General features: G+C 42.3%; 2 protein-coding genes across 2 annotated transcripts; one reads left to right on the plus strand and one right to left on the minus strand.

Moving 5' to 3' along the window:
- The first annotated feature begins 11,294 nt into the window (after positions 1 to 11,294).
- On the plus strand, positions 11,295 to 14,020 carry LOC103052663 (leucine-rich repeat neuronal protein 1-like). The gene has a single exon (XM_025163654.2). It carries the CDS (start codon positions 11,410 to 11,412, stop codon positions 13,924 to 13,926), a length of 2,517 nt encoding a protein of 838 aa, XP_025019422.1. The 5' UTR covers positions 11,295 to 11,409; the 3' UTR covers positions 13,927 to 14,020.
- Positions 14,021 to 22,915: 8,895 nt separating this feature from the next.
- Positions 22,916 to 52,283, minus strand: ELK1 (ETS transcription factor ELK1). The gene is made up of 6 exons (XM_007423622.4): positions 51,789 to 52,283; positions 47,317 to 47,525; positions 45,499 to 45,927; positions 38,207 to 38,605; positions 30,572 to 30,673; positions 22,916 to 29,395 (listed from the first exon to the last, which is right to left on the minus strand). Exons 1-6 carry the CDS (start codon positions 51,832 to 51,834, stop codon positions 29,297 to 29,299), a joined length of 1,284 nt encoding a protein of 427 aa, XP_007423684.1. The 5' UTR covers positions 51,835 to 52,283; the 3' UTR covers positions 22,916 to 29,296.
- Positions 52,284 to 53,454: the final 1,171 nt, after the last annotated feature.

Consider the following 53,454-nt stretch of genomic DNA (forward strand, 5'->3'; position numbering starts at 1 on the left):
GCCATAGCAACCAGCCATCCTGTATAGATGCATTCCTCCTTGCCACCATAGCCAAACCAAGGGAACAATCAGAGGGAGACCACCAGGCTCATTGTCATGCCTCTTCTGAATCAATGACAACTTGAGTGCTGACCTCCAATCTCTCAGCCTTTTTCAGGGTCCCCATCCTCCCTCTGCAGCTCCACTTCCATCTGTCTCTCTCTCACTCTAGCTCTGACACATCTCTATTTTTAGCATCCCCTTCACAATGTTTGGTCGCTGTTGCTGCTCTCAGCCCTTGTGCAAATGAGCTCACGCTCTGCCTCACACGCCTCAGTCACAGCACCTTCTGGCTTGGTGCCAATTCAGCAGCTGGGGGGAAGGTGGGGGAAGGACAGGCAAGGAGCAGTCCCCAACCCTTCAGCCTCTATTAAGAGAGCACAATTATTTGCACATCAGACTAGGGCTGGGGAGACTCTGTTTCTGCTCCCTCCTCAGGTGTCCTGGCTCACCCATCACATTATGCCACCATTCATGCAATCATGGCTTTTGGAATAAACTATAATAGGCCGAATTCGCCCAATAGGCTAAGCCCAGAGTGTGCCATTTTTGTCAGCTTGATGTGACAGTGGCCATACTCCAAAGATGAGCAAGGTCAGGCTTCATGGAGGGAAAGAGTTTGAGGATTTTAAAGCTGCAAGGCTTAGAACACCCATTTTACCACATGTTTAAGTAATACAGGAGCCCAGTTTCACATGGGCAATCCAGCAGGGTTGCTCAGATTGAATCCACAGCCAAAGATTTGAGATTTATTCAATGAATGTTTTATCCAAGAGAGTTTCTTTTCCAAGGCTGACCCCTAGGCTTTTTTTTTTCCTGTGGGCTGGGTGGAGGGAGGGCATCATAATACATTAATGAAGGAAAAAATCATCCTACTGACTTCTTGCTCTCCCAGCACTGAGGGAACTTCCCCTCAAGGATTCTGCACCACTTTGAAAGCAGCTCCAGACCTCATTGTTTTCTAAAGTTGAGCCAATTTATTTGTAGCTCAGCTGTGGTGCATCTAAAACTGCAGTGAAATGTGTCGTTGTTGTTGTTGTACTTAAAACACTGCGGCTCTGTGAAATGTGTGGGCCATCCATTTTACTATTTACGGGAACTCCTGCTTTACCCAAGGCCTAAAGTTTTGGCCTTTCAAAGGGAAAGGTGACCTTGATCATTTTCCAACTCTCCCTCATAGAAACTATTCAGATTCATTTATTTATTTATTGCCTATATGTGCAGATAAAATCAGGAGAGGAGTTTTTCTTTGGAATAGGGTGAGGGGATTTCTGTTATTCATGGACCTGTAACAGTTGGGAATGGGGCAACTCCTATTAACAGTGTTTTGAGATTGGCAGGTTTGATGATGATGATGATGATGATGATGATGGCTCATCTTCAAACTTCTTTTATGAAAACAACCTTAACCAAACTGAATCTGGCAGCCTAACTTCATCTCCTTCCTGCAGTATGAGTTACCAGCATCTCTAAACCCATGTCTCCATTTTGAAAGGCCTACCAAATTGTCTGGAATTTTACAGCGGAGTCTAGATACAGTAGACTAAGTTTTGAGCTCTCCCTTCTCATCATTCATCTCTCTTAGCAATCGCAAGTCCTGTATGCTCTCACACCCTCAGGCACCCTACAAAGTAGATCCAGCACCAGCCATTCCACACAGTGTTTATCTAGGTCATCAGTTATGCAGTAAGCCCTCCTTCTACCAGCGTCATTGTTAGAACAGGTCATTGGGGTGAGAATTCAAAGAACTAACATGGAGTTTATGGCCAGGGCTGAGAAGCAGATTTTCTTTTCTTTTTTTCAAGTAATTTTATTAAAGATTATAATTACAACAGTAAAACCTAATACAAACTAAAAGAAAGAAAAATAGAAAGAAAGAGAAAAAGGTGCAAAGAGAAAAAAATAGGAAAGACATAAAGAATAGAAAGAAAAAAAGAAAAGTAAGAATACAGTAAAGAAAAAGAAAAGAAATATATAAAGAAGTGAATTCCCACCTTCATCACAATAACTATAAACAATTTTAGTAACTTTTCACCTCCTCTTAAATTACTGTACAACAAATGATCTCTTCTTCCGATATCCCATCTCTTATCTATAAACAAATCCATAAAGCATCATCATTTCAATCCTGGTGTCAGCAAAAGTCCATTAAGAGTTACCAGAAATAACAACACATCTATTTTAACCTTGATCAGATAAACCAACTTTCTATTCCTTCCTTTTATTTCTAATAATCTTAATCACTAGTCCATTCAAATAATGTCATAGAACTTGATTTAATTTCTTCTTTGTTGCTTCTCACAAGATTCTTCAAAGCTTTAACAAATCTGTTTTGTAAGTTCACTATAGAAAAATTATCCAGATCACTCTCTCGGTTTATTGTTTTTATGTCCCTTTTAATTATTAAAACATCAGCCATGTTATTTATGTTGTAACATGTTGTTCTTGCAGACTGTCATTTGTAAATCCATTTTTAACTCAATCTCTGTCTTGTCAGGTAAAACTTGTTCCTCTTCCATAGCATCTTTTAGACACAGTCTATCCATAGAGGCAGATATCACTGCTGACAATATTAATTTCTGACTCCATTTTCCAAAAGTATCCAATATTTCCAATGTTAGAATATTTTGCACCATTCTGTAATTGTTAGTCAGGTTTATGTGTTCTTCTTTAATTGAAATCTTTAGTTCCCTCTAGTGTTCAATTTTTAAAATCTTATTTAAAAAAAAAAGTTCAAAACAAAAGCATTTTCCCATGGAAAGGACTCTTTATAATTCATTCCAAAATCTTATTTCAACTATATCAGGACCCTTAGTCTCTTTGTAGCTTACTAAAATCAAAGTTTTAATCCATCTTTTGCTGTTTTATAAAAAAAAATTTAATTCTTAAGCTTGAAGTTAAAATTTTCTTTCATTAAGCATTGAAGGTAGACTTACCCGGTGTTTTCAGACTTGTTGATCCAAAGGTTTCTAACAGCTGAAAAGTAGTTAATAAGCAATTTCTGAATGTGATTAAAAAAGGAAGTATGTGGACTTAGTGTCCTTTTAAAGATGCCAAGCACGGTTTGAGCAAGATAGCATTTCCCTGTTCTCCCAGTGCTCAGAACCCGCTGGAGACTACTGTCTTGTAGTTTCCTTATGAGGAACAACTATCTGGAGCATTGTGGGTGATCTCCTGTCCTCTCTTTGTCTGGAGAGGTTTGAAGAACTGGTCTACTCACTGGCTCTTCATTCTTCACCATGGTTGTCAGCTCTGCTTTTCACAGAGCCATCCTCCGTCTGCCATTTCTTCCTCTGAAAGTCCAGAGATTTTCAAAAGCATGTAACATGCTCGTCTCACATCTCCAAAAGAAGGAGCAAAGATTCAGGCCGCTGAATCAGCTGTTTTCCTTGCTGTTAGTCCCAAAGGAGCTTCATCAATACTGGTTCAGTCTTCATTCTTCTGTTTGCCACTTGGGATTCATTGTACCAAGCGAGGTTTTTTTTATTGATATTGGTGTTTAATTAAAGGATATCAATTTTTTTCTTTGTCCCAGTAAACATCTCAGAAAATACTGTCTAATTGGTAAGTTTGCTGTATGAAATAGCAGTTTAGGGAGCTTACTCTCAAATAAATGTAATGATTGATAGGTGTACCAGCTCTCCACTTTACTTGGCAAAATGGTAAACCAGCCTTTAAGGAAATCTGCCCACAAGCACAAATGATCTCAGGAGGTCATACTCAGCACCATGCTGTTGCCTCTGTCTTTGGGAAGACTTACTTTCAAAGTATTTCAGGATGTCATTAGCAGGTGAGAAAAACTTCCCTGGATATATTTGTTTGCTGGGTTTATTTTAGTTTTACCTATCAGTATGGCTACCTCACTTTCAAATAGCTCTCCGAGCAGCCAGTAATGAAAAGCAACAAGTTAAAACAATTGACAGACTAAAACTATAACATGTTAGGAACCAACAGTAATACGGATAGTCCTCGTTTAGCAACTGCCTTGCTTAGCAAACGTTTGCAGTTACAACAGGGATGAAGAAGTAATGTTGCAACCAGCTCTTGCCTTTACGACCTTCACAGGTCTGTAAAGCAAAGGAAAGCTGAAGTAAGATCATAAGCACAGTCGCAGTTTCACTTAGCAACTGCTTCGCTTAATAACTGAGTTGCCAGTCCCAATTGTAGTCACTAAATGAGGACTACATGTAGTGGTAGGTGTTAAACCCACCCACACCCCGCAACTCCACTCCAATAAGATAAAAATATACTTTCATTAGATCTAAAAGGCTGGGAGACAAAATGAAAAAGACTTCAGGTCAGGAGTACTGCTTCTAGCATAATCCTCTAGGGCAGTGTTGTCCAAACTTGGCCACTTTAAGATGAGGGGACCAACTCCCAGCATGGCTGGCTGGGGAATTCTGGGAGTTGAAGTCCACTCATCTTAAAGTGGCCAAGTTTGGACAACACTGCTCTAGGGTCATCACATATTGTTTCCATCTTGGGTAGCACGGCACTCAGTATATCTCCATCCACTCCCTGGAACAGCACTTCCATGATTGGCAGGGGTGGTAATGGCACCTTCTTTCAGTCTGTGCAGTTCCCTACACAATGGCAAACGTCACAAAATGTAACACATGTGGTCACATCCTGCCAAATCCCAGCCAGTAGAAATTGTGTTGAAAAGATGAGCCAATTGCAAACAACGAACACCAACCTGGAACTGCTGTGTCTCCTATGCTCTGCCTTGGCTGGTGGGTCTAAAGGAAGGTGAGGATTGGAGTTAAGACTGGGACTTTAAAGAAGGGGTCCCATGGCCCAAGAAGGTTTACCTAAGAGGAAGTTGCATTTGTGATAGAGTATATAACTGAGGTGGGCAATCTGTGGCTCTCTAGACTACAACGAGCCACTGTTACACGGGCTTTCAGGTTCAGCTTATGGTCGGTCACTCACTCACTCACACATTCACAGTCTGTTGAGGCATGTAGATCTTGTAAGCCCCCCCTTGCTTTCTACCTGGGTTTTCCAGACAGAGACAGCTAGAGCAGACAAGACACACAGCCCTGGTCAACAGCCGGGAAATAATTAGAGACACACACAAATCACTGTCAACCGAACACTGAGATGCATCACGTTCTTTGAAATTCACAGACACTCAGTGAATTTAAAGTAACAGCAAAACTTTACTGGTTACAATGTACATTTGCTGTTTCTTACACACACACACACACACACACACTCATCCACACTTACCCATGTCCTTCTCAACAAGTCTGCCAGGCATTAGCTAGAGGGATGGAAGCCGCCAAGTCTGGATCCAAAAATGACTCAAGGAGTGGGTGGGCTTCAGGACTCCTTTTTATCCCCAAAAGTTCTTGCTTTGTTGATCAGCTAGGATTGGGAAGGTTTTCTATGTGCTCAGGCCCAGCTTCCTTTGTCTGGTTCAGGTGACTTTTTCCTTTGTTCCCTTAACAACCTGTTTCCTTCTTACCTACCTCCATGAAGGGATATTTTAGACAAGATTTCTGGCTTTTTGTCCTCTCTGCTTATGTCCCTGCTTCATCTTTAGTTATGGCAGCTTCAGCCTAGTTTCACACCACCATGAACAATACTAGGGAGTGTAGGGAATTGGTTCAGCCACATCTGGAAGATAAATTCCTCATTCCTGCAGAAGAAACTTCAACATACTTGTCATACAAGGGTAGAAAAAATATACTCTGCTGAAATTCTGTTTTCCTCACAATCTTTAAATGTACAGGATCCTGATTCTGTTTTGCATCTGGTTACCCTAGTATAGGGAGCCAGTCTGATGTAGTGGTGAAGGCACCTGGCTAGAAACCAGGAGACCGGGAGTTCTAGTCCCACCTAGGCACAAAGCCACCTTGGGCCGGTCCCTCTCTGTCAGTCCTAGGAAGGAGGCAAGGGCAAACCACTTCTGAAAAAAGAAAACTGCAGTGATTTGTCCAGGTGGTCTCCAAGAATTGGGCACAATTGAACAGATTAAAAAAAAAAAACTAGTATACAAATTAAAACATACCTATTTTGTGCCCAGATTAAATTCCTCTTGGGTGTAAAAAGGATCCATATAAATAAGAGTGCCAAAGCCCCCTAAGATTTATTTAAAGTAGAAGTATGATGGAGCATATCGATGACAAGGTGCTTCCACCATGCATACGGGATGTCTACTCACCTCAGTTTAATCGCTGATGGATGAAAGGAGTTTTTAGCAACGACTACCTATATATATTTTGCATGTTCTACTTTTGTCATTGTCACACAGCCAAGAGGCATTAAAATGCCACCTTTGAAAAAAAGCTAGGGTGTCTCCACACCAGCAAAACTTCTCTGGCTTTTAGTTGCTTGGGGATCATACAATGATCTCTTCCCCCACAGAAGCCATTAAACTAACGGTCGGGCAAATCCTGCAAAGAAGCAGCACATGGTGAGAATTAGGGTATACATTTTGCGGACAAAGATGGGACTTAAAGCTTTCAGATTAGGGATCTTAAGAAATGACTTATCAGGAGTGCTAATCCTGGGGAGAGTTGGAGAAAGTACCCAGCATCTGGCATAGCTGAATTGCATTGGAAGAATAGCAGTACATGAACATTCACATAAAGAATTATAACGGTTTCTTCAGATATCAATAGATGGAAGTCATTAAACCTCACCTTTTGGGGAAAGGTGAACGCTCTCAAAATGAATATTATTCCCAGGTTAATTTATATTCTGAGAGGAACTCCAGTTTATATATCTGGAAAATATTTTCAGAAAATAAATTCTTTGTTTAGAAAATTTCTATGAGATTCTTCGATTCCAAGAATATCTTTATAGAAAATGCAATTATCAATTAATGAGGGAGGATTCCGTTTTCTGAAATTGGAGCTATATCATCAAGCTTACCTATTGTCAAGTATTAAATAATGGAAGACAACAAATGGTGTTAATTTTCCAATTTGGGCGACTTTGGAATATACATAAATGGCACCTTTGGTTGGATGGACAGTATTAGGATCTAAATACACTAAAACTCTAGTATCTCTGGAAACAATTACATCAGTCAGAAAGTTATGGAATGGAATGTCTAATTTAAAAAATTGACTCTTTTTCCTATGTTAAACTGATTTTATGGGGAAACCCAACTTTAAAAATTGGGGAAAAGATGGTGATATGGAAAAATTGGATGGAAGCAGGGATACTGACTTTGGATCAACTGATAGATGATGAAGATGAATTTTTAACATACTCTGTGTTAAAAGATAAATATCTATCAGATACACTGCCAATGGCCATACTTACAGTTACAGCATTTGTTAACAATATTGTTTGGACCAGCAGCATTTTCAGCTTCTGAGACACCCAAGATACTAGAACAACTTGTTAAATCCTTTAAAACTAAAAATCCTACTATTAGTTTTTATAGATATTTGTTATCAATAAATCAATTTGATATGCAGATGCTAAGAAATGAGTGGAATAAAGAATTAGAGGTTCCTATATTGCCTAGACAATGGGAGAGTGTCTTAACTTCTATAGCAAGAGTGTCAATGGACTTCAAATTACAACTTATAGAACAAAAAAAAATATTTAGAATTTATTGGACTCCATTATGTTTGTACAGAAAGGGACTGTCAAAAACAGCATTTTGTTGGAGATCCAATAAGGATAATGCTTCTTTAAAACATATGTTTTACAATGTCCTATACTTACTAAGTTTTGGGAGAAAATAGTGGATTATATAAACATGATTGTGCGACAAAAGCTAAACTTTTCAGAGGATCATATTCTCTTGAACTATATACCTAGTACATGGAATTTGACAACTGGACAACATAAATGGATTCTCCATGCCCTTACTATGGCCAAAAGACTGATATTGCAACATTGGAAAGATAAATGTATAGCCCCATTTAGTTAATGGATTGAAGACCTGATTGCACTTGCCACTTATGAGTGGATTACCTACAGACATAGACATTGCATGGACAAGTATAATGAAATGTGGGACACATTTATACAAGATACAGGAGGTTAAAAAAAATGATAATTATATGTGTATTAGAAATATATATGTACTTGAGTAATATTTGCATTAGATAAGTACATATAGAACTATAACTGTTTACTTTGGTAATGTATGTATCTCTATCACAATTATCTTTGTGTTTTGTTTCTTTTCTTTTTCCTTCTTTCTTTATTATTTTAAAAACAATTTAATTTTTTTAAAAAAAGAGTTATTCCGAATTCCCAGCAAAGCACCTCCTTCCTTAGTGAGGCATAGTCCTGGATAATCCATCAGTGAAGGCAAATTGAATACAGTACTTGAAGAAGGGTAGCGTTTGCCAAAACTGTCACTGCTCTTCAAAAGAACAACTTTCTCCTGTCAAAAATCTAGCTCTGGAGGGGAAAAAAAAAGGAAAAAGCTGTAAACGTTTCCACCAGACACTTCATTTGATTAGAAATAGAAGGAAGCTGAGGATGATTCCAGTGAATGCCTGTGGTCTCCCCAAATTATCTCCCCTCCCTATTCCTGCACCAACTTTACAACTTCAAAAGAACAGTTGTTGTTTTGTAAGGAAGAAGGCAAATGAAGGGTATATCGCCATATTTAAAAGACAAACATGATAGGTTGATAGTACAGTCCTATCTGCTTACTTAAAATGTGTCTAATGTACATAGCAGGATTTATTCCTTTAGGAAGTTTATTGCAGCCTGAGAGCAGACCCATATTCTTGGAGAGGAAAGTAAAGTTGGTTCAATATTCAGTTTGCTACCACGTGAAGTAGATTATTTCTTTTGTGCTTCCATATTCTGTCATTATTCTACTAGGAACTCAAGGAAGCATGTGTCGATTTTCCAAACATCATGCTGTTGTCGTTGTTGTTCAGTTGTTAAGTTGTGTCCGACTTTTCGCGACCCCATGAACCCTATTGCTCCAGGCCTTCCTGTCCTTCACTGCCTCCCTGAGTTGGCTCAGTTTCATGCTCATTGCTTCAGTGATGCTATCTAACCATCTAACCTGCCTTCTCCTTCTCCTACCATGCTTGAGCATAGTACCGTGTGCTGGTTTGTACACATTAAGCCATAAGTCATGGTTTGCTGGCTACAGGGATTCCTAATTACAGTACTGCTTTCTAACAGTTAATGGCAAGGCGGCTTGGAGGCCGGGAAACCTCTCCCTGTCCCATCACTGCTTCCTTCTTACTATTAGCAGCAGGCAGGATCTTTCTAAGACAGGGACTGTGTTCGCAGAATGTTAAGCTATGTTTTTGTGTTTGCACAACCCACTGAATCATAACCAGACCACATGGGCTGGGAGTGAATAACACTCTGCCTAAAACGTGGTTTGCTTGTCCTAGTTTTGTAGCCTGGTTCCCCCACCCATCCAGACAAGCCACAGTAAGCTGTTTCTCCGCCTCCTTTTAGGCTGACTGGATGAGCATTGGAAAAAGGGAGAAATTCCCAAAGCTCTACAGCCTCACTATATTGTTCTAGATCAGTGTTTCTCACCCTTAGCAACTGGCTGGGGAATTGATGCTGGCTGGGGAATTCTGGGAGTTGAAGTCCACACCTCTTAAAGTTCCCAAGGTTGAAGAACACTAAGTGGTCCTGCTTATCATAATGCAAGGAATTCTGATTGCATTCCAAGTTGTTATTTAAACGCATGGCCAGCCTGGCTGACAGCTGATCCCTGAGTATAGAGATAGTCAGAGTAAATCCTGTGATCTTTAAGAAGGCCAGAAAAGTCGCACCAGATACAGGTGTTCCCAGATAAGTGTAGCAAGGCAAGTTGAAGAAATTCTCTTTCGGTTGCTCCCAAGTATCTTAAAGGATAGAAACCATCACCAGACATTGGCTGGACAACTTTCCCTGTATTAGGAAGTCTGGCAAATTCATCAAGGTTTGCCCTTTTAATTTTTATATAAGTTAACTGCAGTAAGATGATTATATGCACAACAATGGAGAAATACTGAAACACCCACAATGGAGGAATGGATGGTAAAAATGGCAGAACTGGCAGAAATGACAGAATGGACTTGTTGGTCAGGGACAAAACAATTAGTACTTTTATAAAAGACTGGAAACCTTTTATGGACTTTTTGCTGAAAATGGAAAAAAGTGAAATGATTTCTGGATATGACGATTGAAAAAGGATTGAATAAAGGGCTGCAAGGGTTTTTGTAAGAGGGACAATGAGTTTGTTTATAACTGTTGAAAAGAAGGTCAGAAGTCACTTATTTTTTCTGGTTCTTGTTTCTTTAATTATCTCTCTTTCTTTCACTGTTATGCTTTCTGCACTTTTTTTTTCTTTTTTCTTTTCTTTATATATTTTTATATTTGTCTTTTATCTATGTAAAAGCTCTTAATAAAAATCACATTAAAAAAGTTTTGCCCTTTTAACAAATTCCTGTGACATTTATAAAACTAAAAAACCCACCCCTTCATTTATTTATGTAGCACATCTTTGATTTAATATTCTGTTTTGTCATTTTATGGTAACAGTAGGTGGCCTAAAATGCCATCCATCTGAATTCAGAAATGGAATATAGATTAGGGGTTGAGAATGGAGTTTTATGTGGCAAAATTGATACAAGCTCTCTAAGGCCACAGACTTTCTATGATTTAAATCTGTCCTGAAATGTAAGAACTAAAACAAATCTGAACCCATCAGCTCAGAGCAGAGTTGGGAAATGGATGTGAACAATGTGAGACAAAAACAGGGACTAGGAGAGCTGTAAGGATCACAATACTTGTAAATTACAGCTTGATGATTGCACAGTTCTTGCTTGTAATTTCTGGGCCCTTGCCAGATGCTATCTACCTTTTGTTCTGTAAAATAACAGGGAGTAGGAACCTGCTCTTTAAAAAATTAGCGCCTATAAGGGCAAGTGCACATTTTGGGGGGTTGAAGGCCACATTTGGCCTACAGGTGGTATCCTCAGGGGCTGCACTTTAAAACATGGCCAGGGAAAGGACAAAAACTGATGTTCATGTACATAATTTACATAATTTACATGTAAAATGAATAAAATTAAATCTAGTTGATATGACATGTGCTTGTTTGTTTATTTCCTCCTTTCCCTGTTAATGCTGCCACCAATTACAGAGTTTGGAGAAACTCTTTGAACTTTTAAAGACCACATGACCTCCTCAAGCTCCTAGCTGACTGCTCCTTGGCTAGAATCTCAAAAGCTTTGATTCTCTTTCAGAATACATGTTTATCCTAAGAAACCTTGTACTTTCATATCCATCCTTCCTTTTCTCTTCCAGAGATGACAGAGTTCCAGAGGCTATTCTGAGCTCATCTGACGGACCAGGGTCATCCTTTTTATCCAAAGCTACGCCACAAGCTGTGGGTGGTCAAGAAGGCTCATATCAGGGGAGAACACCATGTCCTGTCTCCCCTTGTATGCTCTGCTGTTGCTGTTTCTACAAGGATCACCGTCTGCCACTCACCCCTGCCCCCCACAGTGTGTCTGCGAGACCCGCCCATGGTTCACTCCCCAATCCATTTATCATGAGGCCAGCACAGTGGACTGCAATGATCTGCTGCTTACCCGAGTACCAGGCAATCTTTCCTCAGACACCCAGGTCCTTCTGTTACAGAGCAATAAGATTTCCAAAGTTAACAGGGAGCTCCAACACTTGTCCAACTTGACTGAGCTGGATCTCTCCCAAAACCACTTCTCCAAAATCAGTGATGCTGGTTTGGCTAACCTTTCACATCTCATTACACTTTACTTGGAAGAGAATCAGGTGGAGGAGCTTCCTAACCACTGCTTAAGTGACCTTACTTCACTAGAGGAACTCTACATAAACCACAATTGTATCTCCTCTATTGAGCCATTGGCCTTTGCGGGCTTAACCAGCTTGCTCCGGCTGCACCTCAATGCCAACCGTCTCCATGCCATTGACCACCGTTGGTTCCTCCCACTCCCCAACTTAGAGATCCTTATGATTGGAGAGAATCCCATCTCCCAGTTAACGGGGGGGAGCTTTCAGCCCTTGGAAAGGCTTCATAGCCTCGTCTTAGCTGGAATGCAGCTCACTGAAATCCCCCCTGATGCTTTCCAAGGCCTGGACTACCTGGAGAGTCTCTCCTTTTATGATAACCACCTTTCATATGTTCCTACCAAGGCACTGGGAGGCCTACCTCTCTTGAAATTCCTGGATCTCAACAAAAATCCTATCACAGAAATTCAGACAGGAGACTTCAAGGACATGCTGCATCTGGAAGAGTTGAGCCTCAATGGCATGGAGGAACTTACTGGCATTCACAAAGGGTCTTTTGAGAATCTTCCAGAATTGGCTAAGCTTGAGCTGTGCAACAATCCACATCTCTCCTACTTGCACCCAGCTGCCTTCCAGGGGGTGCCAGCTCTTCGCACTCTGCTAATCAGCAATGCAGCCCTTGGCTTTCTCCCCTTAGGTCTGAGAGATACCTTGCCAGCTTTGGCTGAACTCAGTCTCTATGGAAATCCATTGCGCTGCGATTGCTCAGAGAACTGGGAACCATGGGCCACAGGACATATTCGGCTGATTGAGTCCCAAACTACTCTCTGCACTTCACCTTCAGAAGCCATGGGTCAAGAGCTCCAAGAAGCCCTAAAAAATGTCAGAGGGGGAGGCTGTTTGCCAGAAATCTCACCCAATCTTCCAGAGCACCTGGAGGCATCATCTGGTTCTACAGTAGCTCTGGATTGTCAAGCCAGTTCAGAGCCACCACCACAATTCCATTGGATCTTACCCTCTGGAAAAAAAGTGACTGCTGGGTCAGGGAAGATGCATCTTAGGGCTGGGGGAACCCTTGAGATTAGCAGAGCCAACCCAGCAGATTCAGGAGTCTACACTTGTGTGGCCTGGAATGAACTGGCCTCTACCAGCCACAGTCTGTCCCTCAATGTCGTTGGAGAAAGACCTGTAACTCCTGCCAGGCTGCTGGTCTTTGCCAAAAAGGTACAGTCACATTTTGTGGTGTTGGAGTGGACTACATCCTACACAGAGGGGCAGAAAAATGAGAGAGGAGATGAATCAGCCACCGCCCACCCACCACTTCCTCCACCCTGGTCATCAGCTACCATGAGCATCCATAACCCCCACTTCACCTACACCGCACGGGTTCCTGTGAGCATCCGGGAATACAACCTCACGCACCTGCAGCCTGCCACCCGTTACGAGATTTGCCTTACAGTCATGTCTTCGATTCCCAAGTCCTCAGCTGCTGCCAGTTACGCTGATGTTCCCTCTGCCTTAGCAGCTTCTACAAGCTCTCCCTTACCTTCTGTGAGTTCTTCAGAAATGGCTACAACCACCACTGGTGCCTCTGAGTCTTCTCTGAGCTCTTTGGCAATCCCCAGGGGTCCTTCCTTGTCTCTCACGAGTCATTCAACTGTGGTTTCTCTGGGAACTTCCAAAGCCTCCTCTGCACCCATGGCAGGTCCTGTGGCAGCCTCTGCGGCTCTTCCACCTGCTTGGTTATTGCCCCACGCTCGGCACGCCTGCCTCAATGTCACCACCAAGGATGCCTCCCTCTCTGTGGAGCTGATGGGAGGCTGGGCAGGAGGGGCAGCCCTGGCTGCTGTCACCGGCTCCTTGTTAGCAGCCCTGAGTGCTGTGCTCCTGCTCCTTTGTGCTTCTCGCCGACTCAAGGAGAAGGGGTGTCGCCATTCGCTTAAGAAGTACATGCAGCACGCAGCCGCCATCCCACTCAACGAAGTCTACCCTCCCCTGATCAGCCTGTGGGATGCTGAGGGAGACCCTCCCCTTCCGATGGCTCCATTAGCACAACTGGCTCCACCCACACCCACCTTGCCACCTCCCTCTGCCATAGGAGGGCACACAGTTTTGCTGCCACCCCCTCCTGGGCAAATTGACACTTCCAAGACTTACCTGTGGCAGCAGCCATGAAGGAACTTGAGGTGTACAGGGCACCCATACCTCAACACAGACATTGGTGGGAAAATGTATTGTCGAAGGCTTTCACGGCCGGCATACGATGGCTGGTGTGGGTCTTCCAGGCTGTGTGGCCGTGGTCTTGAAGTTTTGTTTCCTAACGTTTCGCCAGCACCTGTGACCGGCAACTTCAGAGGGCAGGAGCACAGGCAGGAGCAGTTCTCTCTGTGCCCCACAGACACTGCTCCTGCCTGTGCTCCTGCCCTCTGAAGATGCCGGTCACAGGTGCTGGCGAAACGTTAGGAAACAAGACTTCCGGACCACGGCCACACGGCCCGGAAGACCCACACCAGCCATTGGTGGGAAACCTTTCCTCCCTGTGGCTTTTAGGATGTCAGAGTTGGGTTTCCAGTCCTTCCCAGTCCAGGTTCTTGCCTCTTTGCCCCTTGTACTCACCTGTGCACCGTATGTACCACCTGTAGAAGGCACGAGGAACTTGGACGTTTTTCAGCCAAGGTCTCACTGTGTAGTTGTAGCCAAGTAGGGAGGGGAGTATCAGGCAGATGACAGGGCCCCTGGGACAGCGTAGCCCCTGGGGGGCAGGTAAAAAAAAAAGAAAGAATAAAATTAAGTTGGACAAAGTTTAAAATGTGTGGACATGTTTGTTGGGGAAGGAGCTTCAGTGAAAACAGCCTCACCCACCTTTTGCTTTCACCCCAGAAGATTGGTTATGCCGCCCTCTAGTGGACATGTTGGGGATAATACGACTGCTTCTCCTTTGAGCAAGATTACAGGGTCCCTTTTCAGGAGTCAAAAATAGCAAAATCAAGTCTGAACAGAAATCTCTTATGCCTTCTAAATCCATCCTTCCCTCCTCAGGTAGGGAGGTTGGTTATTTTTATTGAGAGGCAATGTAAAAGCACTCTGCTTATGCCTAGAGCCCCTTAAGTATATGCCCTAGGACAGTGTTGTCCAAACTTGACCACTTTAAGATGAGTGGACTTCAACTCCCAGAATTCTTAAAGTGGCCAAGTTTGGACAACACTGCCCTAGGAGTCTGAGCAATTAAAAACAGGTTTAGGGGCCAGAGATGGTGTCACCATTGGGCAGAGTGAGACAAAGGCCTCAGGTGCAGATGGTGAGAGGCAGTGTTGGCATCCTCCAAAATTGTTCTGTCAGAGGACAGACCTGAGTATGCTGCGGTCTGTCCTGGGGCTGATAAACCAAGCTGGTGCTGCTGGCACAAAGGAGAACACCATCCTATTACCGTCACTGATGTGACAGTCAAAGACTGGGGAGGAGACACCATCTTATTATTTCACTGGTTTGTCTTTTGCCTTGTGCAGCAGCAAATTGTCTTTGGCTGAGCCTCTGCATGCCCCAACTCAAGCTAGCCCTCCACATCACTTACAGAAAAGTGTTTAGCCTTCTGCGGTCCCCACTTTTTTCTTTTACTACTACTTTCAAGAGCTATTGTAATACCCTGTAAGTACTGGGGAGTGAGGTTTTCAATGGAGAAGGTATTGTTCAGGGTTTCTTTCTTTCTTTCTTTCTTTCTTTCTTTCTTTCTTTCTTTCTTTCTTTCTTTCTTTCTTTCTTTCTTTCTTTCCTTTCTTTCTTTCTCTCTCTCTCTCTCTCTCTCTCTCTTTCTTTTCCTCTTCAGTTTCACTTCACAAACCAGAAGGCTTCAAATACTTTATTTTGTTTCCATTAAAATTGGCAGGAAATCCCCCCGCTCATGTTCAGCAATTTCTCACTGAATTTTGATAGTCCAGTTCTAAGAGGTTTAGGAAGCCACAAAAGAGGGATTGAGGGTGGCAGGCAAGCCGAACTATGAGTTTCTTACCCCTGCTCCATGTGCCCAGGCCTGACACTTGTTGGGTTGGATATTGTCTCAGCCAAAACTATTCGCTCTTGTTACCAGAGGAGGCTAGAAAGCACCAGGAGCCAGACTTCTTATCTTATCAACAGGGTTTCGCTGAGATTTGCTAGCAACTAACTGGTGAACTGCAGAATGCTGATATCATTGCCATTCTTTCTTCAGTCAGTTCAATCCCTTTGCTCAGAAACACCATTTCTACTACCAGAATAGAAAAACAATATAAATATTATTATGAGTTGGAGCTTTTTGAAAAATGGGACTTTGAAACCCACCTATTGAAAGTTTCAGGGGAGCAGACAGCTAAGCTCTGCCCTCCATTCCCTCTTTGGTTTTTCATGCTTAGTCCTCAGTGGGCTGATTTGGGGTTTCCCCCCCTTTAGTTTTTTTTTCTCCTAATTTATGTATGTGTGAGAGTGTGTGAGAGAGACAAAGAGAGAGTGCACAAAAACACGCATGCACTTTTGCAAACTTCTTAGTTCCCCATGTCTGCTGATACCAGCTTCTTGTGGTGTTGTTACGCAGTAGCTACATAATAATCAGCAATTGGAATGAGTTTGCTATTAGTATATCCAATTATTAGATGGAATATCTCTTATCATATACATCTAAATGCTAGCTGTAGGAGACAATCAGCAGGGGAACTCCATCACTTTTACACCCTGCTTGTGAGAATCTGGAGGAAACTGGCTGACTGCTAATATAAAGAGAAGGACCAGATCAGCCTTCCCCACCATCTGGATATGAGAGATTAGAACTCCCATCATCTCCTGAAAGGTAGAACAGTTCAGAAAAAGCATCTATTCAGTTTCTAAAATGAAACCAACACAGCCTGGATTTAAGAGTCCTGAATCCTAGCTTTGTTGACAATCTTCTGCTTTTAGGAACCACAGACTCTGAAGTCAAGACTGGAGATGCAGAGTGCATGCTACAAAATGACCATTTACTGTATACTGTACTGTGCTTGCTGCACTGAAACCTCTGCCGATTGGCTTACTTGGGACAACAGTGCACAAGGTCAAAATCCTTCCGTATGCTTCATACAGTCAATGTTGGCAGTCCACTTTCTGTGAAGTAATGACAATTTGTCAGTTTGGTTTGGTTCTAGTTTGGTTTGACTAGAAACATCACAGGGCATAGAAACTGATGGGGCAGTCTGAGAGTCAGGAAGCATAAATCACCCATATGGTTTAGACTAGGAGGGGCTTTGTAATATTGCTAGAAAGGCAAAAGTATAGAATGAGAGACTGGTGGCCAGGGACATACTGCCATATATGCAAGAGTTGCATTTGATGAGAATTCTGCCAGTTCTGTCATTTGATGATGACAGATCAATGTGACCTAGATGGCAACCTTAGGATCAAGAAAGTGAATGGAAGCAATTTTACCTAATCAGCCAAATTCCTGTCCTAAGGGGAACAGAAATTTGGTGGCTTGCAAATGGCTCCGTAGCCTTAGAGCATCCATTTGCGTATATATGATTCCTGGTAAGGAAGAGACATCATTTTGTGATGGTCTTGTGTCATCAGAAGCACCTTCATTTTGTTATTATACTGTTTGTTCCACGATGGAGCTGTGCTAGGAAAAAAGGCTAAGCCTAGCAAAACTTACCATAAAGTAATATTAGCTAGGTAGAAGGAATGGGTGATCACCATCAGCCATTTATGGGTTCTGGATTCAACAAGTGATGTGCAGCTTTGGCAATGAACAGTGAAGAGAGTACAATGATGAAATTAACCATTGAGGGACTGGGCAAACTACAGATCCAGGCACAGTAGGCTTAAAGAGATCCAGAAGAGGACCACTGTAACATTTACACAGGCTGGGTTTGTGCAACGCACGAGGGTAAAATTTAGTTACTAGTTTCAGTCATAGTGTATTATGACTGAACCAGCTAGGGTAGTTGAGAGAGTTGTTCCAACCTAGGTGTTGATGAATCACTAAACCATGGTTCATTTAACCATAGATGAGCAGTATATCCTCTGAACAAAGCCCACAAGGTGCCAAAGGCTTAATAAAAGCCTTAGCAGTTGTATAACTATTTCTGGTGAGTATGCAACACTCCCTCCCCCCCCGCCCACAACAACACTATAAATTAGGTCAGAGTTTTTATCACACTATCATGCCAATGAAGGCCTGAGGTAGAAGAGTTGCAGCTCTGCTAATGCTCCCTAACCAGTCCCTAGTAAGATTTCGGTGAAGAGGTTTCGAAGGAACAGCTCTGTCTCCTACCCGAGTGCCACACCAGCCATAAGAAACAGATCCTTCTCATCCTTTGCTAAAGAATTTGGCTCGAAGAGAAGCAGCAGAGTCAAGGGTGGCCAGGTGAGACAGAGGAGCGGGGAGGAAGACAAGGCCCAGGAGAGTAGGAGCCTTGATCTCCGAAGCCAAATTTGGCATCCACCCACATGGCAAGAAACTAGAAATATATCGGCATGAATTAAAGAACAAAGGGACTAGGTACAGCAGCTACGTTTAAAGTGAACAGCTAATAAGCACCGGAGGGAAGGAAGAGGTGGAGCAAGTGAGTCACCCACTCATTAAGTCTAAGCTGCCAACTTTTCTATTACTTCCTGGCAGGGCTCCCCATATTTTTAACAGCAGTGTGACAGGCTGAATTTCTTTTACATACTACTGTGTGCCCAGGTGAAGTTCAACCAGCTGAATTTCTGATGTTTGGGCAGCTTAAAGAGACAGAAGCTGTGCCGGAGAAGAAAGCTGGTAACCCTTAACTCCTGATGCAAAGGACGAGGGGCATCAAGGCCGCAGGAGCCAAAAGGAACAAGAAGAACGTGAAGCTCAGGAGAGAGAGGAAAGGGCAGATTGGAAAAGAGCCTGGCCCTCTAAATGTGTCGTGTTGCACGTCAGGGAAATGGTGTAAAAAAAGCATTTGAATCTTGGAATGTATATAAAGATAGTAAGTAAAAAGTGTATTTAGGGAGTATTTAGGGTGATTGTTTCTAAACCTCAGAATAACTACCTAAAGGATATCTGTGCAAAACTTTCTGTATTCCCCCCCCCCCGCTTTTTTTTAAAGGAAAAATGGTGCTTTGGCAAACATGCTTAGCGTTAGATGATAGATATATATCTGCACACTCTTTCTCACACATACTAAATACTGCATAAAGCAATGAGAATAGAGCTGACTATATATGTTAGTTAGCATATTAAAAAGCAGAGACGTCACCTTGCCGACAAAGATCCGCATAGTCAAAGCTATGGTTTTTCCAGTAGTAATGTATGGCTGTGAGAGCTGGACCATAAAAAAGGCCGAGCGCCGAAGAATTGATGCCTTTGAACTGTGGTGCTGGAGAAGACTCTTAAGAGTTCCCTGGACTGCTAGGAGGTCAAACCAGTCAATCTTAAAGGAAATCAACCCTGATTGCTCATTGGAAGGATCGATAATGAAGCTCAAGCTCAGATATTTTGGCCACCTAATGCGAAGAGAGATCTCTTTGGAGAAGACCCTGATGCTGGGAAAGATTGAAGGCAAAAGGAGAAGAGGACGGCAGAGGATGAGATGGTTAGATAGCATCACTGAAGCAATGAGCATGAAACTGAGCAAACTCAGGGAGGCAGTGAAGGACAGGAAGGCCTGGCGCAATATGGTTCATGGGGTCACGAAGAGTCGGACACGACTTAACGACTAAACAACAACAATATATGTTAGTAAGTATAATCACGAGGCATAAAACCAAGGTGATAGAGCTCTAACACTTCTTATCTTCTCTAAATATTAATAGCACTCGTCCTGTTCTGTGGTTCGGCTGGAGGGCTAGGAATGGATGGCCATGTGGGTCACATTCCTTTACAGACAATTGTAGGTCAGAAGCTGAACTTCAACTCCCAGCAGGCTCGGGCAGGCTGGCCAGTGGTAAAGGATGCTGGGAATTGCAGGAGGGCCCCACGTTGCCCATCTGACTCAAAGGGCTGCGAATCCAGGTTAGGTATAAAAATATGGGACGACAGTATACAAAGGGAATGTGCAGAGTTGAAGTTGCCTATTAAGAGCAAACAACTGGATAACAGATGGAACAGGCACATGAATTATCTGATTATAGTCTTCTCACAGTGAAAAGGAAATGTCTACATTGTGCAGTATAGCAACTATTCCTAGGTTTGTATTTACTGTATACACAGAAATTGGCACACACAGATTTTGTGGACATCTACACTCACCTTGGTCCTCTTTTGGGCATTACCCTTGCCCTTCATGGCTGCAACACAAATCCTTGCCATTTTCAGTGAGAAATCAAAGCAAATAAGTATATTTCCAGGGACCATATTTTTTTGGAAAAAATAAAGGAAAAACCTGAAAAAGGGGCACATCTGAAAGGGCTTCTTAAGGATTAAAAAAATTGTTTATGTTTACCACTTTGCTTTACAACAGAAAATTCAAGGGCAAAACCAAGAAAGTAAATAATTAAATTAAACAATTCTAACAGGCAGCTTTCTGAAATAAAGGATTGTCCTTTAAAATAAAGGATGTATGGTCACTGAAGGTATATAAAGCTTCTAAAAGGTGCGCTGCATCTCCCCAAAAGAATCCCCCCTTTGAGTGTTATTAAATCAGATCAAAACTTCTAGTCACCGTTCCCTGAGACCTGAGGCAGATGAAAAAGTTTTTTTTGAAAGGTACAGTTCTCAACCATTAAAAGGTTCCCTCCATCTGCATTAAGATGAGCGTCATTTTAAAAGGAGGGGGGCAGGAGAAAGAGTGGGTGAGGCCAGCTTGTACCTTTTTTTCATGCAATCTGCTTCGGAGCAAAAATGAAAATAAAAGCCATGCTGGTTTTGCAGTTTTGTTTGACCTGTCGGGGGGCCTAACATGTGTCCAAAGGCACTTCCTTCTGCCTTGCTGCTTCTTACGCTCCCCCAGCAAACGGGCCTTCCCATACAAGCAGCTCCTGAGAAAAAACTGTTGGAAAGAGCGGATTTTCCCTTATTATCTCCATTGTAAGGAAAAGCCACCTCAGAACAGAGAGCACTGAGACTCTTTTGGAGAACCCGGGCAGGAACATTTCACGCCCGCTTCTTCCTGTACAGCAGGCACAGTAGCTACTAGTCCTCAATGTTTCTGTGACTTTGGGTTGCACCAAAGGCAGAGCCTCTGGGGCCAAGATGGGATACAATTTGGAAGGGGCATTTTGTGTTTGAATCCCAAATGCACAATCTCTCTCTCTCTTCCTGAGTTCCTCCACGCTCTTATGAAAAACATGAAGGTAAGCCCAAGAAAGAGGATGAAGGATCCAAATTGCTGCACGTAGCCATTAGTGCCCTGAGGCACGATAAAACGTGTGTCAGTTGCCCTTGCAAGGATTCATAAGAATTCAGTCTGTTGATCCAAACACACAACCCTTTTGAGCGTGTTTCATTTTATTCTGTATATCCAGTCCGCTGTAGGGAAGAGACAAAGATGTCATTTGTGCAAATTAGGGCTAGCCCTGAAACGATCATTTTGCACTGTATGTAACGTGCATACGGTGCTGAGAGACTGCGTGGCGCAGGGGTGAAGTGTTGAACTAAGAGAGGGGAGGCCATGGTTCTGGTCCACCTTCAGCCATGAAAGCCGATTAGGTGACCTTTTTTTTAGATTATTATTTTTATAAATAACTCAAGGCGGCGAACATACCTAATACTCCTTCCTCCTCCTATTTTCCCCAGAACAACCACCCTGTGAGGTGAGTGGGCTGAGAGAGAGAGACTGGCCCAAAGTCACCCAGCCGGCTTTCGTGCCTAAGGCGGGACTAGAATTCACCGTCTCCTGCTTTCTAGCCTGGGGCCTTCACCTCTAGACCAAACTGACTTTGGGCCAGTCATTCTCTCGTTCAGCCCAACCTACCTCACAGGGCTGCTGTGTGGGAACCACTAAGGGGAGGGAGTGCTATGTATGCTGCCTTGAGCTCCTTAAAAAAAGGCAGAGTACCAAATAAATAAATATGGTGCTGTTGTGGGGGGGGGGTATTATTTCTGTCACTGTCTTCTCACTGCTTGGCCACCAGGTTGGTAGGATAATAGAGGCCAACTGGGAAACAGAGGTAGAAATTCTGCCCCTGCCCCCTTTAAATACGCCACTGTTAGGAAAGTTTTCACTGCTCCCCCTGCTCCATATACGCCAACAGACCTGTGCATTTGTTTTCCGTCTCAACACCAAAGCCTGCCACGTATGGGGAAAACCCCACACCTCTGCTGCTTGATCCTCTCACTGCCATCGATTGCACTGTAGCAACTGCCAAGCCCCCCCCCCCAGTACATATTCAGGCGTGGGGGGAAATATCAGTCCTAGGAACCTCAGAGAACAAGGCTTTGAATTTCCCATGGCTTCAGGTTACGGCTGAAGCAGCTTCCTTGTATTGGCTGCTGTGGCCCATTCTCCCAAGTTGTGTATCCTGCTGCAGAGGGGAGGATACCAACCGGCTTGCCGTAAAACAGATTCCTTCCTTCCCAAGAGAGAGGAAAAAGATGTGGTGGCACTGAGGCAGATCAGGGAGGATCTGACAGAGCACCAGTTGCACTACAGCAGAGCTCATGTCACACGAGGAATGGCTGGAACTGCAGGGCCTTTACATTCTCGTGATGTGGTGGGTTAGTAGTTGCACTGGCTGTTTTGCACCCCAACAGCTCTTCACCAGAGTCACTCTTTTTCCTTCATTCTCAAGGATCGGCTGGAGCACCCTCATCCCCTCGCCGCGAGAGACAAGGGAAAATATTTATTTTGTTCTCCCTGATCTGGCAAAGTTTGGCATTATATAATATATGCTACCAACATTTGGAAGGGAATTTGTGGTGAGGAGGTAAATTTATTAGTCCAATGAAATCATAAGGGAGGGTGATGGTTCTATGGAGGGTCTGTCCTTTCTGAATTGTTCCCTTAGCAATGGCAAAAGGAACCGCTGTTCTGGAATCATTTTTTGAATTATATGGTGCACGTGCACTAGGATACACAGGGAAAGCATCGTTTGAATTTTGGTTCATCAGATAGGTGTCGCTCCTCCAGAAAAGTTAATATACTGCAGATTTAATTAATCATGTGGACCAAGAGAGGTAAAACTTTGCAAGGGACACATAGAGCTGGGGCCTGGTAGAGGAAAAAAGAAGGGAAAAGAAAAAGGAATCAGCAATGAATGAGTTTTGTTGAAAAATAAATTTATTTACAGGGCAGGATCCCGGAGAGTTTCATCATAAAAATAAAACAGGATCCAAACCCCAGTGCAGAGGTAACTAGAGAGGGACAGATCCCTATCACCTCTGGCTCAGGGACCAAGACCAGGTCAACAATGAAGAAAAACAGGGAAAAGAAAAAATTTCCAAGAGCATCTTGTAGGATTCCCTCCATGGGATTAGAATCCCAACAAAATATCTACTTCAACCAAAAATGTTAAATCCCTGGATTTTGCCCTGTTCTTTTCACATATCTCACCAATCCCTGCCATGCTGACACTCTAGACAACTTGAAGTGCCACTGAAAAAGAAAGAGAAATCCTGAACATTACAGACCCAGAAAAACTTGCAAAGTTCCCAGATACAAAGGAAAGCATGTTCAAGTGAGAAAGGCAAAAAAGACACTCCTGGACTTTAACATGTGTTAAGTACACTCTCTTGCTATAAATTAAATGAAATATTCTTGGAATCGGTCATGCAGAGTATCTCATTCAAGATCTAGGAGGGAATCACCATTTTCCCTGACATTCTCCCAATTAAACTTGGGGGCTACAGTCAGATTTCTATGGTCAAACAAGCTTGAAAGATGTGGATACACATCCCCTTCAAAGCTTTGCAGAACAACGGGTCAACCTCTCAGCCTTTTTCATCAGGAATGATCAGGCCGAATCAATGCAGGTTGACTCCATTATTTTAGTCAAGTCCTATGGGGTTTGGAGACCATCCTATCTTCTCAGTCCCATCTGAAGGCAGCCTCTTGAAAATACAGGATCTGAAAAGACAATGGTCAGACCTGTTCGCATCCTGGTCTTTCACAGTGTGGACAGCATGTGAAATGGAATGAAATAAAATCATGGTATTTTATATAAACCACCGAATCAAGCAATTTTTTTTTTCCTGGACTGTACTCTTGTACACAGGAGTGCTCCACCATGTCCAATTCTCCACCACCAGCTCAACTCCATTAAAGAATACACAGCTGATGTACCAGTTGTGTACTGTATGGCAGAAAAATGTGCTTTATAATGGGAGCAAAATGTACCCATAGCCGCAGCCCAGTGTACATTGCAGAAAAAATGGTACTGCCTGATTCTTTCATAAGGAAAAACAAACCTTTCATGGTTCCTTAAAACTAAACACACTGCGGTATTAGCTCTTTGGGATGAAAGTTAATTGAGATGACATTAAACTTGGTGCACCTAGTCCATGACAATTAATAATAAGACTTTATGGTGCTATAAGACTCCTGGTAAAGACTGGGGAGGGGGGCGTTATTTGCCAAGTGAAAGGGTTTGATCTATAATAACTAATTTTGTTTTCACTTGATTATTTTATTGTACAGACTTGGCTCTTTGCTGGGAGAGGTCAGACTTCAGTCTTAAACATGTGGACTGTTTTTAAATTCACCAGCCATACATAAGAGATTGATTCTTGGCTTTTCCAGAATCCTTTTCTAAAAGTGCCTTAAATATGCAAGCTAGAGGATATGCAGATGGCTGTCTTTTAGGACTGTCACCATCTTTAACGAATAGATGTCGTATTAACAATTTCAGGACAAGCAAGGCCACTCAACACCCTACTGGCACCTGCTCATCTCTGCCTTGTGTGTCCTGTCAAAGTCCTGTCTCCTATTTATAAAAATAGTGGCAACTTTCTTATTAAACTTATTCATTTCAAAAAGTTGGCCAGCTGGCCACAAAGGCAACTAGGGTTTCTGAAGTTTTTAGCCATTGTACAGAAATGGGAATTTCTCACAGGTAATTTTTCTCTCTTCTGCATCAAAAGCAACCTCCCTTTAAATGTCATCTTGTAAGAGGAGGGTTGGAAGCAAGCCCATGGATTTCAGTGGACTAGAAAATGTAAATCATGAAAGACTCCTATTTAAAATGAATTTGCTCTTGTAGTTAGAATACTATTCAAATTACAATTATTTTTATTAATGTTATTTAAAGGACATTAAGCACTTTTCAGAATAATTATCTTATTGTTCTCCCTTTTTTGAAGATAAAGGAATCCATAGCCCTATGAATCCTGAAGAATTGCTTATGGAAGGAATATAAATATATACCTGTGTGTGTATCTGGAGATATATATATATATATATATGTGTGTGTGTGTGTGTGTGTGTGTGTCTGTGTGTCTGTGTGTGTCTGTGTGTGTCTGTGTCTGTGTGTGTGGGTGTGTTTGTGTAAATTTTTTGCAATATTCTTTAATAGTCCTTTTGCAATTACCCCTTGAACATGCCATCATAGCAGGGATACCTTTGTCATACGTGTCAGCACTAATATATGGCTACAAAACATTGTCTTACTCTAGCACAAGTTTCTGAAAGCTGCACAAGTTGAAGTGAGGAAAGAAGCCTAGGACTGTAGTGCTACTCTCTGGCTCTGAGAGCCACACCCTCCTAAGTCCTGCTAGGACTTTCAAGCAATTAACCCTGAAGACCGAGCTTCAGGATGGAGAGTGCCAAAGCAGCCGTTTGTCCTAGACAAGATACTTGTAAAGCTACTCTGCTGGGTGCTCTCAATAAAACTGGGGCACGCCCAATGGCACCTGCATGAGAAAAACAGAGAGGTTTAATGTGGAAAGCCAGTGATTTAAAAAAACAACCATACCCAAATGGTTTAAACATTATATCGGCTTCCACATGGCTTGACCACAGGTCAATAATGGCTTACATGACCTATTCATTGTTTGCATATGGTGTACTCAAAATATAACCACATTTCACTTACAGTTTACAGGAAACAATGTTTGCAATTTTACTGATAGCTACTCATAGCTTACCCATGGTTTGCATGTAGGATGGCTAAAATAAAACCACAGGTTATTTTGTGAAAGTACACTGCAAATCCATTACATTGCAAATACTTACTCTTGATGTACTAGTGGCATTACATAACTGTGCCACAAATCACTCTTCATTTGTTCATTTTTTACACATCAGCTGCTTGAATGCTTTGTGCTCAGCCACAATGTAGTCTTGTTTTCCACCTGTTTTGCTGATATATATATATATATATATATATATATATAATGGCTTATGCATGCTGTACTTACAGTTTGCTCTAAAGCACAGCTTACTTTATACACAAGTCACATATGATTTACACATGATTTGAATAGTAACACTCATGAATTGTACCTGATTGTTTTGCAGATTGCTGATTACACAAAGTGCCTAATTTATTAAATAAATCTGTAAACCACCCCTTGTAAAGCACTTAGATTCCTCCCAGGAGGAGGCAATATGGAAGTGCAACAAAAATATAATCATCATCATCATCATTATTAATGCTACACAACAGGATGATTAAAAATAAACCATATCTTTCTGGCTATAAACATTTGCTTTTAAAGCCCTCCCAAATCTGCTATCTACAATATTATTGGTCAAATCTTGAATCTCCTACCCAGTTTCATCTCTTTCTTGCCAAAATAAATCCATGTGGTCTTGCTTAATTTCCTATGAAAGCAGATTCTATTCCATCACTACAAAATATGTCAAGGAATGGAGCCTAATTCAACAGGGCCCTATGGGCATAAATATAACATATCTTTTAAACTCACATCTATACCAATCACATAGAAAAGTGGGAGCAGGGAGTGAGTTAAAAGCACATTGGCACGTGGATGGTGAAATCCTGCTCATAGCTTATCTCCCTGCAGTCAATTCCCCAGGTAATTTAATTAGAGGTTTACATACTCCATGAGACTCCTGTTAGTACATAGAAAATCACTTGGGAGTACAGTACAAATTGTGAGGAGGTAAGCCTGTGAGTTGGGAAAGATCTTGGGTTCCTCAGGCACATTCCTCTAGCTTTTTTAACTGGGTCCCTTGCCTTGCTGCCCATTTTCATCTTGACTGATGCATATATGAGGTTTTAACCCACATATTTTCTGACATTCTAATTTAAACCTCAGTGATCACTAATTTTAGTGAAGTCATTCTTCACTGATAGATCTTCAGATACCCAAGTTCAGAGTCTGGCCTGGCCTCATCATCAAATTTTTGCTTTAATCCTTCTTACTGATATTAATGTGTTTGTTTGCTCTTACAGAGCCTACTTTGCAGTTGTATTTATATTCTAAGGAACTTCTCCATAGCTGTTAGTATGTCCTGGAAAGATTCCAAGGCACATTCTAGGGAACACCTTCAGAACAAGGCAAGAGGTGGCCTATTGGGCCACATGGTTGCTCCAAATACACCCTGGAAAAGGCTTCAGACCTCGTGGCCTCCAGATAGGTTGGACTAAATCTCGTGATCTTCCACCATCACAGTTGGAAACTGCTCCTATAGAGAACCTGGTTCACCATTATTGACGTTCCATTACAAACTCTTCTAATTTGAAAACCACACCTCTCCACATTATGCCCTTAACTAATCTTTCCACTTCAAAATCTGTACATAGGTACATACAAGCAATTAGAAAGCCAAATGCTTCCCTTTCCAAACTCACTTTAAAAGAATGTTCTCTCACCCCCACCCTGTGGTTTAAAAAATAGTTATCAAAATGGACAGACAAAAAGATAAATATAGATCTGAACCATCTACTTTTCTCTTAATACAACTCTCTTGACAATAGATAAAATTGTGATATATAGATATAGATATAGATACTCTGTGAAAAAATAGAAGGTGCCAGGAATTCTGATTAAGAATTGGCTGATACTTCTGAAATAGCATATCTTTTGTGGCATTAACAAATACGTATGGATAACCTCCAAAAAACCACAATAAAGTGATGAAATTCTTGTCATCTGAGTATATGAGTTCTAATAAACCCATCTGACAAAGAGACACAGCCCTTTGCAGAGTCTCTTTATGATGCATCTGAAATAAAATGTATAACTATAGAAAGATGCCATTTCCACTGTTTCCATAAAGAAGCTTTTTTGGCTGCAGGAACTGAAGAGATTATAAGATGGTGGATTTGTCACTGCTGTTTCCAGGATGACTCAAGAGTTGGAAGAAAACTGAAGAGGTATGTGAGATCAGGATCAATCAGTAAATAACATTTTCCACACAATAGCTGATGCCTGACATTTCTCCAATGATGACAGAAATGAAACCATTAAAAACTGTCAAAAATAGAGAGGGTTAAGACTTCCCCTTTGGCCATTTCTGTCATGACCTTTGATCGTCAGGAAATAAATTAAGGAAACCATTCTGCAACAAGAGAAAGATCTTGAAATCAGTAAGCAGACATCATTCTCTGGTCTCCAAGTTGACGAACTGGTCACTTTTGACCAATGGGGGAAAAAAATGATCAAAACCTCCCCAGCTGTAGTCTTGGTGTCAGATGGAGCATTTTTCTCCCAAAGAAATACCAGAAACATTCCTACTTCAGTGAACCAAAACAATCACAATCAACAGAGTTTATCCAAACTAAACACAACTGATGCTGCTGCTTTAGCTGGCAAACTGAGTATGACTGACAAAGTGCTCCTACTATGTTGCACAGCAAACACATCCCATTATTTTTTTCTATGAAGCCAAATCAAATATAGTAATGACCATGTATCAATATACCCTCTTTATGAAATACTCGGAAGAAACATGATCAACAGTACTTCTTCTCTTCTTTGTTCACCTGCAACCGATGTGAGTAGCTATGGCACTCTCACACCTACCCATCCAAAACCAAAGCTGACCAAAATTCCTTATTCTATCTATCCTTCCAAACAAAGATGGCTTACATATCAACCTATTGTCCATACATAGCCAAAACAAATATGGCTGACACTGGTTTCTTTGTATACTCCCAAAATGAACATGGCTGGCAGGATCTACTTCTCTAATAATAACCAAGCTAAAACTAAGCCAGAAAAAAAAAAAATAGGGATGGAATGAGATACTGGATTTATCTTGCAAGGTAGAAGATTGGCAGCCTTCTTGACCTTGGACCCTCAGCTAAACTGTATTAAAAGACTGACTACAGGAGACAGAAAAGGAAAGCCATATTGCCACAACAGTGTCAAATACGGGCAGCCTCTTGGAGAGGAGACCAAATAAAGCTTATATTCTTATTGCCCTCACAGACGTATCTGAGGGCTGCTTGAAATTTTTCAACAGGAAGCAAGTGCAACACATCAAGTGCTTGATATCAGCAAAACGTCATTTGGTTTCAAAGGAAACTTCTGGCAGATCAGAGACTAGTGGATGAATCTGCTTGCTATGCCATTTTCATTCTTCAAGCTGACGCTGCTTGATCATCAAAGGGTTCTTCCAGTTAACGAAGGGACACACAGCTGTCTAGCTGAAGAAGTAGACCCAAGTGCTTGAAAAGAGACTCAAGCCAGTTCTTTGGCAGGAGTAGGGAATACGGTGATGCAACGGAAAGGTTATGGCTTCTGGGGACCAGGAGAAAGGACTACAGGAGTGGAGAGTCCATCCACACTGAGTGACGGGATGTGAACTTGTGAGCTAGAATTACTGGGAAACTGAAAAGAGAGAAAGAGGGAAAAGCTTAGGATCTGCCTAATAACTACTTAGTCTATGAAAAAAACAGTTTTGAAAGGGCGTGATTTGAAGTATGGGTGTTATAATACTTCATCTTCTCCCTTCCTTATTCCAAATCTCCACACATACATACCACAAACAATGGATTTCCAACAAAACCCATTCTTAAAGCAAAAAAGCAGCTGCCATGAAGACCTGGCTGTTCTCCCAGGCCTTGGGTTAGGGTGACTGGAGCTCCTTGTGTGTTTTGTTGTTGGCTGGATTTGCCACCCTGTGTTTTTCTCTGAACTACTTTCTTATCTTTTGCTGGTTGTTGTTTAATTATATTTTATTTTTTGCTGCCCAGAGTTGTTTGTAGTTGGGCGGTGCCTAAATAAATTAAATTAAATTAAATTAAATTAAATTAAATTAAATTAAATTAAATTAAATTAAATTAAATTAAATTAGATAAGTTTAATTCAGAACAAAGTTAGGGCTATTGGGGGCTAAAACTAATGTTCTCTAACCCCACTGTTGAACAGATTTTCAAGTTACATTAACTGCACACTTGACTCTACTAAAAATACCATACAAAGAAATCCATTGACTTTACTTTAGGATGTTTGTAACCTCTTGAACTATATTCCAACTACATGGAAACTGACATCTGGACAAAAAAAAAGTGGATTCCCCATGTCCTACTTATAGCTATAAGACTCAGTCAGCACTGGAAAGATAAATGGACAGCCTCAACTACTCAATCGGTCAGCAAAATTGATGTTACTAGTAATTTATGAACAAATCACTTATTGATGTAGATTAGCTCTGGATCATTATAACGAAATAATATTTCAATCTTTTATTGAAATGCTTATGTAAAATTTTTATATATGTATAGGTATCTGGGAAGATATGCCTTGTACCAAAAACATAGCCAAGCTCATACCTGATCCGTACCAGATGCTGCATTCCATACTTGCTAAAGAGGATTGCAAACATCCAAAATGCACGCAACCTTGATGTGTTCCTTTTATGATCCATGCGTGACTGTTCTTCCACCTCCTCAATGAATTATAACTTCAGATCCATCCACTATTAGAGATCCCAGCCTCAAGTTTCACCTTCCCCTCACAGACATACTTTCTATCCCACCGATGACCTTAGATTTCAAATCATACCTGGAAGGAAAGCTTCGCTGGGCTGCGTGGTGCAATGGGGCTCAGGGTACTCCAGAAATGGATGGTGGGTGGCAAGGAACTTGGGGTGAGCAGGACTGGAGTCTGCAGAGAAGATCAAAATGAGACACCAAGAATTCTTAAAAAGGAAAAAGAAAAATAGCAACATCCCAGTTCTTCAAAATAACCGCTTACTCCATTGGCCAATTCTTCCATGTTTGGTTGTCAGAAATGAGACAGGGAACTAAGGGATAAGAAATTGAATCAGAGAGTTGGAACTGCTGCCCTTGAGAATGTTCTTTTTTCCACAGGCATTAAGAGACATTTTCCTCCTTTGTATACAGAGAGGCTATAGTGCTTCTCTATATATAATAAGAGACAATTTTATAAGCTTTCTACTTTGGTGTTTATCTGTTATATGAATAAATACACACACACACACACATACACACACATGCATACATACACGTTTTATTAAAAGTTTTAGACAACATAAAAACCAACACAAACTAATACAGAATAAAGAAAATAAAGGAAAAGGGAGGAAGAAAAGAACAAAGACAAAAGTGCAGAAACAAAAGATAAAAAGAAATAGAAAGAAGTTTCCAATTTCCTTTGCAGCAAATATAAGTAAATTACAAAGTTATCTCTTACTCTATAATTACAAAAAAGCTCACTTTTTCTATTATTCTTTTTTTTTCAATCATCAAAACCACAAGCCATAAGTGCATTTTTTTCTGTTTCATGCAAAAAGCCTATAAGGGGTCTATTATGTGTATTTTTAAAACAATATTTTATTATTGGGGAAATGTATTTTTAAAATCATGCTTTATTATTTGACAGACATAACCATCTGCAACACTTGGCTTCTGATTCAGCTGCAAGCTATATTTGGAACTTGCCAAACCATTTTTCCAACCTCTACCTCAGCAGGTGGGGTATGCATGATAGTAGACATTAGCTTTCAAAAGTCATCAATACTAAATGAAACTGGGATCTTCTAACCATCATGGCTAATTAAAAAGCCTCTTCAGAACTGCCTAGGTAAAAGCCTCAAGGAAAGGATTTCCCCACATACTGTCAGGCCATAAAACTACAAACTTTCACCTAGACTATCAGCAACTCCTTTCTCATGTCCAGAATATCTTCCCAAATCTCTCTTGTATCTGGTTTAATAACTAAAAAAGCAATTGCTGGTATTCAGGGAGCAGAGCTGATCCTGAAGGCTCTAGTTGTCCTACTCTATGGGTATAGTTGTTACATGATGATGATGTAGAAATCTCCAAAGAAATTCTAAGCAACCCATTCAAATCAGGTTTGCCCCTTGTAACTTGGAAAGCAACCCCAAGCAAGTTACAGGTTTGGGGAACAGATTAAAACTCAGTGGGACCTGCTGATAAACAAGAGAATGTCAATACACTGCATACACCCTGCACGTATGCTGGCTTGCAAGATCGTTTCTAGAGCAGAGAGCCTCGCTTGCTTAGAAGAACATGAGCATATCTGAGGTAAAAATGGGCTTTGGCTGCACTTGTGGTATACTGATTAAACTATTCCCAAACTTTCTTTTCAGTTAGCAGGTAATACTATGGGTGGCACAGATGCAATTGAGGCTAGTAACCTCTCTATCCTACTAAAAAGTATCCTACTGAATGCCTTGACTGATTGGCAGAGGTCAATACCTATGAATCCATGTAGTAATCACTATTTTTATTTTCTAATTTATAAGATTTTTAGACCATTCCAATCCACTGAGCCTCTAAGTGGAGTATAACAGCCCACCCAGACTGGTCAGACAGAATTTACTTGGGATATATGGTCAATGGCACATAGAAGATTACAATTTGAAATGTAAGAGAAGTAAATGGTAAAAAGTGTATGAAATGAAAGAAAGAAAAATTGATATGCTTTGTGTCTGAAACCAAGAGAAATGGGAAGGATATAATAGATGTGAATGAAGGTGGCCTGATCTTGTGGACTGGGGTTGCTGCCTACATGCAGCTATATGAAAGTGTAGGTTTAATTATGAACACAATGGCTAAAATGTACGTCCAGAAGAAGGAACTGATGCCATTTAGATTATTGTGGGTGTCTGTGAAATCAGGAATTCACAGGTATGATAGACATGTTATGCTCCACTGATTTATAATAACAAAAGAAAGAATCAGGGATGAGTTTGCAAGAAATTGTGCAACATTCTAAATGGATGTGACGGGGGGATTATTCTGAGGGGGACATGGATAGATGGATGGATGGAAACAAAATGAGAGTACAAAAAACGTGACTGGGCTGTTAGGAGACCCAAGAATGAATAAGAAAGATACTGTAACTGACGAGCATCTGTTTAACAAAAAGCATGTACAGTGGTACCTCAGGTCATGAACTTAATTCGTTCCGCGACCCAAATCAAATTTTCCCGTAAGGTTCAATGTAAATACGGTTAATCCGTTCTGACCCCTACGAATTTGGTCGCCAACCGATTTTGGTCGCGACCCGAATCAAATTTTCCCATAAGGTTCAATGTAAATACAGTTAATCCGTTCTGAACCATATGTATTTTTTTTTTAAACCACAAAAATATGACACAAAGTACAGTACGAAGAGAGAACACTAACCTTGCTCGACGCGACTTCTGGCATGGAGGACAGGAAGGCGGGTGGGGAGGCGGTTATTGTTTGGAGGGAGAGTCCCCCTCCCTACAGGAAGCCACGACCACATGTCACGGCAGGGAAAATGGCCGCGGATCCTGTTTGTCACCCAATGCGGAGTTCGCGAACGGAAGCAAAATTTTGCGAATGGTGCTGTTCGTGAACCGAATTGTTCGTGAACAGAAGCGTTTGTGACCCAAGGTACCACTGTATTATACTGTACATATCATGGAAAATGGATGAATCGGAAAGCACGATGAAAGACTAAGATAAAGGGTGAACATTATCAAGAATAGATATTGGGGAAGTACATGGAAGAAAACAAAACAAGTGAAAGAACAATTGCAGAAAAAGTAAATAGCGTGAAAAAAATGTATGAAAAATATTAATAGCTTAACCTCTCAACAGAACAAATGGAAAGTGGTCATAAGGAAAGAGCTTATGTGAAAGCTGCTTGGAACAGAATGAAAAGGGTTACATTATGAAGTGTCATAGAAGAGAAAATAATGAAAAAGGATGCTTGGTGGAATTATGAACTGAGAGGCTATGGGTAAGAGAAATTGCTGAGAGAATTATTGTGGCAAAAATGGGGATGAGATAAAGATATTGTATAATATGCGCAGAGAGTGAAAGATAATTGCATAGATTAAAAACTTGTTTTTTTAAACTGTCCAGCTGACAGGCTGTGCATGAAATGGGATGGCATGGGATGGAGCTAGAGGAAGCTGCCCCAACGTGCCTAGAGTTCAGCCTGCACTGTTTCTCACATGCAACCTGTGTTCTGGGCAATCTTTTTTGCAGGGGGGGGGAGCATGGTTGTTCTGGTTTTCTGGAAAACCACTAGATATGTGTTCAGAAATAGCCTCACAAGTTATCTACACTAGTAATGAGTTGCCACATGGGTAACTTGAAAGATAGCTTGAATCACCAATCCATGCCCATCTCAAGGAAAGTGTTGGGTGGGTTTTTCCCCTCCATGTAGGTGATAGTGGGTAGAAGAAGAAATAAAACCAGAGAATTCGTCAACTGCTGCCTTTAAAGCAGTGTTTCTCAACCTCAGCCACTTTAAGATGTGTGGACTACAACTCCCAGAATTCCCCCAGGCAGCATGAAAGTTGCTGAGATTGAGAAACACTGCTTTAAACTGTTCCACAATAAAGCTGTCAGGACAGCACATTTGCTGGCACAGGAAAGCTCAGCCATGAGGACAGAGCAGTTTCGTCAACATACTTTTTTGCTAACTTAAGGATGGGAGGAATGCACATTAACATGAGGATTCAGATTTTCGCTCTTTGGTAGATCACTGATAAATGTATGAATATGAGAAAGTTTATTCCAAATTTGTTAATTTATAGAATTTAAATTTAAATTCTAAATTTAAATTTGTATGATAAAGTAAAATAAGTGTCAAGCATGAAATGTTTTACATGAAATGTGAAACTGAAGGTTGGTTGCTGAATGCAATAGGAGTAGTATAGAAGTAAAATAAATTAAATGCTTACTGATGGTTCAGCGCCAAGAACAGAGCAAGATGTTATACCCAGAGATAATAGCAGAGTGGTGGGAGGGAGAGGGGGTTAGAAATACAATAAGTAAACAGATGTTAGAGGTGTGCTGGTCAGAAACGTGAATGTGCGTGCCCTTTTTTATGCAGATGATACCACTTATTGGCTGAGAACCTGAACAATTTGCATATGGATGTTGTATAATGTAACAAGGAGAATGGATCAGAAAACTAATGTACTAAACACCAAAGTAGTTGTGCTTGACCAGGACAATGGAGCAAATAAATGCAGTTTATACATAAAGGGCAAAAAGAGCAACTAGATAAATTTGTGCATTTAGTGGAATGTTTATTAAAATGGGAGAATGGATGGAAATGTTTAAGATACGCCCATCCTGTTGTAAAAGAAATGGGAAATATATGGTTTGTTGCAAGGGATGAATGTTTATCAAAAGAAGAGAATATGGCTACATATAAGAGCATGTTTCTGCATACTTTATTATATGAAAGTTGGAAATGTCAGGACAAATATAACAGTAACTGGAATGCAGTGGAAATAAGGTACTTAAGAAGTGTACAAGTGTACAAAAAGAGGTAGGGTCAGGAACGAATGCATGAGGAATGCAAAAGTAAGTGCCTGTGTGAAAGAAGTACAATGAGGTAGTTTGGTCACACAGAGAGAATGAATCAGCTCTTTCTCATAGCTATGTTAATGTGCTTTCCTCCCATCCTTGAGTTGGAAGAAAAGTATGTTGATATAAATAGCACTTCCCTCAAAGCCTACCTGCAGTTTAATGTGAGGTAGTTTTAGGGCAGTGATTGGTGGCTTCCCTGCCATCTTTCTCCACATTTTGGCAGGCAGAAGGGATTAAGAGAGAGGCTCCCAAGACAAATGTTAACCCTACCTTCAAGAATAAAGGGAGGATGAAAATGAGTTGGTAGCGCTGCTCAGGCAACAGGAAGTCCACGTGTGGCCTAGCACTATCGAGTGACCAGCATATGGGGAACTGCAGCTCATCGTCTGCGCTCCATTTCGTGTGGTCTGTCTTCTTGCTTTCCTGGGTAAGAACTTCAGAAGCTTCCCTCAGCTGTCAATATTGCAGGGCTCTTCCTCCTTGTTGGGGGTCTGGCCAGAAGATAAGGTTGCTTAACCCACCTAGATCTAGCATCTGCAGCTGAGCAGCTGCCAGGTACGGCAACAAGAGGCAAGCCGGCTGGCTGTTTTAAGAGGCAAGTGTCCAAAAGGGATGCTTCGGGAAACTACACATGGCAACAAATCAGCAGCTGATTGATCCCTGACTTGAAATGGTAAAGTTCTACCTGCCGGGTTTTTGTTTTGTCCTCTTTTCTTCTCGCCTCCTGCACCTTCCTCTCTTTCATGCAGCACCCAAGGTGGCCCCTTTTAAGACCAGAGCAGGTCCTTTGCTCCAAGTGATGTAAACAATTTCTTAATTCATGAGCCTCATTATTGCCAAAGAACTGCATAAACAGCTAAGCTTATTTTTCCTTACCAGTGCAAATACTGACTGTGTGGTAAAACTGCACTTGGCCTTCCACAAGATTGATATTCCTGTGACTGAATTCAAAAAAGTTAAGAAGGCTGCACAACTGAGGTGTGTGGTCTCTCTTGGTGCCACAGCCAAAGTGGCCATGGAGTTGCAGAACCCAGCAACTGAATGGGAAGGGGTTTCTCAGCAATTTCCAAAGGTTCTTCCTCCCTGTGTTGGGATATGAGGAAGACACCATTGTCATGCCAGAACACCTCTGACTAGCCTCAAGCTTCCTTGGTACAGGTAGTCCTAGAGTTCCATCCATTTGTTTAGCGACCATTCAAAGTTACGTCGCTGAACAACCAGTTACAACTGGTCTTCAAAGTTCCAGCCATTGTAGCGCCCCTGCTGTCACGTGCTCAAAATTTGAGCGCTTGGCTACTGGCCTGCATTTACTGTACAACCACTGCAGCATCCCACAGTCATGTTCTCCTGTCCTGCATGAACTGCCTCCACTTCAACTCCCCCACCCACCTATCTCCTCCCCCATCTCTGCCCTTTTGGCCACCCTGCACTCCACCACCTACCCCTGCCACCAATGTGCTCAGCTGACCTTTGCCATCTTCTTCCTCCCACTGCTGGCCCAAGAGCCAGGCACTGGGCAAGCACGGCAGGGCAGTGGAGCCTGGTCTGCTGAAGGGAGCTTGCCAGGCGAGGGAGGAGGCAGTGGGAGAGCCGGTGGAGGAGGTAGGGCAGCGGTGTGGGTGACAGAGTCCCGTCTTCCATTGCCAGCTTCCACTGCACTGGAGAGTGCAGCAGGCAGGGCTGTTAAGGGGCAGTGCACTCTGGCACTGGGCGAGGCAGGAGAGCCAGTGGTGGCAGCTCCCTGGCCAAAGGTGGTGGCTGTGCAGGAGGCACTGTTTCAGGTGGCAGCAGAACTGGAGGAAGTAGAGGGACAAGGCAGTTCGTGCAGGGCAGGAGAAGCATGAGGTCCTTGCCTAACAACCACACAGTTCTCACCTAACAACCACAACCAGGACTGCTGGAACTCCGATCGTTAAGCAGAGTGGTCACGTGATGTTTTGCTTAATGACCGCTTTGCTTAGCGATGGAAATTTTGGTCCCAATTAGTGTCGTAACCCAAGGACTTCCTGTAGTGGTTGTGAGAGAGGTGACATAGTGAAGGCAAATCCTCTATAAACAATGCAACAGCAGAGGTATGGATGAGCCCAATTAGGATCAAATCCCAAAATATATAAGGAAGAGTGACTGGATCAAGAGGAAAGGGAAGACTGAGATGAAGACTCAGGGTGAGATGGAACTGATGAGATTCTTAAAAAGAGAGAGATGAGAAGCTTAAAGAACAAAAGGCAATGTATGAATCAGGGCATGGATGTGGTGGAAGCAAGGATAGATTGCAAGGAAAGAACAGTATTAAGAGGTGTGGTGAATACAGCGAGCCAGTCTGGTGCAGTGGTTAAAGCACCTGGCTAGAAACCAGGAGGCTGTGAGTGCTAGTCCTGCCTTAGGCACGAAGCCATCTGGCTGATCTTGGGCCAGTCCCTCTCTCTCACCCCTAGGAAGGAGGCAAGGCCAAACCAATTCTGAAATTTTGCCAAGAAAACTGCAGGGACTTGTCCAGGCAGTTGCCAGGAGTCAACACTGACTCAAAGGCACCCGAAAAAAAGTGAATAGTAAACTAGAATTAGTTAGATGCTCTTTTCTTCTCTGTTATCTCCTGCCTTTAATTCCTTTTACTCAATACTTCTCATTCATTTTCTGTGCTTTAAATACCACTGCTAACCCCCCAAAGAAAGTGAGATAGGTCTCTCCATCTGTCTAATACTCCAAGGGAACAGTAATCAGCCCATTCATATTATATTTATCCACAACACAAACCAAATGCCTTTAACTTTGGAAAGAGATTCCCAGTTCTATCTCCAGTTCGTGGGAACAGATTAAAACCCAGTAAACCTGCTGAAAAATATGATCTCACCAGTGCATGTGAAGAAATAACTGTGGTTGGTGTCAAGGTGCTTCCTGTGCCACCCGGTGCCAGGAGGCTGTTAACAGCTGCGTTCACTTTCTCTTGGGTTGGCAGTGAAGGAAGCTCCAGGACTTTAGGCTTCTTGCCCTTCTGGGGCTGTCCCTCAAGAGAGACCGACACCAAGTTGGGAGACTGTGCTTCTTCCTTCAGTAGCCTATCCCCATCTTCTTGCAGCTCAGCCTCCACAGATTCCTTCTCCAGAGAAGACTTCTCAGAAGGAGCTGCCTCGTCCTTCACTCCACCATCCATTAAAACCATCAGAGCAGCTGCCTCTTCATCAAGGTCAAGGTTCTCCTCCACTTTCACCAGCACCTTCTCATCAAGTGCAGGAATGGGCTCCACTATAATCTGGATGGGGACAGAAAACAGAAGCACTGAAAGTGATGCTATCAGGGGAAGATTTGGGGACCCAGAGATCAGAGAGTCTCCTAAACAAAGCAGAACCAGTTTACTAGGCTTTGAAGTTCATTACTGTGTACAGGGGAAGTCCCAAAAATAAACTCCAGAGCTTAACTTTACTGAACTGATGCATTTGGTACTGTAGGATATTTGTCAGGCACAGCATACTTCCTCCCTGAGCCCTCTGTTAATAACCAGCCCTACTGTAAAAAAATCAGTCCTCAATCTTGGTCTATTTATCTGGGGCTAATTTGTTTGCTCTATTTTCCTTAAAATTGAGCTTTTATAAAATATGCCTTGCTGATTGGTGAAACACTCTCTTTCCTTCAAAACACTGTCAGATTATTTCAAGATGGTCATGAAACTGAGGACCATCCTCTCCTGATGCATTCAGAAACATATTGTCTCTATAAAACCATTTTCCCCAATCTGGTGTTCTCCATATGTGTCAGAAATAAAGTTCCTAAAATTCCAAGCCGGCACAGTCACTGTCTATGCAGGCTGGGGATTCTGAGAATTGTACTCTCAAAACATCTGGAGGGCACTGGGTTCAGAAAAAAACTTCTGTAAAAGAAAATGGGATCCCAGCAAAAAAACTGCTAGCAGGCTGGTTACGATCTTAGTTAGGAGCTAATTTGCTACGGCTAACAGTAACTAGGTTACTACATGAACCTAAAACACAATGTGCTTTTGCCTTAGTATGTTATATGAACCAATCCATTTGTAAATCTAAATTTACATTTTAGCACAATCTATGATGCTGCCAAAGAAATGTGCTTAGTCAATAAATCATTACTAAGCACATAACTTAGCACAAAGTGAGAATGCAGTCATTGACTATATTCTAAAAGGTTTTTTGTTTGTTTGTTTTAAACTTCTTTCTCCTATTGTCTGGTTCTTCTCTCTCCTCAGACTTCTTCTGAACAGGTTCTCCATCCCAGATCCAGTTCAGACACATGGCATTTTCTGATCCTGTACAAATGCATCATCCCAGCCATTATTCCAGCTATGGCCATTTTTTCCCAGCCAGCCCAACTGTCATAACTTTAGTTAACATGTTCCTTATGGTACCAAAAAAAAACCCAGAAAAAGACATAAAATAGAACCCCACTTTCTGACACTTGCTTGTTTATAAAGTTATTTGAGAGTTATCCGGTATAATTCAAACATAAAGCAACTTAAGAAAAGCTCTCCTCAGTTTTTGTTCTTCATTTCCTTGTGTGTTTGCTTCCTTCCACCTTTGGCAACTGCTTTTATACTTACTTGTTTTATGTATTTATAGTTAAATTTATTTGCGTTCTGTACTACTTTTCTTACACACACACACACACACACACACACGCATTTTTGTAAAAATATAAATTATAACCAGATTTTAATCTTATTCTTTCTTAGCCTGGATTCCCTATGATGGGTCCTGTGTGCTTGTTTTCCCTTTGCTTTTTATATTATAGTTTTATACCTCTATACCTTTTTTATATTGTAGTGTTTTATGCTGGTCTTCTGCTGTAAAAAGGTTTTTTTGTGAACGTAAGAAAAGCCCTGTTGGGTCGCACCAAAGGCTAATCTAATTCAGCATTCTGCAGAATGCTCAATCACACACACCAGAGAAGTTTGCAAGCAGGACACAAGGATAACACCACCGTCTACTGGTAATTAGGACATGCAACCTTTGATTCTGGAGGTTTCTGTTTAAACGTCTATTTCCCCTTTTAAAACCATCTACATTAAATGGCCATGACCACAGCTGGAGCAGCAAACTCCATATTTAGCGAATGGATAGCCACAAATTTAATATCATAAAAGAGGAAGAAAAACTTATCGCATGATGTATATAATACATTAAAACCGAGATGGAAAAATATTTTAAAATAGAGAACCTAGCTGCATTTAAAAACATTTTAATCATGATGAAATTTTTAAAAATGTTTAACTATTTAAAACAGAAGGGTACATTCAGAGCCCCTCTATTTTAAATGTCACTGAAGGCTCTCAAAATCCTCAAGGAAGACCCCAGAACCTCTCTAAAAGCTCCTAACAAGTAACAACAACAACAACAGCAACAAAAACAACATGCATTCATAACTGCATGTTGCCAAATCTTTTTCAGACTCATGGCAGCTAATAGCAACACACCAAAACCCAATAAATGTCCACAGTAAAGTAAGAAAATTAATCCATAACCCCAAATAATAAAAGCAAAATTAAAACAACAATTATAGTAAAAATAATAAATAACACTCAGCTACAGATGTCAAACAGTCACTCCCCAAAGCCCCCCTGAAAAAGTTTGGTCTTCATTCGCTTCTGGAGGGTCATCACCAAGGGGGCCAGCCTAGTTTCCAGAAAGAGAGTGTTCTAGAGCACTGGGGCCATGACTGTAAAACAGCATTTTCTGGCATCAAAACCCCCCTCACTTCACTAAATTGGGGTTCCATGTTTGATTGCAATAGGTGGTCCTGGAGATGTATTTTATAAGTCAAAGTAGCACTTTGAATGGCGCCCAGAAACCTATTAGTAACTAATGCACAACTTGCAAGATAGATGTAATCATAGCAACTACTACTGTATGCTAGTCAGCAAGAAGGCTGCTGCATTTTGAACCAACTGTATTTTCTGAGTGATCTTCAAAGCAGCTCCATTAAGAACATATTGCCTAAGTTTAACCTTGTGGTGATAAGGGAATGAGTCACTGTGGTAGGTTCTTCCACTCCAGAAGGGCCACAATTAGCTCACCAATCACCCTCTGGTCACAACTGCCAGCAACCTATCCAGTAGTAGCTGTGAGTCCAGGAGACTGGCAGAGAACAACGTGCAACTCTGTCTTGCCAGGTAAGTTAACCTGTCTTGCTAGGGTTCACCTTCCACCTGTTTCATTCCATCAAGATCCCAACAGCCTTTAAACAGTGGGAGAAAATTTTGACAGGATCTCCAACGAGGCCCAAAGTGACAATATAAAGCTGAGTATCTCCAGTATATCATGGGAGGACCCTTCTCAGCAGCTTCACATACATATTAAACAGCAAGGGGAGAAGACAAGAGAGTGGCCACCAGGCAGACATCTCCTCCTCCCTTGCCACTGACTGGAACTGCCCACTGAGCTAGGAGCAGAACCACTGCAAAACAATGCCTCCGGTCCCCTACCTCTACAAGCCGCCCGGGAAGATTCCACAGTTAATGGTATCAAAAGCCACTGAGAGGTCTGAAAGGACCAAGAGGTCCCCCCATCAAGGCCCTGACAAAGGTCAGCCACTAGAGAGACCAATCCTATGCCCGGTGATGTGCTGGAGCCGGCTTGCACTGGCTCATAAGAACCAATGCTTAATTTTTCTAGAATTTTGCAAGCCAGTTGACAGCAGAGGTGAGCCTCAACACTTAGCACGCCAATCCGCTGTTCTATGGCTAGTGACACAGCATAGCAGCAGCAGTGTTGCTGGCAGAGCCAGTTCTTAAACATTTAGCAGCATACCACTGCCTACACCCCATGCCTAGGCTCGAACTCTCCCTGAAAGGGGCCCAGATAATTTACTTCCTCTGAAGTGCTCTGCAGCTGAATCTCTACCATGCATTCAATGACATTCTGCAAGAAGGTAAGAGTGGAGACTGGGTTATAATTCTCAAATATTGCTGGATCCAAGGAGGGCATCTTATGGAGTGGGTCCATGCAATAGCTTCGTTCAAGGCTACCACCATTACACCCTCCTGAAGAAAGACACTGATGACCTCTTGGATCCAGGTCATCATGCTCCCCTGATCCCACATAGGAGGCAGGCAGGTCAGCATCAAGATGCAATGTTTCATCTTTTACTTTTCTGCTCTATTTTCTCTCGGTACCATAATCTCATCTATTTTCAATTTAAATGCAAAACTTTTCTCTGTTCTTCCTCCCAAACTCAACTGACCTTTCGTCAGTCACTCCATTTATACACCTGTACATACAATAAAACAAAAATAAAGATAGCCACCTACCACTAAATGACCCTACTAAAAAATCTAAAAAACATTCACTCTCTCACACAGTTAAAAAAAGGCAAGCATTCCAACTGCAATCTTGAAACTCTTCATGTCCAGGAATGGAAAAGGTATTATATTCATGGGAAATAGTCATGTTAACTGTATTAAATTTAATTAATTTTTATCCTTGTCCCACTACTTTTTGAAGTGTGGCTCCCAGCACACCATAACTTCCAGAAAGGAAGTCATATATTCCTGATCCAAATATAAATCCAATTTAACCAATCTTGGAGAACGTTCCATAATTTTAGTGCTACAACTGTGAAGGCTCTCCATGGTATTCTCACAAATCTAACCTTTCTTATTGGTAGAATATATTACAGAACCTTAAGCTTTAAGGCTGGAGTGGGGAACCCACAAACTGCATGAGGCCAGACTCTCCTCATAATTATGCCACTGAAATTGAATAACAAAAATGCTAATTTTCAGTTGTGCATTTATTTTTTACAATGTTAGCTATCAAGTAGAAATGTTAAGCTTTAGAACAGTGTTTTTCAAACTTGGCAACTTTAAGCTGTGTGGACTTCAACTCCCAGAATTCCCCAGTCAGCATCTTAAAGTTGCCAAGTTTGAAAAACACTGCTTTAGAAAGATTACACATTGACTTTCTGAAATATCTCTCAACATACATACTTACATACAAATAAATACACACTCACACACAAACATATTTTGGGCCTATTCATTCCCATGCTGTCACCATAGTGATGGATCACACCCATGCTCTGGGGTGGTTACTGTTTTTTTAAATAGAACTGTAGCCCAAGAAGAAACATCTGTATTACACTGCTTTAAACTGTGGGGCATTTTATACAAGAACAGGGTTTTTTTTCTGGAAAAAGTTGACAATTTTGCCCAATACAGAGGAGTGCTTGAACTGCCCCTGGATGAAGTATGAAAGCCAGAAAAACTGGCATAGACATATGTAGTATGGTCAACAGAGCAAGGGCAGACATGCAAAAAGTAGAAGCTGCAGTTTCTATACAGTTTCAAGAGTCATTCTATGCTAAGCATGTCAAAATATTTCAAATGAGAGAAGATTAAAACAGATTGCTAAAAGGAGATTCACCTTCTCTTGGAAAGGGGAACAACTGCCATACAAGATGAAGCAAAGATGCTAAGGATGTAGTTTTGGGAACACTTGAGTTTTTGAAAACTAAACCTTAGAAAGAAGTTGAAACAATGGGGTAAGGCATTTATTCCTTAAAGAGCAGCCAGAGAATCAAATCTTTACCATTTTTTTTTCTTCCTGGCATGGAATTACAGTAAAGCAAAAAGCTGCACTTTCTTAATTTCTATATCAGTGTTTTTCAACCTTGGCAACTTTAAGTCCGGTGGACTTCAACTCCCAGAACTTCCCAGCCAGAATTACCCATGTCTTTGTCTCAAGCAGGACCTTTCTGAGGAGAGAGGCTTTAGCATGCAACAAAAGAAGACGTTCCCAGAACCACTCGCTCTCCAGGTGGAACAACTTTTATTCTTTTGAAAATTACAGGAAGATCTCCAAGAAAAGTGGGAAGCAAGAAGCTCAGTACAGGGCATTCCTGAAAAAAGATTATAATCTACAAGAAGCTGGAAAAAGGCCCAGTGAGATAGGAACTTTAGCTTCAGGCATTAGGTCTTCCTAGGAAATAGGTAGCAAGTTGAGCTAGAAATACTGCATGCAATTACTTTTATTTTGACTCTGTGTTTTTAGTCTTTTTGCTTTATTGCTTCTGATATTTATTGTCTCCATGCAAACTCAGTGCCTTTGTCTTTCGGCAGATTGAAACTTCTTTACAATAGAACTGGTTCTAAATAGGAGCAGACCGACATCATCTCTACTTAACCATACCTTTCTATTTTCTTATGGGAGAACCCTTTAAAATGCTATCTGAGATACAGACTTTTTTTTATTTGCTTTGCCTTTGAATGGCTTGTGACTACTTAAAGCCAAAACTGAATTTTTACATTCTCCTTTTTGTTTTTTTAAATAAGGTTTTATTTTATTTATCTCTCATGAGGTTGATCTAGCTCCCAAAAAGGGGAGAGGGAAGAACGGGCTGCTTTCCATAGCCACAGACCTCAACACTACATGGCCGGAAAGTGGCACTCTAGAATTTATCTCATTTCTTTCTCTCTTTGTTTTCTTCATTTTCAATTGCCAGAAAGTAACACAAGGTGTGAGAACCTTATTCTGCTTGTATGCCAGGATCAGTGGAGAAGATGCCAGGGAAGGCGTTTTCAGCAAAACAGGTAGTGGCAGCAGGAATTACCAAACTGCACACCAAGGCAGGAGGTACAGCTAGGGTGTGTAGACCCAGAGGGAAAGAAGAGTTGAGATTGCCAACCTTTCATCTTGCAGACTCAGTCCTGCTGCCACAGATGTGTGATAATTAAAAGCACAAAGATAAAACCAGAAACGAAATGACAATCCTAACAATGTATGCACAAGGTTCCCATGACTGCCAGATGTGTGCATTATATAGTTCAGTCAGCATTACTGGCCCCTACTAAAATCCTCTTTCCAGCAGGAGATGGCTATCCATCTCCAGACGCTGGTTCCTTCTCCTGCTGTTCTTTGCTGGCCCTACTAATTTATTTATCCTGCCTAAAGTATGAGAAAAAGCAAGTGTGAAGAGAAAAAAATAGCAGCCTCTACTTGCTTTGTCATTTCCTTGTGTGTTTTGGTCTGATATGGAAAGAGCAAAGAAACAGGTACTGGCAACAGTGCAAAAGATGAAGAGAATCAGGGAGTGATCTGCTGAGGGGATTGTATTCAAAGCCCCCTTAAAATCTGGAGCTAGCTCTAGTCTTCCACCAAACTGGAAGCTCTTTTCATGACTCACCTGCAGGGGCTCTTGAGACTCCTCTGGTTCTTCAATGCTGATATGTAGTTGTGGTAGGTCCTCCACTGGGGCCATGGAAGAGGGGGCCATTGGCTCGGGAGCAACAGCGAGGGGAGGCACCATAGGCAAGACCTCTGTCTCATGGCGGGAGGCCCGTCCAACTGGCGAAGGGGTCTGTAGTGACTGAATGGTGAAAGTGGAGTACAGCCCGGAACGCATGTATTCATTTCGACTGCTACGTGGGGCACCTCCACCTCCTCGTGGAGCTTTGGAGGTACCAAATGCTCCTTCACCCCCTTTGGCCTCACCTGAGACCTGCTCAGGTTTTTTGGTAGCTGCCTCATCCTTCATGCCTTCCATACTTGAAAGTTCTGGGTAAGAGACAAACTTGTAGACAAATTTCTGCCCACTGACTTTACGGATGATATTCTGGAATGAACAGAGAATGGTTGAATTAGAGCAGCAGAGATAAAGTAATCAAGCTACATCTTTCATGCAGACAACAGAGGTTCTATCTATAATCTTTTTCTGGAAAGAGATTTGAATTTAAAAAGCCAATGTATTCCAAAATGGGCTAGATTCCAGTTGATACTTTCTGACTTGAATAATATTTGCATAACTTTGCATGTTTTATTCAGCTTTTGGGAATTACAAATATGGTGCGTGTGTGTGTGTGTGTCTGCCTGTCAAAGGAGAGTAGCTTTGAAACCTTCACATAATAATAATTTGCAGATGGATTATTATATGATAACAATGAGGTTATCTTCTTCAATGGGACTTACTTTAAAGTATGTAAGCATAGATTTACAGAAGCAGAAAATGAAGTTACATGGGATGCCAAGCTCTCTTTTTTAAAAAATCTGATATCAGATAGTAAAGGGGTAAGGAACCTGTAGCTCATATTAGCTGTTGCTGAATTTCCAGCATTTGATAACAACTGGCAAGGCTAGTTAGAACTACTGGTACTTTAGCAGAATCTGAGGGCTACCAGAAGATGTTCATGGTGTTTGCCTCCACAGATTCACAAAATGGGATGGGGCGGTTGAGGCCATCAAGATCTGCTCCTGTTTGGTGCAGAAGTCCTAATTAGCTGCCTAGCCTCCATTTGAACAAATTCAAGGAATAAGAGCATACCACCCTTCTGCGTAAGTAGTGTAATTCCACTGTCCAACTGCTCTTACCATTCAGAAGCATTACCTAACATTCAACTGAAATCTGCCTTCTTGAAACTTAAATCCAATACTGTATACTATTTCCTGCATTCAGAATGACAGAGAATGGGTCTTGGTTGTGTATGTGTATGTGTGTGTGTGTGTGTATATATAAACCTCAATGGGCTTTCTTCCAAGGGAGAAAAAAAATCAGGTCACCCTGCCCTGGAAAGTGGGATGCATAGAACAAAACATATATATGTCAGTTGGCTAGGACATTTCTCAATCCGCTTTGTTTTCCTACAAATACTTACTTTTCTCTCATAGAGCCACCATACTGTTTTCAGAGCTTTCATATGACTTCAAGCTTATCTTTGCAGGCATAAGAGCTCAAAAGTGATGGGGGGGGGGAAGGAAAAGCAACACGGGAGTCTCAGAAGGCAAATATTTACATTTAGCATTCAATTCCCAGGTTGCAGAGATTCCCAAAACATAGCCTGCACTCCATCTTACTCCTTTCCTATTGATCTGTAGGAAGACTTCATTCCCACAACCCAACCTAAATATTCTTTTAGGTTTCCACTGCACTCTCCTTAAGGCTGGGCTGAAGGGGAAAGCAAGGCAGGAACTGGCAGATTCATCCCAGATTTGCAAAGTGGGCTCTCACTTTGTCATAGTAATAACGAAGGGCCCGGCTCAGCTTGTCATAATTCATGTTGGTCTTGTTCTTCCGCAGGCCCCAGAGTCGTGCAACCTCTTCCGCATCAACCAGCTTGAACTCCCCATCATTGGATGTCCATGCAATCAGATGCCCATTGCTCTGCTGTTCCAGCAATTGCAGAAGGAACTGCCACAAAGTGACTGAGGGATCCATGACTAAAGGAAAAAAGGAAGAGCAAAAGGGCAGCCAATTCAGTGATACAGAATGTTGCATGGCACAGTCCTTGGCAGGTAACAATGAACGTCTGCAAATCAGAAGAATCCAGTAATAAGTGCTATGGTTGAAGTTGACTAGAAAGTGTGGGTGATAGGGAGCGCCACTCACAGAGAAAAAAAAAGTGTCAAGGAAAAGGTTGGGCCAAATCATTCTCTCTGACATACTTGCTTTCTCCATGCAAGGAGGTTTTTTTTTTCATTGCAAAGCATCCAGTTACTCCAGCCTCCCCAATCACTCACACACATACACACACACACATCCTGAAGAGATAAAGTTCAGGAAAAGTGTAACCACTTGATTTTGCTATTTGTATAAAACCAGTTTTGTGAATACTCCCAATACTTACAAAGTAAGGCTGTCTCCATAGACTGGAGAGCTGGGAAGTGAAGAGTAGCCTAGGGTGGACAACACAGTTCAAAAATACCATGAACATAAACTCCTTTGGCTGCTTGAGAGTCCTAATACACAGTGTTTAAACAAGCCTTCCTTCATGGCCTTCCTCAAAGAGATATGGTTTTGTAGGGGGACTTTGAAGATAACAGTAATCTTTTGTTCAAGATCCACACACTTAAAGAATTACAATTCCCAGCCTTTCTGGAGGGAGCTTCATCAGGTTTCAAACAACAGAATGGATTCTTTCTTTGGACTAAGGGCTACACTGGACTTTTGAGTGCTCTGTGCGAAGCACACTCCAAATAGTAAGTATGGCCCAAGATAAGGAAGTAGAACCAGGGCCAAAGAGACATTTGTTTTAATGTAATTGAATTTTAAATGCATGGAATTTACACAGTTATTCCCTGTGTTTTTATTAATTTCTGTTTATGTCACCTTAAACCTACAGTTCAGCAGTAGTTTTTGAATGGGCTTTTGGGATAATGTGTGCCCCAGGGAGCATTGATTGGACATTACTGATGTGACAGGACACATAGTACTCGAGTACCCAGAAGTGAGAGCAAAGAGCACTGGCTATAAAGTCACTTCCTTGCAGGCTTTAAATATAACATCTATAACTGTAAATGATTATTTGTGTAACACTGTTCCTTTATCACTGGAAAGTATACAAGCATCATTGGTCAAAGAAATGCTTTCTTGCAGTCCACAAATGTTTTAAATAATAGCTTAAAAACACTTATGGAGATAAAACAGGAACAAATGTAAGTTGTAATAGCTGGTTATTCCATCTCATGCAAAACCCTGAAAATTTTGCCAGATATAATTAGGGCAAAAAAATCTCCATCGCCAATTATGTATGCAGTATAACTTCATTGGTTTAGAAGTACCCTATTACTTCATCAAGCACTACAAAGATAATCCCGACCCAATCTTTGAAAATAATGCTACAGCTTGTACTGGGACAAAACTATTACAACAGAATAATGAGTAACAACAGAGCAGACACCATTCCAGCCCTCAAAAGAGCTATAACAGATGTTGCAGTACTACTCTTACATACATACACACAACTAAGAATGGGCTAAAATGCACACTTTCACCTTGCAAAATGTCTGGAACCTGAGTAATACTCAAACAGGGCTCCCTCCCAAAATTAGCCATGGGAATTGTTCCAAATGCCCTGAAGCAAAATTAATTGAGAGCCAACAGTCCTGTTCAACACCGCACACACACAAACCGTCATCCTTCACTCTAGATCCAGGACATTCCTGAAGAGCATTTGGCATTTTTTCCCTTTTTTTTTTTTTGTTTGGAAAGGCTTAAAATATCAGATTATCACCTGAACAAGGCCTCACATGTGCAAGGAAAAAAAGAAATGTGATAGCAAGGTCCACCATCTTTTACAGCAGGGTTGTTGCAGTACAGGACTGCCAAGCCCGTAGTGAGCCTTTGAGAGGCATGTCAGGGGCCAGTGGGTGAGAACATATCAAAGTGGGTGAAAAAAAGCAGGACAAAAGCAACATTTGATTTGGTTTTAATATAAATGTAAACTGAATTAAAATGTATTTAATTAAGGACAATTGATTTCCCCTTTCTCTCACATTAAATAGTCTAATTTAATAGCAAGTTTTGGAAAGGTCCTTAGGACCACATCCAAGACTATTTAAGGGTCCAAGCATCCCTTGGGCTGCTGGTTATATACCCTTGCTTTATAATGCAAAAGGAGAAAAAAAAAAGCAGATCTTTGCATAAAGGAGCTTAATTTTGAAAAAGAAAACAAGAAGATCTAAAGATTCATGCAGTTAAAGATCACTTAGATATACTTAGTGCCAGTTTCTGCAATGACAGGTTAAGCCAAAGCTTCACAGAAAGAGTGGGTTTCAAGAAGGAATTTGAAGGAAGTGATGGCACTCTGTATAGATGTCTAGAAGGGAGTCCCAAGCATTAAAGGAAGCAAGCAAGGAAAGGGCAGAGATGTTTAATTCTTGTAGTTTTTGGTTCTGTATACATTTTATTATATCAATTATTAATTCTGATATAAAAAAATTACAAGCTAATAGCTATCCATTTCAGCCATCAGTTACAATGAGGAATGAGTTGATCTCACACTATATCTGAATGCTGGTGTTCTACACTGAAAGGGCTGCGTCTCATTCACACATAACCAAGGGACATGTGTTGGAGGAAGGGCCAGTGTGAGGGAGAAGAAAATGGAAGACGGTATACAGCGAATATATACAAAGGACATAGCCACAGGTAAGTTGTAAGAAACAGATACTTAGCAGAAAATATAAGTGACTGTTTAAGGGCATTTGTATGTATCAACTAGATTTTAAACCAGTGCAATTCATGCTACCATACCTTAATGCCTCAAGCAGCGATCATTAACTTCTAAAATGGAATCACAGAGGTCAAAATTGCAGCTTCTGCTCTAAGGAGGCATTCTTCAGCCCAAATGTGTACTGAAGAGTGGAGGCATTCAGGGGGAACAAAATGCATGCTACATATGCTCCAAGTCAGGGGTCCCAGTAGGCTGAATCTTCCTGGGTGCTTCCCAAACCTAAATCCTGAACCACAACTGAGATAATTCCCATTCCTTTCTGAGCTACTGTATTCTATGTTCTCTGCCATATGTATACATGACAACCCTCTGTGATTTCTATGCAGTGTCATAATGAGAGGCCTCCTTCTAGCCATCCTTCTTAAAAAAAAAAAAAAAACTAACTTGTGTTCACTCCTTGCATTTTCCCAAGAGGCACACAAAATACCCAGTTTGTTGTTTCTGACTTTTGGGGAAAGACGTACACCAGGTCTGGAATAGGAGCCACACAGAGTGAAGGCTTTATCACCCACTCACTCCTCTCCTCCTGTTTCCTCTGCCCCACTTGCAAATTACTATCTGGATTTGGCCTAAAAAAAGGATTTTCTAGGGCTGGATTTCATAAAAACCTCATCAAATGCTGTAATCCAGCAGTTAATGTAGTGAAGGCTGTAGGGCAAGCTGGGTGATCATGGGAAAGACCAAAAGGCCTTCTCAGAAGAGATGGAGGAACAAGTGAGGAAAAGCCCAGAATCAACATCGAACTGACATGGGTTTGATGGTGTGAGTGCTTTTGTGTTCTGTGTTTCATGGGATTTTATTGTACTTTATCTTTGAAATCTTGCTCAATACATACATACATACATACATAGCTAGCGGGTAGGATTTGAACAGGGGTCCTAATAAAAAGTAGCTAGTGGGAAGACTCAAGATGTTATAGAAGGGTCAGTTTTTGTAGGAAATCAATGGGATGAAAGTCCCAAGGACAGGAGAGCTACCCCATCTCTCCTTTCCAAGTGAAAGCAAAATTATCTCAAGGTAATAAAGTATATGTAACAGAAATCTCTTTGGATGCCAGAAGTCCCCTTCACAAATGCCTAGAAAACCCACAAATAAACACACACAGTTCCACCCTGTATACACATCAATCCTACCTCCCTCTTTTCCAGATTTTAACAATGATGGCGGGTTGGGAGGATCTATTCACAATTATTTGAAAGTGACTTGAGTCTCAGATTGGTACAGGGACAGGTAATGGTGTGGGCCTTCTGTCACTTTCCAGTTGTGGGGGTGGGAGGTGGTATCACTTGCCCAAAATGCTGTGCACATCTCTTCCCAGGCTGCCTAACCCAGAACCAGCTGCCAATGGGGGGGAGGGCGCGGAGGGGCGGTAAAGGGGATCGTTACCTTCTGGATCTCGAAGGTCTGAGACTTAAAGAGGAGACTTGAAGGGAGGTCTCTCCTTCTCCCTCCATCGTCTACTACTCACCAGTGAGCATGGCGGCACCCCCCAAGCCAGACCCCGGCGGCTCCATGGGCTGGGTGGGGGCCCCCAGCTCTGCCGCCGGGGAGCGGGTGGGTTGCCAGTCCGCTTGCTGCTTCCCAGGCTAGAACGGCTCGTCTTCGTCCCCCAGTTCCCACTTTTCTTCCCACTTCGTCCGCTGGCCCTGTTGCTCTTTCCCACCACCTTTGCTGGTCCCAGCTGAGGTTCCTGACCGATCTCAAGTTGAGGCTGTCTCCGTTGGGATGGATCAGTGCCGGAGGGCTGGCGAGGCGGGCTCTCTCTCGTGGGGAGGCGGCGAGTGTCCCCCGCAAGACCTTGACGTCGCCGGACCGCCTTGCCACTCGGCGTGGGTGCCTCAGGATGTGCTGGGGAGGGTGAATGGGGGAGAAGGTGCGGGGAGGGGGAGAGGGGGCGTATCCGCTCTTCTTCCTGCCTCTGACGAGCCGTGCAGGCCGCCGGTTGCAGCGCTGGGGATGCAGCGGTGACGGCGCCTGTCACATGGAGAGAAGGCGGAGCCGGCAGCAGCCAGGACGCCCGGGTCCTCCTCCCGCCTTGCCCAGGGCTGCAGGGTATCCGCGAGGAGAAGCGCTCCGGGCAGGGTCCCGGGATCCGAGTCCCGCGCAGGGCTGGCGCGAGCCCGACCTCGACCTCTGCTGGAGCGAGGCGGGGGAGGCTGGAGCGAGGGCGCCTGGACTCCCGGGTCCTGCTCTCTGCTCAGGCCGAGGAGGGAGGTCTGTTGACAGCCAGGACGCCTGGATCCATCCTCTCGTGAAGCGCGGGCTAAGGAGAGCCGGGACTCCCAAGCTGGCCCGCTGGCTCTGGACCGGCGGGCGGAAGACGGCGCCAGAACTCCCGGGTGCTCCGCTTCGGGGGAAGGAGGAGGAGGAGGAGGTGGTCGTGGTGGTGGTCAGAGGATCCCGGCGCTCCGCAGCTTCTCGACCTGTTGGAACCCAGCTGCGGGAAGAGAGATGCCAGGAAGTCTAGGCTTCACTTGCACGGGGAAGTCCTCAGGCCTATTGCAGATGGGGAGAGGGACTGAACTTCTGCAGCTGTGTTAGGACTAACACTCCCATGACGCCATGAGGGCACACGTTTGGAGAAAGCTGGGCTGGAAAAAGTTGGGAGTCAGGACTGAGGCAGGCTGGGCCGGGTGGGGGAGTCGAGTCCACTCCTCCGCTTCTCCAGCTAAATACCGCCTCCCCTCCGCCCACCTTGCGAGGGGGTAAATCTTGTCTTCGTGGCAGCCAACCCACGACCTTCTCGCCCCCTTCGCCTGATCCTTACTTGCCCCGCGGTTGCCACGGCAACGGAAAGCCACCACGACAGCGGAGGCGAGGAATAAGAAGGGGGGCGGGGGAGAGAAATATGGATGCTGCCATGGTAACCTCTGGCCCCAGAAGGATAGGAACATCCAAAGGGCTCCATGCCTCCCCAAAGGAGGGTTCCCTGGGCCTTGACTGGCTCCAGCAAGGGGCCGAAGGAGGGGTGATGACCTCTGGCCTGTAGGAGGCATCATTTTGTAGGTCGAGGGGGGAAAAAACACTGTTGCTCCCAAAATGCTATCAGGAACAGGAGGAACAGTGAGGCCACAGTTCATTTCATGCAATTAGTCATAAGGAAGCTACTTATCACAGGTGCAGTTCATCTGTAC

The sequence above is a fragment of the Python bivittatus genome, unplaced genomic scaffold (genome assembly GCF_059951505.1).
Source record: "Python bivittatus isolate LINGU-HERP-01145 unplaced genomic scaffold, Pbiv_v1 ctg000220_np1212, whole genome shotgun sequence".
NCBI lineage: Eukaryota > Metazoa > Chordata > Lepidosauria > Squamata > Pythonidae > Python > Python bivittatus.

Excerpts from the sequence above, each read along its gene's own strand:
- LOC103052663 (XM_025163654.2), top strand. The coding sequence starts at position 11,410 with ATGTCCTGTCTCCCCTTGTATGCTCTGCTGTTGCTGTTTCTACAAGGA.
- ELK1 (XM_007423622.4), bottom strand. The coding sequence starts at position 51,834 with ATGGAGCCGCCGGGGTCTGGCTTGGGGGGTGCCGCCATGCTCACTG. Across the intron at positions 47,526-51,788 it reads GGGTGCCGCCATGCTCACTG|TCATGGATCCCTCAGTCACT; the intron begins GTGAGTAGTAGA and ends TTTTTCCTTTAG. Across the intron at positions 45,928-47,316 it reads TTCGTTATTACTATGACAAA|AATATCATCCGTAAAGTCAG; the intron begins GTGAGAGCCCAC and ends TGTTCATTCCAG.